Here is a 72,089-nt window from a genome sequence, read left to right as displayed (position 1 = left end):
AATCGAAGAGGCTTTTACTAGCTGATGCGTTACCATAAGTACTGATCTTGAGAGATGGCTTTTAATCTCACTGTACCTTCGCGGTTGTAATATAACGCAAGTTTTTCTGCAGTAGGTTCATTATTTCATGAGCATTGTAGCGTTGCCCTTATCTGCTGGAAGCTCTAGAATACATCAAAATTGAAATCTCGGATAGGTCTCTTTCCACAAGTTAGTGTTGTGTCATTGTTTATTGCCTCTGGTGGTGCCTCCACATTTAGGAGACGAAGTCTTAGGCACAGTAATATGCCATGGACAGTGGCCGAATACCCATTAAGCAAAATTCACCAGTAGGTTGTATTTAAATTAGTTACCAGTACGAGTACAGCTGTTAGTGTTTGCAGGAATTACAAAAGAAACGAGGAGTGTAGAAATGGGGTGGCCAAGACATTGGCTCACGGGCCATGCCCAGGAACAAGTGCATTTGGCTCATTATATACATCTCCCCAATTAAGATTTATTAAATTTTCTCTGAAGTGTCCAATAAACACGGGGTTGAGCAACCTTACAGTTTTATTTCATGGTTTCTGAACTGTACACCTTGCTGTGTTTTCTAATTTAATCAATTGTACATCATTGGCTGATAATCCACTTATCAATGGGAAAGCAGGTGTTAGTTTTACACCCTCTTGTTGTACAAATACATTATCTATTAGAGCGCTACTGCCTTGAGCTACACGTGTAGGGAAATTGATAGCTGATTCTATGTTATATGCAATTAATAACACTTACAATTTTCCCATCTGAACTGGTTAGAAAGTTTACTTAGAAATCATCACAGATTAACAACTTCCTGTTTTTGTCTGTCAGACAGCGTAATAGGTCATCTACATATGCTAACAGATCATCTACTTTATTTTTTATTCCCCTGATATTCTGATGAAGTAAGTTGATACTACCCTCAGCTCATCCCTATTTACTGTACATGGAGCTTCTGTTATTCTATTTTTCTTGAGTGTTGCCTGTTTGGACTTTGACCTTAACATAAAAAACCTGTCTACCTGGTCCCATTAACCACAGGGGTCACCCTCGTGTGACTGAGGCTCCCCCAGTATCTGCTAATAGAGAAGCTGACTTATCTTTCCCCTTCCTATTTAGGTGCAGGCCATGCGTAGTGTATCCTCACCTACCAGTAGTGTCAACAGGAACGTCGCGTATGTGAGGTTTTGGCGGTATCTGGAACATCCCGTTCCTCCACTACTTCAGATAGGAAGCCAGAGTGTTAACACGCCTTACAGCAGTGTTTACGCAGGACCGAACATGGCGCTGAAAGACCTCCACAGACACCACATTTGTGCGGCCAGTTCATGTTCCTATTTCATCCAAGTCTCTCGCAATAGTACACCTTGGATTCATACCGCAGGCTGTTTCCTGCTGCCCCAACTGTAATTACCTCATCTCCCTAGCATTTGTTTTCACAAAACTTGTGACCTGGTACGCTGCTCCTAATTCCTCCTGAAGCTGCTGGCCTTGACTGTTAACTAAAAGCAGTATTCTTCTTTTCCTAATCTGATTTGATCCCTATATGTCTTTTTTCTTGAAGCTAATATTCTGCTTCAAAATACATTCAACTACATCTGGATGAGGCCCTTCCTCCACTACTTCAGATAGCAAGCCAAACTGATGTACTAACTGAATTTCGAAGTTTTTTCAACAGTTTCTCTTTTTGCTTCTACCTTTCCCGTCCCTGTTTCTTCCCTTAGCCTACATAATCCCAAGTCCTCATTTTCTAATTCAGCCTCAAGGGCACAAATTTTTGCCTCCTTTTCAGCGACTTTTCTGTCCTTTCTACATAACGTACGTTGCCATGGAGAGCGTCTTATCTACCTAGTTTCCTCGCCGCTAAATTCGCCCCAATAAACCATAACCTACACAGTCTTCATATCCCCGCCTTCAGATTTCTACAGCAAACATCGCATTTGCTAGACATGTTTTGACAGAAAAATTTACACAAAGGAAGAGGATAACTTGGCACAAGAGCACTGATGTTACGTAACCTGTATTAACACGAAATGAAGCGCTAATGGAAACAAACTTTTAAAAATCTCGAAAACTTTATAAAACTACCCTTGTAATTCTTTCTAGGCCACAACGTATTCTTCAGACTCCGTATTTCCTTTAACACCAGTGATCTTAGGGAACTTTACTGTCTTTGTCAGAATGTGTCCGTTCCAGAAACGCGATTTTCTTTTTAAATCCATCCCCATCAAATGAGGAAAAAGTTACCTTGCAGTGCATTACTGTGGGTAGTGTGCAGTCAAGTCCAGTTAAAATGTGAAATCTGCGCTAGATTGCACATGTTTTAATTTTCGTTCCTGCATTCCTTTATTAAACGCTAGCAAGTTTTAAGTCGTTCCAGGTATGTCTCTCGACATGACCTACGTACTTTGCAGTACGATATGAAGTCTCCATAGGAATCGTTCAGTTTCACTGAAAACCGTTGCAGCTGAAAACGGAAGATGCGTGTGAGTTCAGCAGTTATACTATGCTTTCTTCCAATTTCGCCATGTGCCAAAGGCATGCAAATTTAGCACAAAATGCTTTTCGATGTACAAAACAAGGAATGTCGTCTGTCGACATTCGTGATTTAATCCTGTTTCATTGTCAATCAAATCTTTAAACTCTTTCTGCATATTCCAGAATCCGAATCAAGAACAGTTCTCCACATGAGTAACCTAGAGGCAGATATCCTCCGATTTGTGAGGCAACTTAAATCACTTAATAACAGCAAGTCTTCCGGTCCGTACTGCATACCAATTACGTTTCCTTCAGAGTATGCTGATGCAACAGCTCCATGCATAACAAACTCATACAACCGTCTGCTGGACGAAAGATCCGTATGAAAAGATTGGAAAGCTGCACAGGTTACACCAATATTCAAGAACGGTGGAAGGAGTAATCCAGTAAATTACAGGTCCATATTATTAACGTAGATATCCAGTAGGATTTTGGAACATGTATTGCGTGTGAGGACTATGAATTACCTCGAAGAAAACGGTCTATTGACACACAGTAAAGACGGATTCAGAAAACATCATTCTTGTGAAGTGCGAAGTGTTGAGTGCTATCGACAAGGATTTCGAAGAGGCCTTTGACACTGTACCACACAAGCGGCTTGTACTGAAATTGGGTGCTTATGGAATATCACCTAAGTTAGCTAACTGGGTTCGTGGTATCCTGTCAGAGAGGTCACAGTTCCTTATAACTGACAGTCATCGAGTGAAACAGAAGTGATTTCTGGCGTCGCTCAACGTAGTGTTATAAACCCACAGCTGTTCCTTATCTATATAAATGATTTCGTAACAATCTGAGATCAAAAAATGCAAAACGACTTAGAAAATATATCTGTATATTTTGGAAAGTGGCAATTGATCCTAGATAATGAAGTCCTCCATATGAGTGCTAGAAGGAATCTGTTAAACTTCGGTTACACGATAAATCACTAAATCTAAAGCCCGCAGATTCAACTAAAACCCTAGGAATTATAATTACGAGCCACTTAAATTGGGAAGAACACGTAATGTTGAGGGGGAGGCTACCCAAAGACTGCGAATCATTAGCAGAATATTTTGAAAATGTAACAGATCTACTAAAGAGACTGCCTACGCTACGCTTGTGTGCCCTCTTTTGGAGTACCGCTGCACAGTGTGGGATCCTCACCAGATAGGGTTAACGGAGTACATTGAGAAAGTTCAAAGAAGAGCTGCACGTTCTGTATTACCCCGAAATAGGGGAAACAGTGTTACTGACCTGTTACAGAATTTGGGGTGGACATCAAAAAGCGTTTTTCATTGCGGCAGAATCATCTCACGAAATTTCAGTCACCAACTTTCTCCTTCGAATGCGAAAATATTTTGCTAACGCAGACATAGTTAGGGAGAAACGGTCGTCGTAATAAAATAAAGGAAACGGAAGCTATCAGGGAAAGGTATAGGCATTCGTTTTTTCCTCGCACTGTTCGATATTGGAATAATCGAGAATCGTTGTGAAGGTCATTCGATGAACCCTCCGCCAGGCACTTAAGTGTGATCTGCAGAGCATCCGTGTACATGTACATGTAATGTCGTTTCACAGTAGGTATGCACTACCTGTAACGTATATTAATTGAGAAACCTCTTTGCTCTCTTCTGTCACTGCCACTCATTTTAAAGAATCGCGACGGTAGATTGCTCGACTGCCTCCTTCGTGCAAACAGCCACTGGCCCAGTGAACCTCCACCGTACCGAGATCACACAGCGAAGGGGAAACAGCGCTGACAGCGCGAGTCCGCCGAACTCGAGAGACTTGTGCCGTCATTATGAGCCCCTACCCAGCTGCGGCGAAGTCATCAGTCAACTCCTAAGACGTTACCAGTGGCCACAGGTTGGATGTAAGATGTAATACTTCACATATGTTCGTTTCATATATTCCAGGAAAAAGATGTCCATTTTTAAAAGTGACAAACAGCAAGCGTGTAAAACACAATGCGTCAGAATAACACATATTAAAAGCATAATATTACCAAGGAATACAGCAGTATCAAGAGCCATCAACTAGAGATAATCACAGAGAACACTGCAATATTTTGGGAAATGTCATTAGACCAGCTGATAGTATCAGCTGTGTGAGTAGTATGTACAAATCTGAGAATAACATCAAATTACGCTGGTATACAACGAGTACAATGCAGGCGAGCAGCGGAAATCTTCGGTTATCTGTTTACTGAATGTCGTAGTGTGAAGACGTTACTAACGTTAACGGGATTTGCAAAAGTTTAAACAATACATCTACATCTACATCGATACTCCGCAAGCCACCCAACGGTGTGTGGCGGAGGGCACTTTACGTGCCACTGTCATTACCTCCCTTTCCTGTTCCAGTCGCGTATGGTTCGCGGGAAGAACGACTGTCTGAAAGCCTCCGTGCGCGCTCTAATCTCTCTAATTTTACATTCGTGATCTCCTCGGGAAGTATAAGTAGGGGGAAGCAATATATTCGATACCTCATCCAGAAACGCACCCTCTCGAAACCTGGCGAGCAAGCTACACCGCGATGCAGAGCGCCTCTCTTGCAGAGTCTGCCACTTGAGTTTATTAAACATCTCCGTAACGCTATCACGGTTACCAAATAACCCAGTGACGAAACGCGCCGCTCTTCTTTGGATCTTCTCTATCTCCTCCGTCAACCCGACCTGGTACGGATCCCACACTGATGAGCAATACTCAAGTATAGGTCGAACGAGTGTTTTGTAAGCCACCTCCTTTGTTGATGGACTACATTTTCTAAGCACTCTCCCAATGAATCTCAACCTGGTACCCGCCTTACCAACAATTAATTTTATATGATCATTCCACTTCAAATCGTTCCGTACGCATACTCCCAGATATTTTACAGAAGTAACTGCTACCAGTGTTTGTTCCGCTATCATATAATCATACAATAAAGGATCCTTCTTTCTATGTATTCGCAATACATTACAAGTCTTGTACGTCGAAGAAAGTTCAAACTCCTGCGCCTCACTCACTCAAATTGCTTGTAACGCCATTTTTAATGTGGGCAATTAAAGGTAAAGCTGAAGGATGCAAACTGTAAGGAAATGGAAGCAGTAATTACAGAATAAATAAGAGTGCATGTGCTTGAGATCATATATTATTTGGGACAGTATATTTTTCTATATCATGCGCTACCGCTTTTGCATCAGTCACCTAGCTCATGAAATTAATTTTTTCCTGTACGAAAGTAAATATTCAGTCATAAGGCTGTAAAAATAACATGTTGGTAATATCTAAATCAACTTCCACTTCCATACTGTACAAACCCCTGCGAAGTGCGTGGTACAGGGTTTTTCCTGCAGTAGCACATACTGGACCGTCTCCCCGGCCACTTCGCTCCTGTGGGCCCTGTAATTAGCGTGACCTCGTCTTTGCCGGCCCTACGAGAGTGACAGCCAGGCGTCCGTCTTGTATCCTCAGGTTCTTCGCTTCATACAGCTTCTTGGAATGTTGTGAGTAGGTATTCATCTTGAGGTGATTTCTCGACATGAAATCTCACTTTTTTTTATCTCGTCTTTGATTTAAGAACAAAAATTTGAAAAGATTCAACCTTGAACAAACACGGTTTCTTCTCTTTTTACCGATATGTATTTCGGCCATATTTCATTATCACCAGCGGGTTTCCTTTATTCTTTTGCAGGGTAAAGAGTAATCTATCGCAATGGGATACGCATATTTTTGGGAATGTGTTATTTTTGCTCAGAACGTTATAACAGACATGTAAACCATAGTAGCACATGCCGTTGTTCATGTCGCTGCATGTCATCTGCAATACCGGGATACCAGCCAAACTGGAAATAGCAGACACGGACATCAGCAACAGCATGTGCCATTAACGCATACATCTTTCTGAGAGCGTTTTGAATGCAAATGTACAATACTAAAATTGTACGTTTCCCAGTGTAACAATATATTCTTTCTAGTATGAAATTTTCTCTCTACAGCGGAGTGTGCGCTGATATGAAACTTCCTGGCAGATTAAAACTGTGTGCCGCACCGAGACTCGAACTCAAGACTTTTTCCTTTTGCGGGCAAGTGCTCTATCAATTTTTTTTCTTTTTTTTTATGAAGAGGAAAAGAAAATTTTTCGCATCCACCCACGCACGAACCCATGACCTTCCGTATCCTATTCCCGCGCGCTAACTACTTTTCTTTTCTTCTGAAGGTCACAGGGCGTGGTACACGCCGCACTAGCAGTGGGGTCTCTTCACGGCACTGCCGGCGCGTCGAGGCCCAAACCCCTCCCACCCCTTTTTTCATGTCCCCAGTTGGGTCATAGCACTAGGTGTGCAGAAATCTTAACACAAAATTCCCATTCTCTGATGTCAGAAAAACAAGGAATCCTCTTCTCTGAGTAGAAACTGAACACTTATAAAAACTTAACAATTCTTCTTGAATCACACAAATACTTTGGAAGTCGAACACGAGTAATTCTGAACAAAATGTTTTGAGAAAACTCTTCGTGTAACATAGAAGATTCAGAAGCAAGGTAATAGTAAATAATAATAACACAACTGACTTTTAATTTTCTTCTGTTCGTTCTCGTCCAAGGTGTTGTAGTGGTTCCACATATTTAACCGACACCCATTCTTTCAAAAATGATCTCCAGCATGTTGCCGTAGTGCTTCTTGTGGTTGCGATACGTGCTGATTCCTGCGTATTCACATTTCATGTAAACGGGGAATTCTATCTCGTTGTCCGACCCAAGTTTGCTGATGACATAACTAACATATTTTCCCGGTAAGCAGCTAATGGCGTTGGTTTTTAATTTCGGAAAGTATGTCATGTCTGGTCTCAGGAGGAGCGATTGCGTTATATATTCGGCCGAGGATCTGGCGACAAAGGCGATTTGTTGCCTGATCCAAATCCAGTTATTCACACTGCCGCCACAGGTGAATCTGTGGATGTGTGTATCCACCAGACTGCATTTTCCACAAAGGTGTGTCTGGTTTAAACCGATCCCATACAGTGTCTCTTTGGTGCTGATGACATTGTTAACTGTTTTGTACCATGCGGAAATAGCGTCTGCAGATAGCCCGGCATAGTTGATGTTCCGCCATACAGCTTTCCAGTCACAATTAGGGAATTTCTTTTCAGTTTTGTTTCTGCCCTCATTTAACTTCCTTTCAAGTATGATGTCGCGCGTTGTGATACATGTGTTGCTTCTGATTTCGTCACTAAGGTAACTTGCTTCGAGGAAAAAGTTCCTCACATACTGCAGACGGGCATTAATCCTTCGCACATCAATCGGTGCTTGCAGGCTATGGGGTGTCACAGCCTGAAAGAGCTTTGCGGTTATACATTGTGGAAGTTCTCTGAGTATATGGAAAGCCCATTTGAGGAACAGAGCAGACGCTTTATTTCGAATGTCCACCAAACTGAGGCCCCCGTTTCTGACATCCAGTATAACGGTAATCGCACCAACCCTGAATATGTCTCCTCGCCATAAATAATTGGTAACAGTGGACATGATCCTGTTCGCTACTAGTTTTGGGATTGGAAATACCTGTGCAGTGAAATACGCTTTAGACAAAATGCAGGAGTTCATGAATCTGACTTTTCGCACCTGGTCCACAGTTCGATGGATGTTCTCCATTACAGAACCATGAACTTTCCTCCTAGCTTCCGTCCAGTTAAAAGCAGCCATCCTCATCGGACATGCCATTAAGGTTATTCCCAAAGTTTTATGTTTGTTGTCTTGTTTTGCCCATGCCAGTCGGAGGTGATCTAGGCCCCGCAGATTCAATATTTTACTTTTGTTTTCATTGGTTGTCGCTACCGACGCTAGACAATACTTTTGGATTTCTCTTTCCAGTGTAACTGTCTCCTCCTTATTCCTTATTACAACACCCACGTCATCAGCATAAACTCGTATGACGGTTTTCTCACCACTCAATGTTATGCCTGTTAGTCTTGCGTGGACACTGCGGAGAAAGGGCTCTAAACGTACGGAAAATAAAAACATAGATAAGGGACTGCCCTGTGGAACCCCTCGCCTTATCTGTATGGGTTTAGATGTTTGGCCATTGATTGCTATTTTCGCTTTTATACCTGTTGCAATATTTCTTAGCATGTTGACAATCTCAGGGTGGAAAGCCATTCTTGACAGCGTCGCAAAGAGGTATCTATGACTAACGCGGTCAAAAGATTTGTTGAAATCTATAAAGATTGAAGCACATTTTATACTTGCCACTGACGTAATTGCAGTGACGTCTCTGTATGCAGATAGACTTTCGAATATCGTTCTGGTTGGAGAACAAGATTAATGATGACTCAATATTTTGTTGAAAAAGGCACGGAGTCTTTTGTTGATAATACGCGAAATTATTTTGTAATCAGAATTTAGTAGCGAAAGAGGCCGATAATTTTTTAAGTTGTTTTTGGCTTTACTCTTAGGAATCAGTACTATTTTAAACTCTGCAGGGACCGCTTTACCGGTCAGGACCTCATTCGCCATAGAAGTGATCTTGTTCCCAATTATAGACCAGTAGTGGGCATAAAAATCCACAGGGAGGCCACCAAGCCCCGGAGATTTTTTGAGAGGTGAGTTACGCACTGCCTCATGCACTTCATCTTTAGTAATAGGTGACAGGATGTCAGCGTTTTCTGTTCCCGACAACTGTGGACCTAAAATAGTGAGAAAGTCCTCGAGTGCTGCATCGTCCACTGTGGTAGGGGCATATAAGTTGTCATAGTACCTGTGGACTTGGTCCAGTATTTCTTTCTGGCATGTGAGCCTTGTACCAGTACGCGTCTGGACTTCAGCAATAAAAGCTTAACGTCTGTTTTCAGCATGCCGCACCAAGTGATACAGAGAAGCAGTTACATCAGCTACTACTGATGTGGCTTTCGATTTAAATTTTAGTCCCTCCATCTGCTGCTGTTTAGTGCTTAATAACTTGGTTTTTATTTTTTGATATCATTCAGACGAATTACGTCATCATGTGCCTCTTGATATAAGTCTCTTAAAACTTTATAATAAAACTCCATCGTGTTCCTCAACTCCCTGCGCCTCGCTACACTATACTGCACGACAACTTTCAGCAGCCTTGGTTTAGCCCTCCTAGTCCACCAGTCAGTGACTCTTGGGTGCTTGTCTGCTGTGCGGAGGCACATAGTCCACGCCATTCTTATTTCCTGTTCCAGTTCTTCGGCAGTTAAAACAGAGATATTCAAATTCCATTGACCTCTGAGTCGACGGGTTGGCTGTACACTTAAATTAAAGCAAGTTAAAAGTGTACTGTGATCGCTAAAATCCACGGGAACAGTTTCAACGTTTAATAAAAATTTTTGCAAATTTGGTGACACGTAAATTCTATCTAGTCTGCTGCGGAAGTGGCTGGTTATATACGTGAACTCGACTGATGTCGGGTGCTGAAGTTCCTATACATCTTTGAGTTGTAGATCACTTACTAACTTTTTTAACTGTGCGAGTAGTTGAAATTGGGTTGTTGATCTTTCTGGTTTAAAACATAGTTAATATGTCCACCTAATATAAGAGAACACGGATTTTTCCTCAATAAATAAATTAGTTCATCTTAAAAAGCATCGCACCATCCAATTTATGGGAGTTTCCTGATGGGGCGTAAAGGTTAAGCACGGTCATATCGAAAATTGTTATGCCTACGGCTCTTTCTGATTCTAGTCGTTCGATTTCAGTCACCGGAATGCCTTCCCTTATAAGAATGGCTGTACCGATATGGCTTCCGTAGAAACACTAACAATTCAAAAAAAGCCTGGGATCCGAAATGCCGTCATCGCAACTTCTTGTAGCAACGCGATATCTGTCCCAGACTGGTACAAGAATTCTTCTGCTTCTGCCAATTTGAAGGGCGATTGTATTTTATTAATGTTAATAGTAGTAGTGCTATAAACTTGCATCACAGACATACCAGAAGAAGCTATTTGGTCGGTATGATTATAGCAGCAACGTGCTTCTCTACAAGTCACGATCTTTACAAGCTGTGTGCCCATTACATGCACTAACTTCATAGAAAAAATTTTACTGCTTTTAAACAAAGTGCTTGAAAAGAAAATTATCCTGAAATCCTGACAATGCATTGCTATAAGTCACTGTGGTCTTTCTCTTTCTCCTCGTCAGTGTTGGCCCTGATGACTTCATATTTAATATTCTTTTTCTTGACGTCTTTCTTCTCTGGTGTGGTTTTCGCTTGAGGACGCGTGACAGCAAGACCTGGTTTTGGTCGCAGCCTCCGACGGTGGCCGTCTTGCGCAACGGCTGTGGCTTGCGAGTCGTCAATATTTGGCTCCGGGTGTTGTCGGTTCCGATGTCTTGCTGGCGAAGCGGTGATGCTTGTTTATTTCCTCCTTCGGCGCGGTGTTGCGCTTCGGAGCCAGCAGGTTGTTTACTTGGTACTTCCTCGTACTGTTCGCACTGTATGGGCTGTGCACTCGATGCGGTTATTGCAGCTGTGACCTCAGGCTCAGGGTCACATTTCTGTGAAAGGTCACTACGAGCTGCGTCACTATCTGTTCGTGGCGGTATAATTCCTTGTGCGGGAGCCACATCGACTTGCATTTTATCTCCTTTTACCACTTCCAACAGAACTTGGCTTCGGCTTCCTGGCAACGGGTATTTCACAGGAAGAGTCCTCATCAACATTTTTTTCAGTGTCCTCTAGAGGACGCTTTTTAGTGGGAGTCTCGCTGTCACGGGACGGAATTTCACCAGTTAATGCAGGTTTTAAATACGGAAAGTCATTAATATTAAGTGCAACATTTTCAGAGGTAGTAACAGGATCCACGACAGCCGCCGCCTCTGTTGTATTACTGGCTGGCAACAAATCGTTGAGTGTTAATTTCCGGCGTTGCGTAAGGTTATTTGTTAGCACAAAAACACGGCAAGGGCAGTCCTGACGGAGGTGACCCGACTCGTTACATACATGACATGTAGGGGTTTGCCCTGAGTAAATAACATGCGCCTTGTGCCCGTCAACAAAGATGTGGGAGGGAATGTTTGCCTTCACTTCCATCTCCACGGAGCGAATGCCGTTAAAGCACTGCAGCTTGAAATGCGAAGCCCACCTTTCGTTGACTACTTGCCTGACAACCCCACACTTTGAAAGGACATCTTTAATTTTCGAGTTGTCTACTTCTATGGGAATATTCAAAACACTAACATTTCTAAATACAGACTCGGAATTCCTGAGTTTTACAGTACTTTTAGTATATCACGGTGTATAAATTCCGTTTCATAACCAAATTTTTCCAGAAAGCGGTCTACACTCACGGAATCGTTAAACTTTACAAAAATGCAGTATTCATCAGAGTCTAGCTGCATGGTATGAGCATATTCAGGATGAAGCCCAAATACCTCGGTAATCTAGTCGCGTATTTCAAGTGCAGAGGGCTGTACTCGACGGGTGTACTTGTCGAAGGTGAAAATCACGGTGTTTTTTCTCACGGAGTTTGCCATGGTGTTCTGCAGCGAAGAAATTTCGGACAACGCCGAAATCCCAACAGCACTACGTAGAAAGACGACATGAACGAAGACCAACAGCTCAATTTATAACACTTAATTTACGTGCAAAACGCCGATAAACAGTCACAAAACACGAAAACACTGGCGTAAACACTGAACGTTCACGGAGCAAACTTGAGGAGCGTGCGACCGCGGCGACAGCTAAAGCCAGACTGCTGGCCACGCGAACTGAGCTACCCAAGCACGACTCACGCCCCCTCCTCACAGCTTTAATTCCGCCAATACCTCGTCTCCTACCTTCCAGACTTCACAGAAGCTCTCCTGCGAACCTTGCAGAAACTAGCACTCCTGGAAAAAAGGATATTGCGGAGACATGGATTACCCACAGCCAGGGGGATATTTCTAGAGCGAAATTTTCACTTTACAACGGAGCGTGCTCTAATACGAAAGTTCCTGGCAGATTAAAACTGTGTGCCGGACCGAGACTCGAACTCGGGACCTTCGCCTTTCGCGAGCAAGCGCTCTACCAACTGAGCTACCCAAACACGACTCAACGAGGTACGGGCGGAATTAAAGCTGTGAGGACGGGGCGTGAGTTAGCTTGGGTAGCTGAGTTGATAGAGCGCTTGTCCGCGAAAGGCGAAGGTCCCGAGTTCGAGTCTCGGTTCGGCACACATTTTTAATCTGCCAGGAAGTTTGAATATATTCTTTGTTCGACAGAAAAATGAAGGGAACCTGTCATGACGGTAAAGCTTCGCCGAAACATGTATGCGTGAAAAAGAAGAAACTGTGTTTTGTTGAAGGCAGGACGTTTTCAGATAACTTTACAGGTAGGCTTTAAGGGAATAATTGCGAATGCCAGTACAGGTTTCTGTGTTTCGTACATCTACGTGTTTCTGTAAACCGACTGATTCCAAATATGACTCACTGGTATGGCAGGTGTAGGATAACTATTATCTGCTTATTTTTTAAGTGCACAGTTTTACGTTTACAAACAAGTAAAGGAAGTTTTCAGTCTTCACTGCAGTTTAACTCTCGATTGAGCGCGACTATGCATAAAATGCGCCAACCGCAAATGGCATTGTCTTGTCCAATTCTCTGCATAATAAATAAAAAAATTGCATTGTTGTTATAAAATTGCCAGCCGTACCTATACCTGCATTATAGCTTCAGCCAGCTCAGTGGTAAGTTGCGTTGTCACACGTCCAAGTGAGCAGCAGAAACTTATAATAAACAACGCGTTTGCCGGCTTAGAATACAAGGTACACAACGCGCCCAGTCGTGTAAGTGGCGTTCCTTTCTCTCTCACCTTGTTACCTTTCGTCCACAAGCGGGCCCTGCCACCCTGTACAGGCCACAACAAAGCTGGCCGACAACGAGGAGGCTGCGTGGCCACTCGACAGAGGATCCAGGGTTCGACACCGAATCAGGCAAGGAAATTGGCGAGGACGCTGAGGAAGAACAGGAACAGTTGGCCACACGACGTGACCGAGGTTCGGATCCCGAACGGGAACACAGTTCAGACGATGACCGGAAACAGTCGCTCTCCACTGTTTATATTTTTATTAGGAAAGAGAAAAATGAAAATGGAATCAATTATGCGCTAATGTAGTCATAAAAACAAAAAGAAAGAATATTGTAAAAATATTTCCTGGGTCAGAAAGTGTATCCAGAAAGGTCATAAGTGAAATGGACAGTACTTAGCCTGGAAACGATTGACAAAATATTAAGTACACACTCTTCTGTACTCAGTCTAAGAAAGAAAGTGTACAGTATTCAAGAGAAAGGGATGCTAAAAACACTACAGAAGATGAAATAATGGCATTACTGGGATTGCTTTACCTCTCTGGGATTACGCAAGCCAGCCACACTAATGTTGTCGAACTGTGGAAAGCAGATGGCAGAAATATGGAGATTACGGGAGCTGTGATGAGCTATAGAAGACTGCTGTTTCTTTCACGTTGCATCCGTTTTGACGACAAAAGCTCAAGACAAGAAGGGAGAGCAACTGATAAACTTGTTGCAATAAGGCAGTTATTACAATGTGACAAATGGAGGGGTCTACATAGTCGATCAACTGGGAAGAGCGTATTCCATAGCATGGGTCACAAGAAGATGGCCACTGGTCGTATCCTATTCTGTAATCGATATAACTGGAATAAGAGCTCAAATCATTTTCGACGCAAATGAGGTAAATCCAGAAAAGGAGCATTTTCGTTGAAAGACTTAGCATTTTCCCTCGCGAGGCTTCAGCTAGTCAAAACAGATAAGGTTGCTTCACTTCCTGTCAACGTAGCAACTTTCCTAGAGAAATTCAAAGATCCGTGGGTTGAAACAATTGGGTAGCCTGCCACCAAGAAAAGAGGACGGTGTGTGACATGTGGACGAGAGAAAAAGAAAAAGCACCTCCACTACCTTAAGTTGCAGCTCAGACCGCAGCTTTCTTTAGCAAAAGGCATGGGAGAACAGCGCTTACATGTGGAAAGTTTCAAGTAGTTCTAGAAAATGCGTAAGACAGTTAACAATGCATATAGAAAGAAATTTGTGATAAATGACACTGTCCAGCTCGAAGGTTAAGATCTTATCCAGATGTGATTAGGTACATGCGGTGCTTTTGCTTTGAGGTAGTACGTTTGGACGTGCTGATAGCCAGTAAAGGAATATTTCAGTGAGATGGTTTAAAGAATTTACTTCAAAGGCCCAATGAAATCTTCACAAGTTTTCTCCCAGAGCAACTTACCGCTGTGCCTACGTGACAGAAGTTGCCTGCCTGTGGCAGTTCTGTCCAGTTGAAGCCGCCGACAAGAGACGCCTTGAGCCCTGTGCTGAGACTGCTGGTGGATTCACGCCATCGGTTTTACCCAGTAGCGTGTGTGGGATACAGGTCACGTGTGTGGACACTGGAGCACTCTGCAATGCAGAACACGGTTGCTTCTCTCTCTCGTGATGCAGACCTCGAGCAGACGTTCCACGAACGGCCACCAACATCAGTTAATGTGAACCGCCTCCCCTTCCGTTGCCATCTTCAATTAGTAGTTTGGCCTCCTAGAATGGCCTAAACCTGGTGCCTTCCGTCTCTGGGCGCGCTCCTTGCACAGTGTGCACTGAAATCCAACATGTCCCCTCCTTTCCTGACCATGTTCACTTTGTTAGGGACAGCTACACCGTCTGTGCAGTGACTGTTAACTACGTCTGCCAGATCATTAATGTCCGACACGTGCAGCAGGAGCCCCGCAGCTCCCCCGCGACACGCCTGCCCGTGACCCTCGCCGTGCTGCCCACACATGGCCGAGCCGTCGCTCCTCGGGCCTGTACCGCCACAGTCCTGGAAGGCGGCCCTCGCGAGCTCACGCGACGAGTGTGGAGAGGGTACTGACACCACCAGGCGGTCTGAGCACCCTCGTCCCGGTTCGTGTAGCAGGTGTAGTGCAATTTTATTCCTTCGAGGATCCATCTTTGATGAAAACTGGGCATCGGTTGCTTCCCAGGTTGACAACTGAAAACATGTATATAGAGGCATGTGGACACCCGTAAGTCTAGTTTAACGAGGATGAGCAGACAGTTGGCCGTGAGGTCATGGAAGGAATCATCTGGGCATTTGCCTGAAGTAATTTAGGAAGATCACGAAGTAACATAATCAGAACATCTGGTGGGAATTACACAGCCAGTATCATCCTGTATACAAGGTCAGAGTGTTAGAAGCAGCGATTTGAAAAGCTCGTAAACCGTTTGTCAAACAAGGATACCTGATCCGTCTATTGTGACTTACGCTTGCCCAAATCATTCCAAAGAAATAAAAGGAACATCATTGTCATCCTCATAATCGTCATATCAGCCTTTTCCCGCATCATGTGGGGTCGGCGTTGTTTTGCCGAATCCTTCTCTTCCATAAATTCCTATCCAGTGCTTCTTCTCTGAGCCATCTTTTGTCCCGTAGGTCTCCTGCTACCTTGTCTTTCCACCTCAGTTTCGGTCTTCCTCTTCTCCTTGATTTTTCGATTTCTAGGTCTTCAACTCTTCTCCCCGCATAGTGCTCCCCTCTTCTCTGCACGTGTAAATACTATCTCAGCCAACTTTCTAGGATCTTCTTCCCTATGGGCTCCACTTTCACTGTTCCCCTGGTGTCCACTTTCCTTAGTCTATCCTTTCGTGTCACCCCACTCATCCACCTTATCATTCTCATTTCAGTCACTTTTTTTCTTGGACTTTTGTAATTGGGCAAGTTTTTGCACTATACAGCATCGCAGGCCTCACCACAGACTTGTAAAACTTTCCTTTCATTCTGCAGCTAACCTTCTTATCACACAGTACTCAGCTCAGTTTCCTCCAGTTCATCCATAACTATTTATTCTCTGCTGTATTTCGACCTCCAGTCCTCCATTACTTTTCATGTAAGAGCCTAGGTATTTAAATTTCTTGATCATCAGTTGTTCTCCTTACAGGTCAATATATAGATTTTTCGCATCCTTTGTTGGTTTTTCTTCTTCCCGGCATAAATCCAAACTGTTTTTACATACGTCAGTTTCTAGACGCACCCTGTTCTCAAATATCCTTTCCTTAATTGTGTGGGACATCACTTTTATCCCTCTATAATTGCCCTTATATAGAAGCATACTGCTTCTCCACACATGCGGCGTTCTTTCTCCTTTCCAGATGTTCTGCATTAGATCCCAGAGAATATCAGTACCGTGTTCTTCGAGACTTCTCCATGCTTCTATTGGGATTTGGTTAGCTCCTAGGGCCTCCCATTTTTCGTTTTCTTCATCGCATGTTGTACTTCTTTCCTACTTATACTTTGGGTCACTCTTTCATTTATATCTCCATACTCATACTTCTCTCATACATTTTCCTCATTCAATAGCCTTTGAAAGTACTCCCACCACCTATTCAGGATTTTCTCCAGGTCTACACCTGATTTATCCTTTATCGGCCTCACTGATGTTGTGTCCTTGGTCGCCTTATCTCTCGCTTTAGCTATCCGTAGGAGTTGCCTGTCGTCCTGTCTTGTTTCCAGCTCTTCATACGCCTCTTCCAAGACAGGAACATGCATACCAAAATACAGTGGCTGACATCTTATCATTCCGAACGAAGTGCCGGAGAAAAGAAAATGTCAAAACTGAAGCTGTGAGTACATGTCGTGAGTCATGTCTCCATAGAATTTGGAATTCTTCCAGATGGTGTTTGCATACAAAAAAAGGGAACTGTGAGTCCTTCTGGATGCAAAACGATTTTGTTGTTTAGTTATTTATTCCCCAATCTAGTTTCAGCGACAAATGTCGCCATCATTAATGGGTCATGGGGTCTTCATATCTAAAACATGCAGAGAATAGCATAGTTATAAAACACTGTAAAACATTATTATATGTGTACTGTTTGCTTTATAAATCCTGTTTTCCGTGAGTACTTTCATAATACCTTATTTATTATACTGTACGGCATGGTTTTAAGATTGTTGTTGGTGTTTGGGGCATATTTTCTGTGTGCCTCTGTTGCCGTTTTTCGCGGCGTAGGTTATGTCATCTGCAACTGTATGAGCGGCTGTTACTAAGCAAATACAAAAACATTAACTTATGTATGTCACCGTTACACAGTTGGGATTGCCGTAGCGTTGTGGATACTGTTTTGCTGGTGCTCGGTTGTTACATAGTTTCTCGTGTACTTACGTTCGCGGCACGGCCTTCAGCTACTTTTACACACAGAAAAACGTAAGTTTCGCACTTCGTTCATAATCCAAAACATTACGCCATCTTGCCATTAGCATGTGTTGCGAGAAATGTATCGCATGTTACAAGGACGCTATGAAAATTTTAGCGGAAGTTCTGACGACTTCTGCTCTTCGTTTATGTCTTTTTGCGTGTGTGTGCATTCTGTTATGTGTAGATCACTTTCGATATTAGTAGAGGTACAGTTTTTGTTCATTGGGTGTCTTGCGAAAGTGGAATGTGTGCTGTCACTTTTTAGGACTCTGTGTACTTCGTTCGGATATTTTTTATTGTTTCTCCTATGGGTTAGGCCTGATAGCAGTTACATGTGAGCTGGTATATTCCAGAATGCTGAATTTTTCTGAGATTCTTTTGTCTGGTCTCAGCCTTTTATGAACTATGTTGTTTGTTTAGAATGTTATTGGGATCCCTTGCTTTTTCAAGATGTTTCCAGTTCTATGTGATGTTTTATTACTGTATGTCAGTATGTACCATATGTTTCCGTTTCCTGGAGTGATGTGGTCTGCTGTGTTGTCTGTGTGTTTAGCCTGTGGGTTTTCAGATTCTTTGCTTGTGCTTTTGAGTGGGTGGCCACTATTTTTATGTTTCATATTTACCTTGCTGTTGAGCTTGTTTATGATATCTGTTTTGTAGTCATTTTCAACAGCAATTTGTTTGATTGTAAATGGTTCAAATGGCTATGAGCACTATGGGACTTAACTGCTGTGGTCATCAGTCCCCTAGAACTTAGAACTACTTAAACCTAACCTAACCTAAGGACATCACACACATCCATGCCCGATTCAGGATTCGAACCTGCGACCGTAGCTGTCGCGTGGTTCCAGACTGTAGCGCTTAGAACCGTTCGGCCACTCCGGCCGGCTGTGTTTGATTATATTTAGTTCCTGTGTGTACTCTTCAGTTTAAGACGTGTTCTGTTTATCCTGTGGAGCATGGGTGCAAAGCTGGCATATTTACTGAATGTATGGTGGTTGGATGAGATATGAGTAGCAGTGGTTGTGGATGTGGGTTTTCTGAAGATGGAAAAATAATGTTGGTGCATGTTTCTTGTAACTGTAAGATTCAAGAAATTTTGATTCTTGTTTTTTTTTTTCTCTTTTCTTTGTGAAGTGGGGCTGAGGTAGTACTGTGTTGATGTTACTGTGTAGCTCTTCAACTGTTTTGTGTTTCATCTATAAGACAAATGTCAGCTTCGTATAGGTACCAGTCAATTATTTTGTACTCATCTTGTTTTAAAAAGTTGTTGAATATTGTGTTCTCTATACGATCCAAGAATATGCCTACTAATTTCCCACTGAGGGGATATCCCATGGCTAGCCCCTCTTTTTGTTGCTGAAAGTGAAGTAGTTTTTGTTATATCCTAGCCAGTAATGCCACCCACCCGAGCCCGCTGCCAAAAGGTTGGCAGCATCAAAGTCCGGACGCCGTCCGCATAAGCAGCGCCAGCGAGACAGGAAATCGCCGCAAGTCTGCGCGCGCCACCGCTGGCTTCTGGGTTCTTAAGCGCTGGAGTCGCGAGCGCTAGTACAGTTCTGTATTCGCCCCTCAGTTGTATACTCGCCACCGAATTGTGTACTTGCTAGTCAGTTGTGTGTTCATCGCAGCAGAGTTGTTTGTCGTCAGCCGACGCGGACCTAGCCGCTCCGACTCGAACTAGACAGATTTCTGTAGACACGGAGTTCACTACTGTGTTTCTGTATCTTCGTTAATAAAGATAAGTACCGACTTTTATTTAATCAGAGTGTTTGGGTTTTCATCTTTCTGTTCATTGTTCCAGCGGACCGGTCGGCCCGCTATTAAAAGTGTGGCGGTGACTTCGTAAGCCGTTTCTACAGCGAATAGTTTGTCGCTACGAACGCCGCCACAAAACTGGCGACGAGGACTTCAGAACTCCTGTGCAGGGCTGGTTCAATTTGTTTCTGGTTATACTAATTATAGCGATAAAATTTTGGGGGCTGGTTTAATTTGTGTTCACTATGTCTGCCCAATTACAACAGTTGATCTTGTTACAGAGTCAGCAAATACAAAGTCTGGTGGAAGCAATCGCCAAACAAGCGGCTAATCCTCCAACACAAAAGGAACAAGCACAGGCAGCACCACCTTTCCGTGGTTTTGATGCATCAAGAGAAGAATGGCGAGAATATTTCGCGCAGTTGCAGGCGCACATGACAGTCTACAAAATCACGGGTACTGAGCGGCAGCTTTATTTAATTTCCACTGCAGGCGTGGAAGTCTATCGACTACTTTGTAAGTTGTTCCCGGAATCCCAGCCAGAAGCTTTAGACTATGACGTTGTTGGTAACAAGCTTGCTGAGTATTTCGAGTCGCGAGTTCATGTGGCAGCAGCCAGATTCAAGTTCTTCAGATTAAAGAAACTGTCACATCAATCTAATAAACAGTGGTTAACAGATTTACGGGGCCTCACCCATCAGTGCCGATTTAATTGTGTGTGTGGAGCTTCCTACAGTGATGTCATGTTACGAGACGCTATTACTCAAAACATTGCAGATTCTCGTATTCGTGCTGCTATCTTAAAGTTGCCTGACCCGTCCTTAGAGACTGTGATGAACATCATTGAAGCCCAAGATACTTTTGACTATGCTGAGTGTGAGTTAGATCAGCCATGTATTTCTCAAATTTCCTGTGCTCAGCAGGTTATGTCACGCCCGCGGCCCCACCGGCAGAGTCAGACTGTAAACACTAGCCGGCCGCGTCATGTTAAACACATTCGTCAGCCGCGTGTGCAAAATGCTAGAGTTAAGTCTTGCCCTAAGTGTGTTCTTGCTCATCCTCGTGAACGTTGCCCGTTAAGAAACGCGGTTTGTCACTTTTGTCAAAGGAAAGGACACATCCAGACTGTTTGTTTGCGTAAACGCAAGAACAATTCTAGTGCTGCCCAGCCCATGGATATTCATGTTCTTCAAAGCCAGCCCGCCCAGAAGGTCGCGTTTAAAGCCTCTTCCACGGTTCGTGTGGGTAATCAACTTGTTCGCAATAAGCCACCCGCCCAGCCCTCTGCTATGCGACCCAAGCGTAATTCAAACGCTGTAAAAAGTAATGTACAGACTGCAAGTGAAGCGGGAGTTGTTGTTCCACCCGCCCAACCCACGAGTTGTCGTAAGCAGCGAACACGCGCTAAACGCGCTGATTTTGTGTCTTCCGCCTCCACTGCACCGATGCAGAGACAGTGTAATAAACTATTTGTGAAGCTACGCATCCAGGATAAGACCTTCAATTTTCAATTAGACGCTGGTGCGTCTGTGATTCTCATAAATAGTGCTACGTATGCGGCTATCGGCCGCCCTAAACTTTCAGCGGCAAAAAAATTCTTTGGCTACTTATAGTGGAGAACAAATTCCTGTGTTAGGTGTATGTAGCGTGCCAGCCACATTCCGTGGCAATACAAAAACAGTTTCATTCACAGTGCTCCGCGCTACAGACAGTGTAAACATTTTCGGATTAGACTGTTTTGACTTGTTTGGCCTGTCTATCCAAGACAATGTGTTGCAAATTAATTCTGTTGTTGTTCCTCAAGACCGCATAACCGATTTGTGTAAACAATACAGTGACATATTTATAGACGAACTAGGTTGTGCTGCGAACTTTGCCGCTCATATTACGTTAAAAGATACTGCTCAGCCTCGATGTTTTCGTGCTCGTCCAGTGCCTCACGCCCTCCGGGCACCTGTAGCAGATGAACTTCGTCGTTGGCAAAACAACGGTGTTATTCAACCCGTTTCAGCGAGCCAGTGGGCTTCTCCCTTAGTTATTATAAAGAAACCGTCTGGCAAGTTACGTTTGTGTGCTGATTTTAAGTCGACAGTTAATCCTCAGACTGTCATTGATTCTTTTCCTTTGCCTAGACCGGACGAGCTGATGGATAAGTTAGGGGAAGCTCGTTTCTTTTCCAAAATTGATCTCCGTGAAGCATATTTGCAATTGCCCCTCGACGAGCAATCACAACAGTATTTTGTCATAAACACGTCGTTGGGGTTGTTCCGTTTTCTGCGTTTGCCTTTTGGTTGTGCGTCAGCTCCAGCTGTTTTTCAGCGTTTTTTGTCACAACTTCTGGCTAATGTGCCATCGTGTTGCAACTATTTAGACGATATTGTTGTGTCCGGTCGGACGCCTGCTGAACATTTCCGTAATTTGGAGTGTTTGTTTACAGTGTTGTTTCAGGCAGGCCTACGTTGCAACATCGATAAATGTTCATTTTTCCTTACGGAGATGGAGTATCTGGGACATGTTATTAATGCTCAAGGCATTCATCCCTCCCAATCACATTTAGCAGCTATTCGTGATTTGCCCGCCCCTCGCAATCTGCATGAATTGCAAGCAGTTCTTGGCAAATTGACGTATTATATTAAGTTTATACCTAATGCATCACAGATTGCTGCACCGTTGCATCGTCTCCGCCGTAAGAATGTTCCGTTTGTGTGGTCAGCTGATTGCCAATCAGCCTTTCAGCAGCTTAAAGAGGCTTTATTGAATGATCGTTGTCTGGTCCATTACGACCCTAACAATCCTCTGGTGTTAGCTTGTGATGCCTCTGCTTTCGGCGTCGGTGCTGTGTTGTCTCACCGAGTCGGTAACACCGAACGTCCTATTGCGTTCGCATCTAAATTGCTAAACAAAGCTCAGTGCAATTATAGCCAATTGGACAAGGAAGCGTTGGCTATTGTGTTCGGTGTCACAAAATTCCATCACTACCCCTATGGTAGACCATTCTATTTAGTCACAGATCACAAGCCCCTGACGTCACTGTTTCATCCGTCTAAACCAGTTCCTCAGCGGACAGCTCCGAGACTACAACGTTGGGCTCTTTTGTTATCACAATACCAGTATGAGATACTGTATCGCCCTACAGCTCAGCATGCAAACGCTGACGCGCTTTCTAGATTGCCGATTGCTGCGGATGATGTCTTCGATTCCTCTGACGACTCTTGCCATCAGATTGACGCCGATGAGCATCAATCCCTTCAGGATTTTCCGATTGATTATCGTCAGGTGGCACGTGAGACAGCTACGGATCCTCATCTGAGTTTACTATTACGTTTTGTTCAACGTGGTTGGCCGTCCAAGGCAAAGGACATATCGGATCCTGTGGTTCGTCGCTATTATCCGCAACGTCGTCTGTTGTCTGTTTCGCACGGAGTTTTGCTGTTACGCACCGAGAATGACCAGCTTCGTGTAGTGGTTCCCCAAGTGCTCCAATCCAAGGTCCTCGACTTGTTGCATCAAGGTCATTGGGGAGTGGTCCGCACCAAGCAGCTTGCCCGCCATCATTGTACATGGATCGGCATTGATAAGCAGATTACGCAGATGTCTACAGACTGTTCGACGTGTGCCGAACACCAAGCTGCTCCGCCTCAACGCTATTTTGAGTGGGTACGCCCTGCCGGTCCTTGGCAGCGAGTACATATTGATTTCGCTGGTCCATATTGGCATTCTCGTTGGCTCATCGTGGTAGATGCATTTAGTAATTTTCCGTTTGTTGTGCCCATGCAGTCTACAACGTCTGCACAAACTATACAGGCGTTGACTTCAATTTTTTGTATTGAGGGTCTTCCAGAAGTTTTAGTGTCTGACAATGGTCCACAATTTACCTCTGCTGAATTTGAAAGTTTTTGTTCTGCCAATGGCATTCGCCATGTTCTTACTCCGCCGTTCCACCCTCAATCGAATGGTGCAGCGGAACGTTTTGTACGCACATTCAAGGATCATATGGACCGCCTTCGTGCTACGCACTCTCGTCAGCAGGCCCTCATCACGTTCCTGTCGTCGTACCGGACCACGCCACGCGACGGCCCTTCGCCTGCGGAGCTTCTCCACGGCCGTCGTCATCGCACCCTACTACGGTTGTTGCACCCCCCGGATCGACCCGCCGCTTCTGAGCATCGCACGCGTTTTCAGCGCGACGACGCCGTTTTTTTCGGAGTTTATCACGGTCGCCGTCGTTGGGAACGTGGTACCGTGATAAGTGTCCAGGGTCGCGGTTTTTATACTGTTCAAGGTGCTACTGGGGTGCACAGGAGGCATCAGAACCAGTTGCGCCGCGCTGGCCGCCCGGATTCTGCCGCTCGTTCTTTGTCCACAGATTTGGTCCGCGGCGGGTTCCAGCCGCGCCTTCCGACTTCGCTGCCGCCCCCAGGGCAGCAGCAGCAGCCGTCGCCGCTACCACGCCGACAGCCCGTCCCGTTGATGCCTCCCGCGCAGCTTCATCCGGGAGCGCCCCAGGTGGTCGCTCCGGCGCCTGCGGTCCCTCTTCAGTCGCCACCGCCTTCGGAGCTGATGGACGTCGACCCCTCAGCCGGGCCGCCTTCCCAAGCGGTGGCTGTGCAGCCTGTCCTGCAGCCGCTTTCCTTGGGCACCCCCAAGGAGTCTGACACCGCAGCGCCTTGTCCGGCGCCCACTCAGCAGCCGTCGACGCAGCGTCAGGAGACGCTGCCTCTCTTCGTGGGTCCCGACGCCCGTCGCGTCCAGTACCAGAAGCTGCGCCCGTGGTCACAGGCGTGCGCCCTGACCTCGGTTTTCAGTCGGTGTTTCCCGAGGCCCCGCGCAGCCAATGCTGGGGTGCGGACCGGGGACTGCCACCGACAACAGTCTCCGCCCCGGTCTCTTCTGCTACGCCTGCGGCCAGACCCCTCCCCCGCCGTCGACGCTCGCCACGTCATTATTCAACGACGGTGCGGCGATTTGGGGGGGAGGAGTGTTATATCCTAGCCAGTAATGCCACCCGAGCCCGCTGCCAAAAGGTTGGCAGCATCAAAGTCCGGACGCCGTCCGCATAAGCAGCGCCAGCGAGACAGCAAATCGCCGCAAGTCTGCGGGCGCCACCGCTGGCTTCTGGCTTCTTAAGCGCTGGAGTCGCGAGCGCTAGGACAGTTCTGTATTCGCCGCTCAGTTGTATACTCGCCACCGAATTGTGTACTTGCTAGTCAGTTGTGTGGTCATCGCAGCAGAGTTGTTGTTTGTCGTCAGCCGACGCTGACCTAGCCGCTCCGACTCGAACTAGACAGATTTCTGTAGACACGGAGTTCACTACTGTGTTCTGTATCTTCGTTAATAAAGATAAGTACCGACTTTTATTTAATCAGAGTGTTTGGGTTTTCATCTTTCTGTTCACTGTTCCAGCGGACCGGTCGGCTCGCTATTAAAAGTGTGGCGGTGACTTCGTAAGCCGTTTCTACAGCGAATTGTTTGTCGCTACGAACGCCGCCACAAAAGTTTTGTTCAGTGATTAGACTAAGAATGGATGAGATTTCATTTATTTGTCTTTCTGGGAATTTCTTGTTCAAATGGCTCTGAGCACTATGGGACTTAACATCTATGGTCATCAGTCCCCTAGAACTTAGAACTACTTAAACCTAACTAACCTAAGGACAGCACACAACACCCAGCCATCACGAGGCAGAGAAAATCCCTGACCCCGCCGGGAATCGAACCCGGGAACCCGTGCTTGGGAAGCGAGAACGCTACCGCACGACCACGAGATGCGGGCGGGAATTTCTTGTACTTTAGCTGTTGTTCTATAGTGTTTATAGTTTCTTCTGTGAGTATGTGTGTGTACATGGATGTAATGTCAGAAGATACAAGTTTTGCTGTTGGGGGGATGTTCTTAATTTTCTCTATTATGTCTTCTGGTGTTTTGAAGCTTCTGTTGTTTGTGTATGTGTATGTTTTCTCTAGGAATGTGCACATATGTCTCTCTGAAGTCCACCGCTGGCCTGACTAGAATGAGAAGTTTATGGACCTTTGGCAGGCCTGTTAAGAGTGGAGCTCTAGGACTCCTTTGTATCATTCTTTTTGTCTGGTTCTGTGTGAGGATGCGTGTGATGCTTTCTATTAATGTCTTTGGGTTCCTTTGATATCTTTATGGTGGATAATCACTTAGGTTGGTCATTTCATTCTATCCCAGAAGTTTTTCTGTTTATACCAACAACAACAGAAGAAAATTATTACATACAAGAAGCAATAGTGGAAGGGAAAAACGTAATAAACGAAGAAGCAACACTTTTCAACGACACAATCTTCACTGCTCTGAGAGAACTGACGCACGACACACAACAGAAAGCACACACTTGCAAAAGCACCACTCGCCCATCAGACAGAGACACATAAATGAGGAACGGAAGTCGTCAGAACTCGCGCTTAAATTTTCATAACCTTCTTGCAACGTCTGATACATTTCTCACGAGACGAGTTATGCATTATCGAAGAAGTGCGACGGTTATGATTTAAAAAACAAACAGTAGACATGTAATTACGTTTTGGCCTGTTTTATAACTGTGCTATTTTCTGCATGTTTTAGATTGATGGCGATATTTGTCTCTGAAACTAACTTCGGCAAAGAATAAATAAATAAATGAACAACAAAAATATTTTGCATCAAGGCGGACCGACAATGCCCACATTGTTGTTCATATCTCGGTACTACAGTTGGTGTGAGAAGTGTCCGCAGAAGGAGGAGGACTGGGTTTGAGTGCCGGCCTGACACACAGTTTCCACCTGTCAGCAAGATTCATATTTCAGATTAGTGAGAAATAACGTCATTTCTGTTATCATTACAATTGTCGTAGTTATTTGTCGCTGTCATTGTTAGTTCGGAGACCGGTTTGATGCCGCTCTCCATGCTACAGTATCCTGTGCGAGCCCCTCCACTACTGCAGCCTGCATTCATCTGAACCTGTTTGCTGTACTCATCACTCGGTGTCCCTCTACAAGTTTTTCTCCCCACACTACTTCTCCATTACCAAACGGACGATTCGCTGACGTCCCAGGAGGTGTTCTCTCAACTGATCCCTTCTTTCACTCAAGTTGTGGCATATTTTTTACTGTCTCTAATTCGATTCAGTATCTTCTCATTAATTAAACCATCTAAACACCTATTCTTCAGCAGTTTGCTCTAGCACTACATCTCAGTACCTCATATTCTCTTCTTGTGTCAGCTGCTTACCATCCATGTTTCACTTCCATACAAGAATACACTCGTGACAAGTACCTTAAGAAATGACAGGCTAAAGGTCAAATTTATGTTAAACAGCGAAACAATTACTCTCTTCCAGAGATGTTTTCCAAGCCCTAGCCAGTCTGTTTTTTATGTCCTGTCTACTTCGGCTGCAAACAATTATGTGGCTGCCTGAACAGGACAACTCATCTACTGCTTTAGAGTCTTCCTTCCTAATCTAATTACCCTTTTGAATGTGACAGGTCAACGTTTCAGGAGTCTTATTAGCTCGCTTAGTAAGAAATGGATATGTTGAGATGAATATCACTACTTAATACACACATCAAAAAATAGTTTGCATCACCTCGGTTCCGAGAGTTCCGGAGCCTGTACAGAAATTGGAATAGATATCAATATAAACATCATTTCCGCCCTTTTTATTGGTCAAGAAAACCACACGTTGCACGTTGTTCCACCATACAGCGAGACCTTCAGAGGTGATGGTCCAGATGCTGTACACACTGGTACCTCTAATACCCAGCGGCACGTCCTCTGGCATCGATACATGCCTGTATTCGTCGTGGCGTGCTATCCACAAGTTCTTCAAGGCACTGTTGGTCCAGATTGTCTCACTCCTCAACGGCGAATCGGCGTAGATCCCTCAGATTGGTTGGTGGGTCACGTACCGCGCTGCACGGTGTCGTGGTTCCAAAGATGGACTTCGCCACGGACGTCGGGGGTGAAGTTGCGCATTATGCAGCCGATTGCGCACAGTTTCAGTTGTAACAGGACGTCCTGTGGCTGCACGAAAAGCGTTATTCAACATAGTGGCGTTGCTGTCAGGGTTCCTCCGAGCCATAATCCGTAGGTAGCGGTTATCCACTGCAGTAGTAGCCCTTGGGCGGCCTGAGCGAGGCATGTGATTTGCAGTTCCTGTCTCTCTGTATCTCCTCCATGTCCGAACAACATCGCTTTGGTTCACTCCAAGAAGCCTGGACACTTCTCCTGTTCAGAGCCCTTCCTGGCACAAAGTAACAATGCGGACGCGACCGAACCGCGGTATTGACCGTATAGGCACGGTTGAACTACAGACAACACCAGCCGTGTACCTCCTTCCTGGTGGAACGACTGGAACTGTCGGATCCCTTCCGTCTAATAAGCGCTGCTCATGCACGGTTGTTTACGTCTTTGGGCGGGTTTAGTGACATCTCTGAACAGTCGAAGGGACTGTAACTGTGATACAATACCCACAGTCAACGTCTATCTTCAGCAGTTCTGGGCACTGGGGTGATGCAAAACTTTTTTCATGTGTGTATGACGGAGACATAACCATATTTGACAGAAAATGAAACTAAGTAAATGAATTATCGTTCGATGATCGACAGAGCATGAAACTAATATCACAACGGATTTTCCCAATGTTAAGCAGATGCTACGAATTTAATCACAACCCATCATATCTCAGCATAAGAACATGAATCCTAGTCCGTGATTATGTAAATAGTAGTTGCAGAACATCAGGAACGTTTTCCTTTATGACATTAAAATGTCATTATGTGGAAATGAGGAACTAAGATTTGAAATTGGTGTATGTCCAGTGAACAGTACACATATGCCTCTAACAGCAATAACAACACTTGGGTGGCGATCGTAAAACGATATGTCTTTTGTAGAAAGAAAGTAATCGACCGATTATGGTACACCATTTATGAGTGAAATTAAAAACGAACAAAGTGTGCTTGAAGTCGCCAACTACAAAGTTATTTGCCACCTGATGCTTATCATAGACGAATTAAGTGTTGGCTAAAAGTGTACAAAACGCAGAGCTTCTGGAAAGCATGAACTAATGTCATCAGACGAAATGCTATGCCTCCACTTAATTGAGCACAGAGGTCGCTTTGGAGGGCTGGATGTCGTGCTGTAGGGGAGGAACCAGGCGGTCACGTGACGCTCCACCGTTGACGTCAGTGGTGACGGTGAGGTGACAATCCGGTGTGTACGTGCCAGTCGCTCGCGTGGGATCAGGGCGGTCACCTGCGACGACGTGGAGATGTCGAAAAGTGGCAGAAAGGAATTTTTGCCTTTCGACATGTCCACGACCACACCACTAGTGAAGTTACACGATCTGTTGGTCTATCAATGTGGACTGTCCAAGTATCTGCAACGAATGGTGAACCACTCGTAGTGATGTGAGGCAGTGGCGTAAAAAGATCCCAGCCGACAGGGCTGTTGACGAGTGTCACTCCAAGTGACTGGCGATCGGTTTCAAACGAGACGCAAATTGCCAATGCCTGGTAAAGCAGCTCCATCTGAACCAGCTGCCTAGCAGTCGTTCGGAAGGCGGCTGCACAGACTCGACATTTGGAGTCAGCGGCCGTCGCTCACACAGACATACACAGCTGCGCGTCTTGCGTGGGCCAAACCACACAGAGACGGACAGTCGCTGGGTGGAGGTACGTCACGCGAGTCGCGCGATTTCGCCTCTTCTGAAATTATGGAGGTGGCGATGGGACCGACGGCCTATAGAGGATGCAGTTCAAGCCACTGGTGGTTCCATGGTGTCATACGGGTGTTTCTGTCGCCGTGACTTGGATTCAGTCGCCAAGGTTAATGTGTACCTGAACCAGCACGTTTATTACAACATTGTCGGTGACGAAGTGTTGCCCTATTCTCTGGACGCTTGCGTTGAAGAAGATGACACACACAGTCGTGTTCCCAGGGCTGCGTGCATACACTCCCGGTTTCACGAACACTCAGGCGCCCTACGGCACATCGAGGCGACCACTAGAGAACCCGGTCTCAGAGCCGCAGACGTTGTACGGTACTGTCTGGAACAGCAGCTGAGACGTGGCAGCCGACATCCCCACACACTGGTAGCTCTGAGGGGATCTGATGCAGCAGTGGGAGGCCTCGGGCAGATGCTGCGTATCTGAAGAAACTTCCGGAACTCTCTTCCCCGCCGAGTTGACGAAGTCTTCGAGGCTAGAGGCGGTAATACCGTGATGCCATTTCATGATCCTTGAAGCAAAAGTTGGCTTGAATGTGACTGTCTTACTATAAGTTAATGATGTATGGAAAGAATGGGAGTCATGCACCAGCTAGTTGTACTTCACAAGTTTATTCGAATCCTTACCTAGGTTTAAACAGATATAAGCATTTCTTCCTTGGAAGAAGTAGTAACGTGTGTAAACTTATTGTGTGAAAAGAGAAAACAGGTCATAAAGCTCAGTCAACACTAAGATGACCCATATAAATGCTAAGGTATAGCCACGTGGCTCAATGAACAGTGAAGCAAGGTAAAAGTGTGAATAAACATCTGACGTGCCACTGGTTGACTGTTCGATTCCTATGGCTTCCATAATTTTACTGTTGCTGACTGCTGCCATGTTAGAGATTTTAATTACGTATGTACAGCAAATGTTGTGGAGTATTACTGTAATCTGGTGGTGCAGGGTGTCGGCTCTATAATTGCTTCTTTCGAAAAGTAATTAATTTAGCCACTTGCAGTGTTTATTGTTCACTTTTGAACCAATTTACAACTAACAACGATATCGAGCTACAGCTGTTGTCATCTCAAACGACGCTATACTTTTATTGATTTTTGATAATACGGTTGGGAAATAGGAATATAAATTCAATTTTAGTAACGCAAGCAGTCTCGATGAAAAGCTTTTATTGTTAGTTACCGCTTTCAGTCTTTGACTGTCATCATCAGATTATTTACTGTCTGCTGTAGCGATATGCGGAGACAGCGAGCGGAGAGAGACGTATGCCACGAGGCACATTCCATTGACTGCTCGGTGGAAAGTGTCAACAGAAGAGGCGGCGGCAGAAGGTATTAGCGCGCTTCCTCTTTGGGTCTCACAAATGTGCCCTTATTGACAGATAGTATCGCAAAATAGGAAAAGTAGGTGACAGCATTGAGAATAAATTTAAGGAAAGAATTAGTTGTACGGTTAGTAGTAATGGCGTCGAGTGGTCTACATACCTCGGTACACAGCGGGAGTCAATACAGTCGTCAGCGACCCGGCAGTCGAGCTCCTCGATGAGTTCCCAGGGTTCGTCCCACGTGTCGGGGCGGAGCTGCGCCAGGGCGCCGGCGCACCCCCCTCCCTCCAGCGCTCCGCCTGCTGGCGGCGGCGGCAGTCCGGAGTCCCTGAGGCGGTCTGCCAGGCGCTGCGCAGCTGACCACGTTGGGGGCGGCTGCCCCAGTCTCCCGCAATTTCCGAGCGCCGGTGACCAAACTGCAAAACGTTCTTCAGTCACCTCGAGGTCTGCACTCTGACTCACGAGCTTCCATGGGCTACTCATATGCACATCAGTACTAGCAGCGACTGAAAGTGAAACACTAAGAGAGCTGCAGCCAACGATAATCGACACGGCGTGAGGTGTGCTGCACACTTTTACAAGCAAAAGGTCAACAAGTCAGCCGACTGTCAGCACGGCGGCCACTGCTGCGGCTCCCCTTGACGAGGAAGCGGGAAGAGCTGCGCCGACAGTACAACACTGGACACTGTGCCGTCATTCCGTATGAGCCGAAGTTCTGACTGCAGCATCGGTGTGGACGGTCCGTGCATCGAGGCCCTGAGCAGAGTGGGGAATGCCACGTTGCATTCTCGCCCATCTCACGTTGAGCCACTTGGTAATTGCTTACACTGATCGCAGCTGTTACATTTCTGAGTCCTTGAGGCAGCTCGCTTGCGATATTTTCGACATCCTTTCAACAAAATAATTTAATGTCGCATGTCAGCCATGCTGTTCTGCCCCAGCTTGACAGAGTTAGCACCGCTACCACAGGAACGTGCGATGCACCTGGCTAGGCGCAGACAGTAATATTTAAGTGAAAATCACACTTATCGTTAACTGGTTTGATTGGCGAGTTTGGGAATAAGACATATGGACCCGTGCCCATAGATCTTTGCAGAACGCCAGAGCAGATACAGTCTGACGTTGGTGTCAGAGCTGGCAGTGCGGGGCTGGAGAGGAGACTCCGGGCTGGCCGAGAGGCAGCTGGGCTGCAGGCGGCAGGGCGCTCCAGACTGGAGCGGCAGCCGGTGGGAGCCTTTCCTGGTTACTTCAGATCTCCAGTCCAGGCTGGGCCGTGAATGACGACCCCAGGCATTCTGTACTCTCATCTCCTGGAGCGCTGCACACTTAGTCTGTCTCATCACAGTCTACCCGCCAAGTACTGCGTCACAGTCAAGTAACTGCAGCCTGAAAATCTGGAATTCCCAATGATGCAATCGGCATACCACTCTCCTCTCGCTTTAATCTCTGGGATCCGCCTCTGAGCTGTATTTTCCTCTTAGCTGTAGCAGTGTCTATCCCTGGTATCTCATTAGGTAAGTAGCAGAGGCGCTGCCATTCGCTGTTCTGTACACTTCCGAGGCAGTAGTTGCACTTCTGTCCCCTTGTACTTGTGTGGGAACGTTCAGCGCTTACGGAGCAGGGAGAAAACAAATGTAATAGCTAAGTACTCATCAAAGTTTGAGATCATTTTAGAAATAATCGTACTTAAATTGTCGACCGATATGCGAGTGCGGTTGACATACGGTTCCTCGCCGCAAAAAAAGCAGCAATGAAGGCACTGAGTGGCAGAGAGTGGGTTTGCACTAAAAAGCGCTGATCTGTTCTCACCTGCCAGAAAGTTTACGGCAGAATCTCTGGACACACAAAAGATATTCTGCCTGCTCATTCCCTCACGAGGGACTCACGTCTTTTTGAGCAAATGCGTGACAAAACCCGCAATGAGTTAGACTGCAAAATGAAGCAAAAGGAAAGAAGAAAGCGTAATGTCTCTGTGAAGGAACAGACGGTTAGCCCGCGCTGCTACACTCGTCAGATCCGCTTCGCTAAGGCAGCCCAGCTGAGGCTACCTCGGCGGTGAGCTGACCTCGCCGGTAAACATTCTGAAAGATCCGTACCTGCCCAGTGAGACTGCTAATTCTGATGACATCTCTCGCTGTCGGTGTGGCTACCGGGCTGTAAACATACAAACAGTCGCTTCTGATGGGACTGCGGGCAGCTGCTACTGTTAACCGAAAAATCGGGATGCCATTGCGGTGTGCCACTTGTAATTAACCACTGCGAACGTGCGAGTAATGCACACCTGATATCAATGAACGTAACTGACTCGTACAGAGGGAAGTCCACGCTCCTGACCCAACACGGAGACCTCCGCCTCGTCGTGTCTGAGGGCCGACTGACTCACTTGGCGGTCTCCGTAACCTGCGACGTACAATTGTATGACTCGGTGTTTCTCGTATATCCTCGCGAGAGCTTGTCCCCGTCAACTGTGCAGCGATACTTGAAGCTTCCATCACTGGAATAATGCCACAGTTACGGCCAATGCCTCAGGGACTTTCCCTGACAATCACTGTAACGAAAGGAAACTACTCCTATTGTGATTAAGCGAAAGTGTGTTTACGGCCGACTGGCGCGCCTCCTCCACGTACTCCCCGACCTGCGTGTCTGGCTGCAGGCAGGCCGGCCTCCCACGCAGCGGGCCACGGCCCCCACCCCCGCACTGGGCGACTCGCGCCGCGGGCCCCTCGCGTTCTCCGGCCGTGGGAACACACTCCAGCCACAGCCTGGAACCTCTAAAGTCTGGAAACCCTACAAGCCGCAGAAAACAGCTGGTTGTGCAAATTACAAATGTGTGCAACTAAACTATCGCCCTTCAATTCTGCCTCGTATGAGGTCGTTATATCTGCATTTTCAGTTTTTATCGTATGATAAATGTTAAGTTGTTCAGATAGCATGCGTACGTCTGAAAGCATTACGCTGGGACTACTAAGGTTCATTTTGTCCTCTGAACCTCCTTGAGTAAGTTTATGGGCCTTCCTTCAGCAGAGAGGGCCCCTGGGAAAGCTCGCCAGCAATACACCGGCGGAAAAAAATTGCAGCACAAAAAATATAATTACTGTAGAGTAATGAAATTGCGAGAGTACATCTCCCTAGGTCACACAGCTTAAAGCTTAGAAGAGAACTGTGAAGTACAAAAGCCGCTGCCTCAGCTCGAAGTAAAGCAAAGGTGAAAAAGCTGAAGTAAGGCATCCTGCAGCTCTTTTAATGTAAATGTTTGTAAAAGTAATATTTGGATTTCCTGGTCAACTCCTGCGAATAACCCATTTTATTTTCCGTGTATGCTGTAAGCTACGGGTAAAGACACAAGCTGGACATGCACTTGCGTGTCAGATGTGACAGCGTTCGGCGGCCCACATATTGCCCACGATGCTAACACAACACTGGCTGATGATGCCAACAGGGGGCGGGACTGGAGCTATCAAATTCTGTCGACAGCACGAGGCTACGGAGCGTGGCTGAACTGCTTAGTTGACGAGTAACTCACGACAGTGCTACAGTGCTAGTGCTGTTGATACAAAGCAGAGCAATGGCGCCGATAAACAAAGCAAACATTGCGTTATATCTTCAGAAACAGTAGCCAAAGTCGAGATTTCATCAGAAAGGAACTCAAGAAATTTCGCTGAGTGTGAAAGAAGTGGCGCATGAGTCAGTGGAATGCGTGGTGTCGTGCGAACAATGTACAAGAGGAGTGCAGTGATGGCGATACGTGCGCGGCACTGGAAAGTTGTACTGAAACAGGTGTGCTGTACTTCATCGTCGTTGTCGGACAGAGGGCCGCAGCTCCCGTTTCCAGTCAAACGTAGTGAAGGACAGTCGTTGTCCAAGGAGCGGATGCTAAACATAATCACGTACTTGGAAAATCGCAGACAGCATAGCAAAAGAACAATTACGAACATATTTTGAACAAGTCAGCAGAAATATGACCGTTAGTGTGTAAGGAAAACTACAGACATTCAACGGAGGACAAGGCACACTTGTCAAAAAAACTTGTGTTTGCGCGTTTCAAGGATGCTCGACATACATTATAGAGATTTCAAGAGAAGCGGTGGATGCTTGCATGACGTCAAACAGTGCTACAGAAGTGTGAGACGTGAGATAATGAAATTTCGAAGAAAGCGTCAACTTGACGATGCACAGCAAACTACAGGATCGACCGAAATATTTGTAGATGAGATAAGCAAATTTGTCCCGTCGTTGAGCAAGGAATTTGTTTTCAACTGCAGCCAATCGGCATTTGAAGAGGAAACGTACATGAAAGGGACCCTGGAAATTAGAGGTACCAAAACAGATCAATCAAGATCATCTAATATCATTTCGCATTCGTATACAGTTATGCCGACTGATTAACCAGATGGTAAATTGGCTGGAACGCTATTTATTGCTCTGCGTCCTTTGATTCTTTCTCGTGTGTGTAATTTTGGCAAGGGTCGTAGGGGATATTTACGTCACAGCAAACAAGAGTGGGAGAACAGACGTAAGAGAACTACAGCTATTGTATGATCACTGCTTTTGGCCAATAGCTCGTCAAAATAGGTGTTTTTTCTTGATTCCTAGGCTGCGCATAGAAATCATACTCCTAAAGAACAAGCTACCGCTCCTGGAAAGTGTGTGACATAGCAGTTCGTACCATCTGGAACCACCAGATGAATAGTACCTCCTGACGTCTGTCTTTTCTGTGCGTATGAAACATATTATAACACTACCTGCAGCAACGCCTTAAAGGACAGCCAGTTTTACGATAAGCTCCACGACAGGCTGTTTCGCATTCGGTTGCACGCCATCACTTTCCTTCAGTTCTCGTCACCCTGTTACACCAATGTCATTTGTATACGTATTCCTTAAGAGTGGATACCTAGCTGAGCGTCCTCATAATAAACGTAGTCCTTCACTGTCAGGCAGAAAACGTATAAATTTTAATAACAGCATATGTAAGCCAAGCCGCCTGTGAGTGTTTGATAAGTGGACTGTGCATAACGTCTTATGAATCCGTACAGCACGAAAGAGCACTTACCGGAACGGTCACAGAACTGCGACCATAGCAGAAGTTCACCGTCAGTGAACGCCGGGTGTTTGTCCATGTGCCAACAGAAGCAATCCAGCACCGAGTAGGTCCCGTTTCCTGCAAGCAGAGCTGCCACTGTGGCAATTACGGCCGCCGGCTGCATTGTCCGCTGTCGACACTGGGGAGCAAACAGAAGCAGTGCGCGCCGCAGGGAGCGCGCGCTCAATATGACGGCGGGCGCAGCGGAAGTCTGCCGCAGGACGGCCAAACCACGGCAAGCGTGGCGCCTCTCATCCGGATGACCGCCGTATTCCTGTCTGCCTGGTGAGAGTTCGCGAAAGTCGTCGAGTAAAACAAACGTGATATCTGCCCTTCCCCAAGGAAGTGTTGTAGTCATTGTGCTGTTCCTAATCTATAAAAACGATTTAGGAGGCAATCTGAGCAGCCATTGTTTGCAGATGATGCTTTCTTTTACCATCTAGTAAAGTCATCAGAAGATCAAAGCAATAGCAAAATGATTTAGAGAGTGTACCGGCGCGGTGCGTAAAGTGGCACTTGATTCTAAATAATGAAAAGTGTTATGTCATCCACAGTAGAACTAGAAGGAACCCGTTAAATTTCTTTTACTCGATGAGTCACACAAATCGAAAGGGTGCCGTTTCAGCTAAATGCCAAGGTATTACAATTAGGGCCAACTTAAATAGGAACAATCAAATAGAAAATCTTGTAGGGAAGACTGTGTTTTGTTTGCAGAACACCTAGACAAAGCGACAAGCCCACTAAAGAGACTTTCACTTAGTGATGCTAGAAGAACCCTCCGCCACACACCGCCGGGTGTCATGCGGAGTACTGGTGTAGATGCAGATGTACATCTACAACTCCACACATACTCCGTAAGTCGCAATATGGTGCATGGTGGAAGTTGCCTTGCACCATCACTAGTCATTTTCTTTCCTGTTACGCTCGTAAATACAGAGAGGGAAAAGCGACTCTCTTTATGCCTCCATCATCATCATCAGTTTTTTGCTATATTAGCAGGTCTTTGCCTCTCCATTTTCTGCGATCCATTGCCTCCTTCTTACAGCTGCGGTATGTTGTACCGTCCATTACGTCATCCAGTATCTGAAATCTCCTCCTTCCTCGCTTCCTTTTCCCTTCTACATAACCTTCTACACATGTTTTTATCAGTCCGTCATTCTTTATTAATATATGCCCAATCCAATTTCTGTTTCTTCTCTTTATTACATCTAGCAACTGCCTTTTCTCTCCCACTCATCTCAATACCTCTTCATTTATTACTCTGTCCATCCAACTTATTCTTTCCATACTCCGCCATGTCCACATCTCAGAAGCCTCCAGCCTTTCTCGGTCTTTATTCCTCAAAACTCATGTTTCAGGCCATACAGAAGAACACTCAATACAAAACATTTGATCTTTTCCTCAGTTCTCTGTCCACACTGCTGCAGAAAACTCTCCTTTTCTTATAAAATGCCTCTTTTACCATTGCTATCCTTGTTTTCATTTCTGTGGTGCACTTCCAGTCGGTGTCTATCCTTCTTCCAAGATACTTAAAATTTAGCACCTGTTCTAATATTTCTCCATTCAGCATAGTTTTTATTTCTTTATTTTCTCCTAGTGCCAATACTTTTGTTTTCTTTGTGTTAATTTTCATTCCATAATGGCGTCAATGGTGTCCACTAAATCCTGTAATTGTTTTTCCCCTGTGGCTAGAAGAACCATGTCATCAGCAAACCTCAAACACCCTACTCTTCTTCAATTTCTACTCCTTTGTCATCTAATGTGCATTGGGCAATCATATTTTCCAAGTAGAGATTGAAAACGTTAGGTCATAGACAGCATCCTTGTCTTACTCCTTTTCCTAGTCCGATCCAGTTTGTACTTTCTCCTCTCATTTTAAGTGAGGCTTTTTGATTAAGATATAATGAGTCTTCTGGTTTTACAGTCCACTCTCTTTTCTCTCATTACAGTCGCCAGCTTGTCCCAAGCCACATTGTCAAATGCCTTTTCTAGATCGGTGAAGCACATTTAGAGGTCTCTTCCTTTTTCAATATACCTTTCTCACAAGAGTCGTAGGAGCCCCACTCCATCTCTGGTGTCCGTATTCCGTCTAAAGCCATACTGCTCCTCGCCAAGATTCTCCTCCATTAATTTTTAAAGTCTCTTATTAACTATTCTTAACATCATTTTGGCAGCATGTGAATTGAGGCTGATTGTCCCGTGCTCACTGCATTTCTTGATTCCTTGTTTTTTTCGGTAATGGAATCATTAATTTTGTGAGAAAGTCCTCAGGCCATTCACCACTGTCACATATTTTATTCATAACCTCAATGTTTCCCTTATTTTATCTTGTTTCTAGCATTTTAATATTTCTCCCGGTATCTGTACCTACTGTTTTACCATTTTTCATTGCAGTTATGCCAGACATTACTTCTTCGATTATGATGGTTGGGCCTTCCTTTCTGGTCATCATTTACACTGTTGAGTAATTCAAGTTCCACAGTTTCTGGTTTGCGATCTGTGTCATATAGCTCTTTTAGATATTCTTCCCATCGCTGGAGGACATCGTCACGATCTTTGTACACTACCTCTTCGTCTTTACTCAAAATTTCCATAGTAGCACTTCCTGCTCTGTTTTAATCCCATGTCATAGTCTTTACTCTGTTGTACAATAAGTCGTATCTTCCCTTCCTGTCCAGTTCTTCGATTGCATTACATTCCTCTTAGCCATTTTTTCCTAGTCTGCTCTGTTTCTCTTTGCAGTTCATTATTTAACCTTCGGTACATCTTTCTTGCATCTTCAGTGTTCTTGTTTTTAAATTTTCTTCTCTCCTCCACATTCGAAATAATTTCTTGTGTGACCTATCGTTTCTTTTCCCTTTTCCCTTTTACATATCGTGTATTTTGCTGTTCTGCTTTAATGATTTCTTCTTTCAGCATATTCCAGTACTCGATGACATTATCAGGTGGTTCTTTGTCTCTTAATGTGTTTAGAAACTCAAGTGACAGCATTTCTGTAATTTGTTCTTTGTTGGATCTTACCTTCTCTAGATCCAACTTCTTCACCATTACTCCACAGACACCCAAATTTCTCTGTTAGTGCTCCTTAAGCGAAATGGACGTTGACGTCAGTGAAATCGTTCTGCAGTCAGCTTCTAATATCGGTTCTCTAAATTTCCTCTATAATTTTCCTAGAAATAATATCGTGTTCGCTACAGGGGTTCCTATTTTCGTTCACAAACCACCTCCATAACACTAGCATGTTGTTCGATTCTGGAGGTAACAACTCTGGCTGCACATTAAATTGCTTCCACGTCTTTCCTTAATAAGACCTTGCGCGGATCCAAAACACTCAAACAGTGCTCAAGAACGGATTGTACTAGTGTCCTATATTCTGTCTTCTACAAATGAACCGTTCTTTCCTAAAATTCTCCTACTCGAAGTCGAGCATTCACCTTCTCCGCTGCACCCTTACATGCTCATTTCATTTCACATTCCTTTGCAACGTCACACCTAGATATTTCATCGACGTGAATGTCAAGTAGCGCGCTGCTAATTCTGTATTCGAATATTTCTACATTTAGATCTAACTATAATTCATCTTACCAACTAGAAATTTTGCTTAAGTCATCTTGTACCATCCTACAGTCACTCAACACTTAGACGTCCCTATACACTACAGCATCATCAGCTCATCCTGTCTGTCAGATTATGTTCTGCCGCACTCCTGGCGATACCTTTGTCTCTCATGAACACTCGCTGTCGAGTGCAAAGTAAGGGGTTCTGCTATTATGAAATTTGCGTTCCACTCCCATATCTAGAAACCTTTTCTGCGTTCATCCGTTAAGAGACTGCACGAGCGAAATCGCTGCCTCAGGATCTGTCAGTACTTTTCTTCTGGTGTCATATTACAGCAGACACATATCCGTATGTCGCCTTCCCATCCACTCACCCTTCCCTCCCCTCTCCAATCCCCCTACATTCCCCTCCCCGACACTGTTCTCGCCCAATAAAGATCATTTCAGGTCTTTATAAAGTAGTGAAAAGAACGTCACAAAGTGCAGTCAGCAGGGATGGGCCGAAAAATCAAACATACTCGACAATACCTATGTATTTTTACACCAGGCCAATGAACTCTAGCTGGAATGCAGCAACAAGCCACAGAGTATCTTCCAGATTTATCAGACCTGCGGTCTTTCAACTATTTCACACAGAGATCAGAAGTTCCTCAAGTCGGCAAGTCTCAGTTAAGTTGCAGAAGTGTACTGTTTTTCACCAACACATATACTGTGGCTGTTAGTCTATCTAAAAGCGTCAGTGCAGGTCCAGAAATGGAAAACTTTCGACGTGTTTTTGGCATCACAGGACTATCTGTGCAGCATGAGGGAGTATACAAAGAAGTAGATGACAACAGAGTGTGGTGCATTACAATCACCAACTGACTTTAAAATGTATGGGAGGAGGGTTTCAACAGTGCATATGTACAGGGAAGCTATGACTGAATCAACTTCAGGGGATATGCGCATTTAAATAAAACATTCGAGTGTGGGGAATTTGGATGATTTATACTGCATCTTAGCGACTGCTACAGACAGACTGAGGTGCTGGTATCTGAATGTAAGAGGAGCAGTGTATAAATGCGTGTATTCTCGCGGTACCAGTCGGACTTTACAATGGACATGAATGGATGCAGATGATGAAACAGAATGCTTATGTACGTGTCACCTATCAGAATTGTATATAGACATACCAGGAGTCCCATGTCACTGCAACTGAAAACGCTCCACACCATTCCTGAGCCTCCAGCCTCTCGAACGGTCGGTCCCCTGCTGACATGTATTCATGAGGTTATCTCCATACCCTTAAATAGTCTTGTTTGAGGCACACCTCAATGTCCTAACGGATTATCAGAAGAAATTACATAACTTTTGGCGCCAGAGGTAACTCCATGTTAATGTCTCGTTTGTAATCTGTGTCTAGAAATAGGCCATGGAAAATCGCGGAGGTAATTATAATTAAGTAAGTCCGATAGATCTAGCTGGTTGCTGGCTGTTCTGTTAAAAGCCTTTGAAAAGCTGGTTGGCGCCAAGCTGCCGACTCACCGGCTTCTGAGCGGTACAAACTACTGGCAGCTCGCTTTCCGTGGAGGAAAGGCCACTAAGAATGCCGCAAATGCAGTACAACAAATTGTCTGTGCAGCCGCGTGAAACAACGTAGTGGGTGCCTCGGAGGCTGACGGCAGCTGACGGTGGCGGCCGGCGCTGTCCTCTCAGGCAGTGGGGGCTGAGCGCTCACTGCCGAGGTAGCCGCCACGGCTGCGGCATCGTGCTAAGCGTCCTGGAAGACCGGCGCGAGTTAACCGAGCTATCAGTGACTCCAGCAAAGGCTGCACTTTCTTTCTTTTGCGAGCCTGCATTTGCACAGCCGGGGTCCGCCGTCTGATAACTTTCTGCGGACCTCAGTGCTCCACTCGGTGCACTCGGCCCCCGCCTTACCGCGGCGTCTGGCTGCGCTGCTGACGTCACGGGCAGCGTTACCCGTGCACTGCCGCGTGGAGGTCTTTTGTCATTTTTTGTATAAGATACAGTTGTAATCACTTCCCGAAATTATAATACATCAAATTTACAAATATAAAATTATAAAATTTTTAACTTTTGAGAAGAGAGAAAATGCAAAGTAGGAATGATTGGTAGTTGTGGCCTCAACAACACTGGTGAGGAACGCGGTCTCAGATCGTGTCCTCGAGCCCGACTTCCCTGGGCAGTGCCTCCCATTATTAGTTTATCACATGAGATATTTCACAAAATGTCACGAGACCAGTCATCTGTGGCATAGCTGTTCTAATGTCTAAATGTAGTCCTGGGAAGATAGAAAAGACGATAGAAAGAAGCACAGAATGTGGCGAGGTATCCAGAAGTACTTACCCTCCAAGGTCAGCTTGATGGTATTACTTGCAGTAATAAACATCCACCAGTTTACCCATTGCTCACAAACGACATTGGAGAACGTAGTTCATGTTTTCCATTCAATTGATCACACAGCACCAAGCAAACTTTCCACAGCCAACAACTCCCACTTGTTCCACAGGGTGTAAACAAACCAAAGAGTGTGGCTAAGGCTAATGTTCAAAGATTTACCGTTTAGACGGAGCTTATCTTTGGTCAACAGTAGCATTCTAGAAAATTGCTAAAAAGAAAGTGTGTGTCAAAAAGGACTTTGTAGCTTTGGAATGATACAGAAATATATTGAAATATCTTACAGAGTCGGTTGATGTGTTATTTAGTAGCAAAGAAGCTCAAGTTTCATATAAAAGTGTCATTTCGTTTCGATGTTACTACCATCTATGATGCGGGACACATCCCACTGGTAGTCAACCTCCCCTTCCCACATTGCGGCAAATCGGGCGAAACTTCAGCAACGGCAGCGTAGATTAAATTTTTCAGGTCGGCCGAATTGTTTGCTACGGGAGGAACATACGCGCGGTCTTTAATGAAACCACAGGACAGTTATTGCAGAGTTCGTTTCATGGTACCAGAACACACAGCGGGCACGCTCCACGCCAGTGAAAGCAGCCATCTTACCTGTGCACAACGCTGGCGTTCCTGGTGGTGGAATGGGGCACTGATGGACTGAAGTACATGCAGGTTGTTTGCTGCATAATCATACACCTACCGATTCTATAAGTTATCTCAATACATTTCTATATCATTCTAAAGTTGCAAATTCCTTTTTGATTCGCCCTGTACATCTCTATTTGGATTACATTCATTATAATTAAAGTCACCTATTGGATTACCTGGCACAGAGAGAGTCTTGTAGAAGACTCTCTATAGCTTTAAATGATGAAGTGTTCTGATTCGAAAACTTTATTTGCCGAAATCGCAATTGATCCTACAGTGATGACTAGTTTCGGCAAATTTGAACTGCAATTTTTTAAATATTCTTCCTTAATACTTATTAATTATAACCTAGACGTCTGAGCTTGTAACCCCACACCCTATATGAGTTGCAAATCATTGTCGCCACATCAGTAGTAGAGCTATAACAAGCCTACAGGGCTTCCACGGACATTTCTGTCTGAAGTTATTTATTATGACTACAAGTTACTGGTGATTTAATGTCTATGGCGAGCGTGGACTAGAGGTGGAAGATGGACGCTGATGATCTCATAGTATAGGATTATTGTCTGCAAATGTTGCCGCTCATTGTTGCTAATACACTGCCAGAAAAAAAATTGGAGCTTTTGGAGGTTAATAGGTCACTCAAGATTTATTGTTGCAACACTGCATATGGAGTACATGAAGTGGTAACACATACAGACGATTAGCACACACGGTTGGACGAACCAGGCATCGGCCCAACCTGAGACATCCATATTAGCAACTGGCGTAGCCACCACGGGCGGCAACACAGGCGCTGACTCTGTCATCGAGTCAGTAGTATGGGTGGCGAATACAGCCCTGGGATACGTGATGTCACTTAGTTGTGAAACAGTCCTCGCTTGACACGTCGCACCTGTCACTTGTCGTCCCATCATAGCCCACACCTGCTGCACTGGAGAGGAGTCCAGAGATCGTACCAGCCAGGGAAGTTGCCACACGTCTTGCAGGGCACATTGAGCTCGATGAGCAGTATGTGGGCGAGCATTATCCTCTTGGAACAACACACCATCTTCCTGTTACAAGAAAAGCAAAAGAGCAGGTTTAATAACATTCTGCATGTCCTCTCCAGGAACGGCACAGTAAGGCCATTATGTTTCGGAAGAGTACACTCTTTGAGGTAGCACTCACCAGCTCTTCGTCATATGCACAAACCACCGTCACTTGGATGCAGGCAGTATCTGCTGCCGTCGCTGAAGACCAGGGCGCGCCATTCCTTCTTCCTGCTGAAAGAAGCCCTGGCGGCACCAGTCGATGCTGTGGTGTGGGTGGGAGAGGAGTTAGAAGTGTGGGTGCCCATAGTGTCATTGCTAATAGGTGGCTCGCAACAGTTTGTGCTGAGGTGTCTGGTCTCACGAGCTCTGTTACCTGTGCTGTGGTAGCTGTACGCCCTGTCGCCGCTGTCCCTGGAATAAGACGATTCTGGCGGGCGTCAGGGCTGCGTGGGCGTGCAGGAGCTCGTCTGCGAGTGCGAGAGTGATCACGTGACCACTGACAGCATCACAGAGTGGCGCAGCACGTGCAGCTTATGCCGCAGTTCTGTAAAAGGACGGCAATTTGACCCCTTCCAGATGTACGAATATATGAAATGGTTATGAATATGATCAGGGATAAATTGAGTTTTGTGAAAAGAATATAAGATTTTTGGTTGCTTGATATTACGAAACATCCTGGTCTGGTAAAAAAGCAAGAGATTGTCAACAGACAGGCAGAAATTATCTAGCTGACTAGTTAGATTCATGGCTGACTCTAGAGGAAACATTTGGACTCCATAACGAAAATGTCTGACCCTGATTTGTCGTATGAACATTGTAATGAAAATATTGGTTTTGATTTCTGGAAGAGCACTAGTTTGACTTTTCCGTCTTTCATAGGTACTGAATTCGGTGTTCAGTAACTTTCATCAAGTGAACAGCGTCGATACAATATTGCAATGTTTAAAAGACGCGGCGGAGCGGCATTTAAGTATGACTGATACTATCTTCCAGAAGGAAAGAAATGATAGCTGTTCAGATATTTAGTCTCAATAGAGGGTTTATAGGTGAATGCAGTGTTACTTTACCTCATATCCCTACTGTATTAGTGAAGGAGCTGAGCTGTCCCACTGCCAGCTGCTGCGGTCTCGCAGTGGCAGAGCGGTCGGCGCCGGGGCGTCGCTCCGCCCCCGCACGGCGGCAGCAGAGGCCGGCGCTGCAGCTGGTGAGGCGCTGCGGCCGCCCCCGCCTACCTCAGTCAGCACAGCACTGCAGCCGGAGCAGTCCCTCTAGAGCTCTGTACACTGGCGTCAGTGTTGGGTTATTCGCGTGTGCAAACCTGAGTGACGTGAATAACACAGGCGGTGTACACCGAAATGCTACATCCGCGTTGACGATTTGTTCACCTGCTTGTTCCGTGAACTTGTGTCTCTGATCCTATTGGTGAACGTAATACAGTACTACGGTCGATAGAAGTGTTCTTTGATGAGAACTAATACCTACCATAGCGCGTTACACAGAATATGCTGGAGTATAGTGAACACGGCTGCTTGTTAAATCACTGACCCTGTATCAGTTGAAACAAAGAATAGCAAGTGCCCACTGTGATTTCTTGACAAGGCCAGTATTTGTAAGCTATTCAGTTACAGACACGTTTGCTGGATGTTCGAGTACGATGTGGATGACTGATTTGATCATTTCTGACACAATATAACTTTCACTGCTCCAAGTTATTCGTTCTTTTGAGAATAAAAGTTGTTCTACAATGTGTTGAGCATTTTTTGCTTATAACACAGCTTCATTATATTTACTGTTAAAGGGTAGACGTCTATTACTACGTTTTTGACCCTGCCGGTTGCAAGCCCCGTCAATGCGATCGCGCGACATGTGTGGGTGAGATGTTTACACTGGCGGGTTTTATGCCAGATGTGAAGACACACTTCCGTTGTGGAAACTATTAAAAGCATACCGCATTGAAGTCCGGCAAAATTTTGACTTTCACTAAAACATCGCCGATCTTGGTGATACTGCGCTTTTTTTAAAGTGATTTCTCTCGTTTCTTCTTCAACAGTGGCTGTTTTGTGTGCCAAGGGAGAATACAGCCGTGTCTCACTAACATGTTTGGTGTAAATCTCTCCATTAGTGGGAAGCTACTATCGCAGGATCGCGATTTCTCGCCTCCAAGTCGTATTTGCGTAAGTGGAGCTTTGCGGATGTGCGCCAGGAATACTCCACGCTTTTACGTGTGCGTGTGTGTCTGGGAAGTGCGTCATGTCCTCGCTGTGACAGCACGCAGTTAGCGGTCAGCGGGCAGCTAACATCCCGTTTGCGGTCTGAGCCGCTTCCAGTTTCCGCCAGCCCGGCTGTGGGCGTCACAGCAACACAGGGCGAGGGAGGCCAGCGAGCGACACGGGCCGAGTCCACACAGTAGGGGGTGCAGCGCACAGACAAACCCAAACTCACTGCAGTGGTGACACGTTACTGCAGGCGACTCTTGCCGGTAGGTCTATAAGCAGTACAGAAAACGAAAAATAAAATTCAGAATTTCCATCGTTGTGCAGGAACAGTGAGTTTGAAGGTGCTGCACACCTTTGAATCGGCACCTTCCAAAACGTTGAATCCGTCGTCGTTGCCATGCCGCCACTGCGCTCTCTGCCATCTAGACCTAAACTATGGCCGGCCGGTGTGGCCGACCGGTTCTAGGCGCTTCAGTCTGGAACCGCGCGACTGCTACGGTTGCAGGTTCGAATCCTCCCTCGGGCTTGGATGTGTGTGATGTCCTTAGGTTAGTTAGGTTAAGTAGTTCTAAGTTATAAGGGACTGATGACCTCATATGTTAAGTCCCATAGTGCTCAGAGCAATTTTGAACCTAAATGTATGGCCTGACACCCTTTGTCTCTTACATGATGCGAGCCTCACTATGGCTTCATGCCAAATACCTACAAAGAATTAAAAATAAATTTCGTCCGTTCCGAATAGCTACACCCATTGGTAACCGCTTCATTAAGTTTTAAAGATATAAATAACTAATTTATAAATTTTATATAAGAGTATAAGGAGAAGATTAAATCGATTAAGTAGACATATAGATATCAGAGTAGCAAATTTTACCTAGTGATTATCAGTGCAACAGAGAATACAGAGAATCTGTTGTACCCTCATGTCGTTTATGCACGAAGTAAAATATTCGACAATGTACACTAAATTACTCCAATCCCTCCTCCACCGACACTGTTTGTCGGAAAGACCGTCGCCGCCGTGGGGTGGCGTGCGTGCCTCAGTGATGCACACAGCCGTACTGCAGATCCAACAACGTGGAAGGGGCGTCTAAACAGGAGCCAGACCAACATATGGTTCCCATAGAGGGGCACCAGCCTATACAGAATAATGCTGAAGGTATGATGGGTAAATCCAGTTCTTAACGAAAAATTACATAATCGAATGGATGAAACATATAGAAGGAATCGACTGACAGCAAACGTCTTCAAGTATCAAGGAATCGTTAGTCAGGTAATGGAACAAAGTGTGTGGTAGTACAGAAAAAGCAAAGAACCTAAGCAGTGAATGGTTGGAGGTATCAGGAATTCTTTACGTCATTAGCTACAATTGTACACATTACTTGCAGATATTAGCATCCATAGGTTTAATACTGATTCGCAGGGCAATTTGAGACACATTGCTCATGATATCCACTCGTGTAGATTACGAACGACTGTGCAAAGAGTGTTACTAAAATAACGGTCAAAGTTTAGCTTCGGGATAGAGATTTTCTTACGTCAGTCCCATACTCTTCTACCTGTTTTCATCAGAAGTACAGTGCAATGTTCTTTCGGACATGCATACATATATGCACGCTTGCATGTCCGAAGAAACATTGCATCGTATTTCTGAACAACACAGGCACTTCAGCATCGCATTTATCCGCCGATTCCGGGCAAGTGACTGTCAGTTAAAATGTCTGCAAATCAAATGGCTCTCAGCACTATGGGACTTAACTTCTAAGGTCATTAGTCCTCTAGAACGTAGAACTACTTAAACCTAACTAACCTAAGGACATCACACACATCCAATCCCGAGGCAGGATTCGAACCTGCGATTGTAGCGCTCGCGCGGTTCCAGACTGTAGCGCCTAGAACCGCTCGGCCATCCCGGCCGGCAACATGTCTCCCCTGTAGGGGAATATACACAACGTATGTACGAGTGCAGGGGTAGCAGACACGTGGTTGACGACATATGGAAATCAGGGTCTAATCTTGAAGAAATGCTAGTGAATTTACTCTAACGCGTATAAATTTATGCACCATCTCGCCACATAAGTATTCTAATGTCAGTTAAGTAGGTGGTAGAACACTGGCATTTTTTCCTGGGTTTTTTGGTGAGTTAATGTTTTCATATTTTCCATTTCTTTCCCTGAGCGACCAGCTCGTACTTCCTGTTCCAATTTCTGCTGAACGTGAATGTGGCGTTCCACGTTCGTTCGAAAAACTAAAGGCAGATACACACTCTCAGATGAGAAGAGCAGACAGTAGAGCGCTGTATCATCTGCAGTTCGATAGAAACAAAACACAGTGACAAAGAAAGAAATAAACAATTATTTACCCATTGCGTGATAATGTAATGACTACTGGAGCGATGAAAATTTATACATTTCCCTGGGTGAGAGCAGTAACAGGCGGTAGTGTTCTGTCTATGCTAGTGGTACAGACACTAGTCCCTGCCCCTGTACATACACACACACATAGTCAGAAGGTTAAGAGCTGCAAAGATGACAAATTTTTTCTTATTGAGGTAGTGGATAAGTTGCAGAACATAGTCGATGAAGGAGAAGTTCCAAGTGAACCCCACTCTTATTGACAAGAAAATGTACTGGTTATGGAAACATAAATGCAGCCGGGTTCAGACGTCCATTCCCCCCCAATGTGTTGACCACCCCACCCCACCTCAATCATGTGCAACACCTTGACTCTAGTCATTCCTAGACCCACGCAATCGTATAAAACAAACAACCACTTTTCAAACTCGTAACTACAGCCTTAAGAAACCATCCTATCCAATTAACTAACTTATGGGGTGTAAAGCTAGTTCGCGTCCGTAGTGTAACACTACACGTGCACCCTGGGTAACGCTAAATGAACTAGCACATACTGGCAGTCAGATAATCTGAGGATCTCCTGACTATAAGAAACTTTCAGTAAGAGTTATGTCACCAGACAGACCAAACGGCCCTTGTCAGGTCCCTCTGACCAGGAAACTCGGACCTGTGGTTCGAATTTGTCACATAAACATAGAAGGCATAAGCTATGCTAAGTGCCAATTTCTATCAAAACTATTAAAAAATGACAACATTGACTTGGTTTCTATACAGGAAACTCATTGTGATACAGTGCAACAACTTAATAAAAGGGGCAAAATACCAGGCTATGAACTGTTGGAAGCGACCTATCATAGGTCTTATGGAGTAGCCACATATGTCAAACAAGATATTGAAAACGCTTTCCTAATTTCTATATCCACCAACGAAGACATTCATAACGTTGTCACAAAAATCGGAAGCATTACCGTCTCCAATATTTATAAGCCACCTACTACACCTTGGCCAGCCCACGTTCTTCAAACTCATCCACATCTTGCTGCATACGTTGGGGATTTCAATAGTCATCATGAACAGTGGAAGTATAAAGACAATGATGCAAATGGAGAAGCACTAGCAAAATGGGCAGAAGAGGAATACTTATACCATGTATTCGATGCTAAGGATCGATTTACGTTTAAATCAGCTGCCTGGAGACAGGAATGCAACCCTGACCTGTGTTTCGTCTCGTCCAACAACAGAGACCAACCTCTCACGGCCTCGCGTAGAGTTCTGTCCGACTTTCCGCACAGTCAGCACCGTCCAATCAAAATAGAGGTAGGAATTCAAATTCCCCTAATTACCTCTATACCTCGCCCACGATGGAATTTTAAAAAAGCCAATTGGACTGGGTTCTCCACAGATCTGGACAAATGTTTGGGATGGATACCACCTACTAGCAAAAATTACCAAAGATTTTTTGGTGCCATGATAAGCATGGCCAAGAAGCGTATGCCAAGAGGGCACCGCAAAGAATACATCCCTGGATGGTCCCAAACGAGCGATGAACTATACCAGAGCTTCCTTGAATACGGAGATCAGGAAATAGCGGATGAACTGCTTCACAGCTTGGATGCTGCCAGAAGACAAAAGTGGATGGAAACTGTAGAAAGCCTCAATTTCCAAACATCTAGCGGCAAGCATGGTCTATGCTAGGAAACTAGGTAGCAGCCCACTAGCACAACGACAAAAAGCAGCTGTAAGACCAAATGCCATAGCTGCACATCTAGTTAACACGTCTAGGACACCAAAGGAGAAAACTGCTGCCATACGATAAATAAATACTAACTGAAACGTCCCCTTTGAACAATTATACAAGACTGTGCTTAAACTGACATACAATATTATTTAGCGCAACGCAATCTGACTTTCAAAAATCCCTACAAAAGAATGGCCCTGACTAACATTAACCTATACCTTTCACAAATCACTTACCTCACAAAAATCTTCATTACTCGAACTACTGCAATACAGTGAGCGCCACTACTGCCAGCTAAATAAAAGATTCAAACTACTGAAGGCACTAACTACTGATAGGGATAGTTAGCAAATGAAAGATTTTAATAGAGAACAAACAATGTATTTACCTCAATAGTCATAATATATGATATCCAGTATTACAAACTTCGAAACTCCGCCATCTCTCTCCCCACATCCACCACTGCTGGCGGCTCACCTCCAATTGCCCAATGCTACACGCTGTTCACATCCAGCTGCCGCTGCCCAACACTACAATCGCAGACAACAATACAAACTAGCACACAGAGCGCTACGTAACGTTGCCAATAAGAAAACATAAACAGCCTACTTACATAGCCCCCATGCTCCCCACAAAAAATTTTACAAATTTTTTTGGGCACTGGCCAATACATATTTATTAAAATTTTTTATAATCGTAATTACAATAACAAAGAAATCAAATGCACACACTTATTGATACAATGTTGGTCAAAAGCTAAAATTTTCGCACAGTCCATAAAGACAGTCCTGATCATTCATCATAATAGTAATTACAGTTTTTTTACAAAGTCTCATTAGTAAAAGAAATTGCACACAGAAGTAGTGGATTTCCATGCAGTCTTGAAGAAGTAGTGTTGTCCTTCCAACGGAAAGACAGTGCTGACTCTTGACATGGTGACAGGTAATGGGCCACAACAGAGCAAACCCACAGCAGGTCAGTCAAAGTTTTGAAGAATATTGGTAGGTAGGTCATCACAGAGTAGACCCACTGTAGTCCTGGTAGAGATTACGGTATTGGTGGGCCACCAGAGGTGCAGACCCACTGCAGTCCTTGTAGAAATAATGATATTGGTGAGTCAGCAAAGATGCAGACCCACTGTAGTCCATGTCCATGTAGAGACGGCCAGCAGCCATCTGTTGCGACTGTGCAGGTGCACAATCATCATCGAAGAATCTTGTGGAGAATATAGCAAGTCCATAAACCACCACTTGTCCACTCACAAAAAAACTTGTTTGAAATGTCCTTAGAACCAGCAATGCTGTTATCCAGTCCCTTGCTGAATTATTAACACACGTGCAAACACTAACAGTCCCTACTTCTCACATATTGTCCATATACTATGACCAACAGAAAAGTGTGCAGTGAAATGTAAGTAACAAGTTTATAATATGATGAACTGGTATCAATTACAATTTTATGACATAAGAATACAATTATAAAGGTACAAAATACATAATTAAAGCACATAACAATACAGGTAACATTTGTAGTAATACAGTTTTTACAAAAGAATAGAAATACACATATACATCAGTGTTACAGGAATTATGACATGAGTACATACATAAAAGATCAGAATAAATTTTGAAGCATCAACTTCACACATTAGCAACAAAACAGAACAGATAAATAATGTCTAAGCATATTTACAAGGTAAATAACATATTATTAATGCCAATTATATTTGAGGATAACAGTATTCCTCATCATTGTGAATGTAACTTAGTATTAGAAGAAGAAAAAAATTCTGTGAAAATACACAGAGACAGGAAGAAAACAAATACACAAGGGTACACAAACACATAGTGGGATAACACAAAAGGAAAGGACAGGGTTCGTTTTCAGTGTAACATTTGGTACTGCAGTCCAACCCAAAACTTCATTCCATAGATCATTCGTCTTATTTCAACCTTTGCTTCCACCGAAAAAATCCTATCCAAGCATACTTTCTGTATTCTGTTCACATCCTCTTTCAAAAATAGTTTTTCTCCACTGTGCACTACTTTTTTTGGCCAAACTATTTTCTTATAACTTCTTAATGCATTTCTTCCAATTCATCATAGTTAGTTTCTTACATAGTCTACCCCATCTTAAGCTAACTTAAATCTACTGAGCTCAGATGCTAAACTAAGGGACGAGGCAATGCAGCAGTACAAAACAATTAACACAAACAGCAATGACAAAAAAAATGGAAAATTGCAAAGCAAGCTACAGTAAATCTAAATTACCAAGCAGTGCAACACTACAACTAATATGAGCCAATGTGCAGCAACAAGAAAAACAAATCAGTAGTAAAACTAGCTTAGAAGAGTAACACAAAGTCAAATTCAGTAACACTGTGCCTGGCAAACAGCAGTGACTTATACCTAAACATGACATAGCTCAAGCAGAAAAAATATTACAGTAAAAACAACAATGCAGAAAAGGGAAATGTATATTCACATCTTAATGTCTATGTAATTAAAGTGGTGCACCACAAAAACTAATTCTACAAAAAATTACCAAGTACTTGAAAAGAAAATTATATATGCAGTTACTGTTATTAGTCCCTTCTTATTGTTCTTTCCATTCCAAGAGCTCCTTTTCCGAAGAATGTGGATCATAAAATAATTATTTAATAGATCTGTTGACAGAAAGTGTTCACATTAGCAAATGCATTTAATTTTATTTTATAAAACTAATGCTGCAACACAGCTGGAAACTTGATATTAAACAAAATAAGCAATCTCTCAACTACAAAGACAATAGATGTAAAATGTTTCTCATCATTTCATTAGGCATTTTAGTAAATATCATAAATTACGAGCTCCACAGTATGCTATCAACAAGGAAATGTCAATAGTGAGGATAATGGCCTCCCCCTTTTTTTTCTGCCTGTGCCACTGAAAGGCACACTAATGGCTTTTATTTTTCGGGCGTCTGCCGCACAGCTGGGTGCCCACGACGCATTATGTGAAGGTGGTCACTTAACTTTCTTATGGAAATATTTACGACAGCAGTTTCCGCTACAGTCACAGTCTCATATACAAAATATTTCACAGGTCAAGAATTTGCGTTACAAATGTGTAGAAGCAAAATCCTATTGATGTAACAGTGTCCAAAAAATTTTCGTTGGTATTGTGATACATTCACGCATATACACACACATTTCATAACTCTTAAAGTGCGATTCTTGGTTTCCAACAACCTTTTTCACAAATCAGAGTCCCTAACCACTACTCATTATTCCTTACCTTATTACACATATACATATTCGTCGACACTTCTTCAATATTTCATCATTATAAATATGTAGCATAATCAAATAACTCATATAGCCTCAGCCTATTAATCATAAACATACCTCAGCAGCATAATACACATCGTCGTCGTAATAATAACATCATAACACCTCAGTCAAATCTCAAAATCGTCGTAGCTTCCTCCAATAGTTTCAAAACCTAAAAAAACTCTCTGCTCATGTCAAAAGTGTCATCTGCCTCAAACGTACTTTAAAACTCGTGATCCCATACCAAATATATCATTCAAAGTTCTCATAATATCACAATGGGTCTGAAAAAATATGAACAGTTCACAAAGTAAAGACAAAATACAATTTCGTAAGAGTGAAGTTATACAACGGTGTAATTACGTAAACATCTGTCACTGATGTAGTAAAAAAAGTGTTTGTCTCTCAGTTAAATGATCAGATAGCTGTGTAATTTATGTATTAGAGGAATATGGTACCGATGTGTAAAGTTGTATAAGCAAATACCATATTAGCTAGGGCTCCTTGTGCTTGCCAAACACATGGTACACAAAGTAAGCGTGTACCCTTCTGAGGATTAATGTAATTATACCCTCAGGTGTTACAGATTACAGCAATGGAATGAAATGTATCACGGAAAACTTTCTTTGTAATTCAAAAATCTTTAAAAATAAATGTTTTAAGTACAAAATTAATCACTCAAATGCGTGTCCTGTAGCGCTAAATGTGCGTCTTGCTGTAAGATAATCTCTGTGGAAGTGTCGTAGTTATTGTCCTCCGAAAGCTAAGTTCTTCAGAAGTCAATGTACTTACCTCATGATACACAAAAGTGAAATGCTTTGTGTATAGATATCTTAGTTATTACGCTTATTGTTGTGATGAAGAAACTACTGTGCTGTAACGTATTGTTGTGCTACAGAAAAGGCTGTCTCATTGTAGCTGTACCACAAAAGTTACTACTAAAACATGTTTTTCTTTCCAGAAGAATTCAGAAAACTGTGCAGATATAAAACAGAAACACCGCAAAAGCAACAATGTAAATTGTGTCACACGTTAGTAACGTCGTGATATAATCGTGTAGCTGTCACATTAACTAACCACTGTGTCATCTGGTATCTCCCAGAAAGTACTTTAATTCAGAATGTATTTTCAAGTACACCAAAATGTTGCATTAAAATCTCATTAGCAATACTGGTAAATGATCTAAGTATGTAAGCCTGATAGTTGTTACGTAATTGTGCAACTAAGAAGCAAGAATGTAGACACACAATAACACTGTGTCGTCTGTTCGCAATAACAATGCATTAGTAATTTCTGTTTAAATAAGTTCTCTTGGTTCTTGACTGGATATTTAACTTTAAACATTGTTGCATGGTAACAGTTTCTAAAGCATACTAGTAATGTGAAGTGAAACGTTTTATGGCAAAGACAAAGTTAAAAAGCAGATTATCTTTCAATAAACGGTTTTACATGTGAAATGTGGTGTAAACCTTTACTCTTCCTAGTATGCAGAGTTTCAACTTCAACGCAATTATCATGTGGTATACGTCGGATTCTGTAAGGTCCATTGTAAACTAGAAAGAATTTTGACTCAAGTGTTTCTTCTTATGTGACAATGAATGAGCTTTAATGAGAACTTTCTGACCAATATATAATTTCTTTGCATTTGCTTTACCGTGTAGTTTTCTCCTTTTGTTTGCTGCAGATTTCATATTTTTAAGAGCCAAATCAATTATGTCTTTGTGTCGAAGTTTACGTGTATTCGGGAAAGGTACAAGTTCTCTGATTCTGTTTGGTGGTTCTTCATTCTTCAGTACAAGAGTAGGTGGTAAAGCAGTGGAATCATGAGGCATTTCATTCAGCACATTTTGAAATAAGTGTAAATATCTGTCCCAATGCTGATGCTTTCTGTGACAATGAAGTCTGCAAAGCCTATTGATTTCTTTCATAATCCGTTCAGACGGGTTACAATGTGGTGAGTACAATGAAATAAAAACAGGTTTGATTTAATGGTTCCGAAGCATGCGTGACCAAACAGCAGATCTGAATTGCGGTCCGTTATCTGAAATGACTTTACTGACGTGTCCAACTTCACGTAAGAAATTTTTAACAAAGGCGTTGGATACAGATCGTCCAGTGCATTACGTAACAGTGTGAAAGAAACAAATTTTGAAGTAAGTTCAACAGCGACTAGAACGTACGAAAATCCATTAGATGTTCTGACAAGCGGTCCCAAGAGATAAACAGCAGCAAATTCTTTTAATTTAGAAGAAATGATAGGAAACAGCGGAGCATGATGGGAGATAGTAGATGGTTTCGCCTTTTGACAAAGTTTACAAATGGACAAGACTCTTCGAATTCTCTTTTCCATATTGTTAAAATAACAAGTCGTTCGAAGAATATGATAACATTTTCGTGGACCAAAATGTGCGTAGCTGAAATGAATGTACCAAATGAGCTTATTAACAAAATCGTCTGGAATGCAAAGTACCCATAGCTTGTCATCAACAGTGCAGCGTTTGAACAGTATGTTGTTTCTCACCAGATAATAATGCCGAATCTGTGTGTGTGTCTTTTCATGCCATTTGCTCTTGATGTCTTTCCAAATCGGGTCTTTATCTTGTTCATGAGCAATGTCCTTTAAAGATGTGGTGATGAAGTATTCAAAGGCGACTTTCTGAATGTAAAGAATACTGAAATTTTTCTCGAGGTTGCCTTCTGTGTTACTTTTCTCAAGCCCAGCCGGTGCGCGTGACAGTGCGTCCGCAACAATGTTCTCCTTGCCGGGAATGTAGACTATTGTGAAGCGGAATTCTTGCAGAAACAATGCCCAACGTTTTAACCTGTCATGATTTAATTTTGAAGACATAAGAAATTGTAATGCACGATGATCACTGTATACTTTTACGTGCTTACCAGAAAGAAAGAAACGGAATTTGTTAAATGCCCAAACGATAGCTAAAGCTTCTAATTCAGTAACGGAATAATTTTTTTCAGATTTTGTTAGCACTCGGCTAGCAAAATCAATGGTTTTCTGAACAGTAATGTCATCTTCTATGGCTTCTTGAAATAAATGGGCACCAAGACCGACTTTAGAAGAATCCGTGCTAAGGCAGAAATCTTGTGACAGATCTGGATGAGCTAGTATTGGCGCGTTAAGTAACGCTTCTTTCAAAGAATTGAATTCCAACTGTGCTTGTTCGTCCCAGTTCCAAATAGTATTTTTTCCAGTGAGAGAACAAAGTTTTGGTGTAACTAGAATTTGCATATTCAGAAAACGACGGTAAAAATTTACGAGACCTAGAAAACTGCGGACTTGTCTTTTTGTGGATGGAACTGGAATGGCTCTGATTGCTTCTAACTTTTCAGGATCCGGCTGAATGCCTTCAGAAGAAATAATATGTCCCAAAAACTTCACATTTGACCTACCGAATTCAGACTTTTCCAAGTTAACTGTAATTCCAGATTCTGCAAAAATACGTAACAAACTGTTGAGGATGCGGTTATGTTGTTCCCATGAAGCTTCTGCTATTAGAATATCGTCCACATATAAGGTGATGTGACGTTTTAAGAACTCAGGTAATATGGAATTTAACCCGCGAATGAATGCTGCCGAAGAAATGTTCAAACCAAAAGGAAGTTTCCGAAACTGATAACAAACGCCGAAACAAAGGATAGCTGCGTATTTTCTACATTCTGGATGAAGTTCGATCTGATAAAAGCTGGATCTGAGATCAATGGAAGACAACACTTTTACACCATTAAAATTTTGAAGAAGTTCTTCCATCGTCTGCGGCCTGTCTGTTTCAGGAATAATGATAGTATTGATTTGTCTCGAATCTAAGACAAGCCTGATCGATCCATTTTTCTTCTCAACAACATGTAACGGATTGTTGTATGAGCTTACTGCAGGCTCAATAATGCCCTCGTCAAGCATAGATTGTATTTCTGTTCTAACACGGTCCCTATAATGTGCTGGAATTATTTATGGTCTAACACAAAATTTAGTATGCTCACGAACACGAAATTGGTATTGAAATCCCTTGATTGTTCCTGTTTTGTGAGTAAAAACTGTGGAATGCGCTTGTAAAATCTCAAAAAGGTCCTGCCTATCAGTGTCATTACAATTCTCAATTGTTTGAATTTTATTCTGAATTAACTCATTAATTTCAAATATGCCGTCGATATCATCCCTGTCAGTACTTGCAGAGTGATTGTTAGTGTCTAGTTCCGCAGAAAATTCCGAACTGTTGTCTAACAGAAGGTAAAGCCGATTAATTTCCTCATCATGGTTTGAGAGCCAGTCTTCAAATTTCAAAGCTATTGACTTACCTTCTTTCTCTAAACTTATTTCAGCATCGTGAGAGCTTAAGATTGCTTTGTATTCATTCAAAAAGTCTACTCCCAGTATAATTTCCGTCGACAATAATGGAACAATAAGAAAGTTCATAGAGAAGCTGTGGCATGGCAAAAGAATTCTAAATTGGTTTGTTGGCGTACATCTACACTTTTTCCAAAGATTGCACCTTGTAATTTAATCTTACGTAACGGAAGTGTGGGGCAATCGTTCGATTTGTTGCATTTGCTAAAAGCTATTTCACTAATTACTGAAATGGGACTGCCAGAGTCAAGTACTGCCGTAAATTTTACGTCATTTACAGTAATGTGAATCACAGGATATGCAATGTTGTTATGTTTTACGTCGTGTTCCTGGAGTAAGATGTCCCTAATGTCTTCAATTACTAGCTACGGCAGCTGCGTCGTCAGTTTCATAATTACGTTTTGTGGCTGCCAGCGGTATGAGTCATTGCCTATTGTCTCTCTGTTGGCGCGCGTCGTTATTGGGATTTGGAGACCTAACTTCTACAAATTCACTGTGGCGAGAGGGCCCTGCTCTGTTTAAATCCCGCCAGTTCTGATGCAGTTCAGGTCTATCGTTACGATCATATCGTCTGTCGTCATGTCGGTAGATTCTATAGTTTCTTTCTTGTCGGTCACGTGGTGGAGAATTTCTCCCTGAGTCGTAACTGCGCGCTGGACCGTTGCGTCTAAAGTTATTCTGTCTCCCTTGATAATAATTATTTTGGTTCCCATATTGTCTGTTTCTCTGATTGTCTCTGTGATAGTCATTACCGCAGAGAGGTGATCTTTCCCTGTAATTACTACTACTCTGCCAACGGTTGTCATACGGGTGGTGTCTGTTTTGTTCACGATTTGTGTTGTGAGAATAGCCTTGTCGTGTCCAGTTATTATTTCTTTCATCGCGGAATTGCGACGGATGTGACCTGTAGTTGTTGTGTTCCCGTTTTCGCGTTACGCGATTGTCAGTGTCAATTTCTAGTTCTTGTAACAGTCCCTGAAAAGCTTCAATGTCGTCTTTGCAACGTCCTGCTAAAATAATATGTCGTAAATGTTCAGGCAGTTTGATTAAGCAAATGCGGATGAGTTCTGAGGGGCTGTATGGGTTTGACAGGTACTGATTCTTGTGCAACATGTCTTCAAAATATTTCACAAGACTGGAAAATTCAGATTGTTCGAAATGTTTCATCATTATGATGCCATGTTTTACTCGGTCTTGTGTGGCTTGAGACCAATATGCTGAGAGGAAGGCATGGTAAAATTCTCCTTCACTGTGGCAATCGTGAATGACCGATCACATTCTTACAGCTGGTTCATTCTCTAAGTAGCCACACATAAATTCTAACCTGTGCTCCAATGACCAGTTAGGAGGGAAACAATGAGAGAATTGATGGAGCCACGTTTCTGGATGAATGTTGCTGGCAGAATTCTTAAACGTTTTGAATTTACGTGTAGTAATGAACAGCTTATAGTCAAAATCATCGTGTCGGCGAGTAGCATATCGGTCATTGTTACGTCGTGTCCGCGGTTCCATCTCAAAATTCAGTGTACCTTGCCAATTTGTTTCATAATTACCGAAATGCCCTGTGTTATTATTTTGTGGCTTTTCCGTATTTCTAAGTTCCTCTTCCCGTATTGGAGTGTGAGTGGCCTCTGAAACACGTAATTCTTGTATTACCTGTGTCAGCTGATCTTGTACTTCCCGGATTTCTCTTTTGTACTGTGTATTGATTTGATTTTGAGTTTGTTTGAATTTTCTTATTTGTTCATACTCTTCTGTGTCAGTGAAGGCTACGGGTCTTGTGTCATTCAGATCATCATCTACCTTTGTAGATAAGTTAGTGACCTGATCCGAAAGTTCGGCTACTTTCTCCGATAGTGTACTTATTTCCTCCATGTGTCTTTCTGAACCAATTTTCAGGGTATCTGCTGTGTCCTTTAAGTTTTCCTGAGTTTTTGCAAGTTGCGTAACCGAATTGGTAGATGCAACTGAGTCAATTTTAGCTTGCAAGGTCTCATGATTTTCATGAACAATAGTTTGCAGTTCTTTTATGGCTGCTTCGTGATTCTGTAATGCATTTTCATGATGTGAAAAAATAGGTTGGAAATGCTCACAAATTTGTGTTTTTACGTCATTACAGACCTTTTGACATTTCGATTCGATGTTATGTAACTCAGTGGTTAAATTTTCACGTGTTTGTTCAAGTGTGGTGTCTAACTTTTGAAGATTTTGTTCCATTGTGTCTAACTTTTGAAGATTTTGTTCCATTGTGTCTAACTTTTGAAGATTTTGTTCCATTGTGTCTAACTTTTGCTGTGTTTGTATCTGATTTTGTTCCATTGTGTCTAACTTTTGAAGCTTTTGCTGTGTTTGTCCCTGATTTTGTTCCATTGTGTCTAACTTTTGAAGATTTTGTCCCATTTGTTGCATTAATTGTAATAACAATGCATTAGTGTCTGGAATCTGTTCCTCTACGCTTTTCGGCAGTGCATTTGCACCAGCAACATTCACATTTTGACAAGCAGAAAATGTGCCTTGACTTATTTGAGGAAAGGGTGAGGGAGCAAAACCTGAAACTACAGTATTTGTAAAATTGTGTCCTGTCATTTCGGATTCCTGAGGCGAGCTGTTGCCGAGCGATCGATCGATAATGCTTCCCTGTTCACTAATTGTTTCACTGCCTACGCCATTGTTTGCCGCCCGCTCCATTTCCCTATGCACAGTTACCAAATTACTACTTTGAATATTAGTTAATTCATTACATGGTGGGGCCAACACACTGCTTTCGTCTTCACTGTCATTTCTCAGTTTACTTTGGAGCCTAGTATTACGTTTTTCACACGACATTATTGTCACAATATTTCACACGACAACACAGAAAAACACAATTTGAAGAGCAACAATAAGAGAACACATTAACATAGCACTGAAAATAATATCTAGTTAATTGCAGCGCAGCTGCGGAATACTTGGTGCAAATCTACATGCATGCCACAACTGTTTTACTGTACAACAATGAAAGGCTGCAACTACAAAAATGATTCACTCTACAATTACGCAATACCAATAAACAAAATCTACACTAATTACACAAACTACAAGAAAAAATCAGAAGATTCCAGTGAGGTATCCTAGGCTAAGGGTCGACATATGTAACGTCCCCTTTGTACAATTATACAAGACTGTCCTTAAACTGACATACAATATTATTTAGCGCAACGCAATCTGACTTTCAAAAATCCCTACAAAAGAATGGCCCTGACTAACATTAACCTATACCTTTTACAAATCACTTACCTCACAAAAATCTTCATTACTCGAACTACTGCAATACAGAGAGCGCCACTACTGCCAGCTAAATAAAAGATTCAAACTACTGAAGGCACTAACTACTGATAGGGATAGTTAGCAAATGAAAGATTTTAATAGAGAACAAACAATGTATTTACCTCAATAGTCATAATATATGATATCCAGTATTACAAACTTCGAAACTCCGCCATCTCTCTCCCCACATCCACCACTGCTGGCGGCTCACCTCCAACTGCCCAATGCTACGCGCTGTTCACATCCAGCTGCCGCTGCCCAACACTACAATGGCAGACAACAATGCAAACTAGCACACAGAGCGCTACGTAACGTTGCCAATAAGAAAACATAAACAGCCTACTTACATAACTTATTAAAATACACAAGATTAACCCTAGACTGTACACTAACGTGAAAGCTGCACATACAGACCATGCAATGAAAGTATACAACAGAAGAATACTTCTGTAGCTACTTACTGATCAAACATGAGAATTGCATCCGTCTACTGTACTCCACAACTTCAAACCTGCGAATTGACTTGTCTCATTTTCCACAGCCTGGAGTGTCGCTGGTATGTTCTATGACGCCCCCTGTGGACATCAAATGAATGACTACTGTCGATTGCCTAGCGCCGTAAGATGAGGCTCCAACCCTCTGCAACTACATTTTCGTGATATTGACAGAGAACAGGCGAGTAGCGAATTACTATAGAATGCATAAGACGTAAATTAACGGTTAAGACGGAGGTGAACGTTGTTGGATACGAATGCATTTTAATGAAAATGAGATTGTCGTTAACATCAGCTAACATGTCTGCATATGCCCATACATAACCTAGGGTTTCGTGATTTTAGTCTCTGCACGAGCCTTAACTGATATACAGATCACTGTCTGTTGCTTTTTCAGCAAAACCGTACTGAACACGCAAGTTTTCGAAGGAGGCGGTGAGTTCTGCTCTCGAAGAAAAGGAGGGATGTTTAAAGTTTCAACTCCTGTTAACGTCGAGACCATTCGAGTCAGGACATGGCCTCTCATTACAGAAGAATGAGGGCAGAAATCAACAGTACCCGTATTTAAAAGAAGGCCGCACTGTTTCCTGCAGTAGTTTGGCGAAACCACAAAAAACCTAAATCTGGGAAGATGGACCGTGATTTGATCGTTACCTCTGTACCACAGCTTTTACTGTACATTTTTGGTTTCTGCTGGTGTTCTGTGTATGGTCATAGCGTGGGGATGTCAGGCACTCCAGCTGTACACATCACGTGGAACACGCACACAAATGCGCACAAAATGAGTATCTGTCGAATAATGTTCAGAGAAATTTGTTGCCAAAGCATTTGTCTGCCGCATTCTATCGACAAGTTGCGTAATTAGTCACACAGGAATTCGTGTTCCAATGTACCATAGTGTCCAGCGGGATCTGAGTTGGAAATGTGATGTCATAAGATATAGATTCTTCTACGATATTTCTGCATCCATGGTCCAGGGGTAGTTCCGCATCGAGCGCCGGGTGGAAGGGTCGCCAGTTTACTGCCTCACCACAGTACGCCCATACCGGGACAGCTTTCCCTCGGTGTTTTCGTGGCTTCGTGTGTAACACATCGTTTGGCCAGAAGCTAACAAGAGTTTACTTTGGTCTCTTGGAGTGATGTGATGGGTATACTATGTAAACGCTAGTCCACTCAATACCCTCCACAGAGTTACAGTAGGATCCGTTCAGTGGAGATAGTAGTAAAATACAACACTCCTCCCCATCTACAGTTTTGTGTGAACCGCATTCATACAACATATAATGAGGAAGTAGCGACGTGCTTTCTCATCTGCTAAAGTGGCTACCTCTGATCTAATATGCTAGTGGGGGATATTGGAACAGCGTCGAAATTGGCGTTAGCTGATCTCGTTTCTACTGCCCACGAGATTGTTGCCACGTCTTGGCCAGGTACAATGGAGCAACAGATGAATGCACATCTACCTGCTGCTGAGTTTTCAGTGTGATCTTCGTTGCAGGGTCGTGAAACTGTTGTTAGCAGACTGGCTGTGTCCGCAGTGCGACACAAGAGATGTCGTATACAGGACAGAGTGGAGTTGGGTACATCTACTCCTCACACAGCGCTCCCTGAAGAGAGTCTGTTGGTTGTTACATACTGTAGTGCTGACTCCTGCTCTACTGGTGGGATCGATGGTGCGATAAAGGAAGTTGAGATAGCTGGTGTGTGTCCTAGCATCTTCCATAAACATACAGGTGTTGGGAAGTCATTGGGATTTCTGGTGTTGCAATGATTAAACAACAGAAAAACTGAGACGCCTCTAAATTTGTCTGTTCCGTTAGAGTCACCCTTTCCTACGACCTCTTACCGCCTTTCTCCCGTTACTCCCATTAAGCCGATTGGTGGCCAGGATTTCCTCCCTCTTTATCCAGATGTGATGCCTGACTCCTCTCGTGTGTGCCGATCAGAACTGCAAGACAGAGCCTCTGGTTCAAATTGTTTTTCAGATAATCTGGCTAATGTTCAAGAACAACCGACGTACCTGACAGCAGTCGCTCAATTGCCTTGTAATCGCTATAAGTCACGCATCTTCCTTGAGCAGGTGGCAACTTGTAAAAGGAAGAAAATGGGTCCTGGTCCGAAACTAGCTATCTAGTGAATAAAAAAGTGAAATATCCCACAGTGGCTGGTTTTTCGTTGTACAGATATTTTCTTTCAGCCAGTATGTTGCTAAAAACTTCTATGATTTCGAGACAACGTTGAATTAACAGTGCTCGCACCTAATGACTTATCTAGTGTCATAAACTTAATATTATCAACCAAAGAAAATGAAAAGTAAGAGTTGTATCGAGTGGATGGACGGACACAACCTCATGAATCCATGGACTCTGCATATCAGCAGGGGACTGTTCAAGATGATGGATGCTCTGTAATGGTGTGCGGCCTGTGCAGTTGGAGTGATATGGGACCTCTGATACGTCGAGATACGACTCTGAGAGGTGACATGTATGTAAGCATCCTGCCTGGTCACCTGCATCCACTCATGTCCATTGTGCATTCTGAAGAACTTGGGAAATTCCAGCAGGACAATGCGACACCCCACACGTCTATAATTGCTACAGAGTGGCTCTAGGAACACTCTTCTGAGTTTAAACACTTCCACTCGCCCCAAACTCCCAGACATGAACATTATTGAGCATATCTGGTATGCCTTTCAATGTGTTGTTCAGAACAGATTGCCAGCCCCTCGTACTATTACGGATTTATGGACAGCACTGGACGATTCATTATGTTATTTCCCCCAGAACTCTTTCAGACATTAGTCGTTTTGCAGCGCTTCTGCGTGCTCACGGAGACACTACACGATATTAGGCCTGTGTACCAGTTTCTTTGGTTCTTCAGTGTATAACGTAACAATTCAGATATTTAATACGGATGATACAGAAATACACGACGTTTCAATGTATAGCTATGCTGATATTGAACGACAGGAAGAACCTGATCCTGAATGTGCATGTCCAAGGAGTGTACTCCGACCTACATATGAAGAAACGATCACCGTAATAAAATAAGGGAAATCAGAAGTCGCACGGAAATACATAAGCGCTGTTTTTTCCACGCGCTGTACTTGATTGAAATAACAGAGAATTGTGAAGGTGGTTCCATGAACCCTCTGACAGGCACTTAAATGGGATTTTCAGAGTATCCATGTAGATGTAGATGTAGATGTAGATGTAGACTTCTGCTGCAGCTCCTGGAGACCTGGTCAAGTCGGCATGACAGCGGGTATGGAGCAAAATCAGAAGGAGTGCTAGGACTGAGCATACGCAGAAGTAACAGAGGTGGTTGTGGAATTCAAACCGCAGTGTTTGGCAGAAGGACAAAGTTGTTTTCGTGAAATTCTCAAAAAAATGGTTCAAGTGGCTCTCAGCACTATGGGACAATATCTAAGGTCATCATTCCCCTAGACTGATAACTATTTAAACCTAACTAACATAAGGACATCACACACATCCATGCCCGAGACAGGATTCGAACCAGCGACCGTAGCAGCACCGCGGTTCCGGGCTGAAGCGGCTAGAACAGCTCGGCCACAGCGGCTGGCGCGAAATTCTATTAGGTAAATTGACAGAAAAGGAATTCGAGGAAAAATGTGCTACATTTACGTTGAAGCTATTTCTCGTCTCAAGTAGGAACCTCGAGAACGAAGTAAGAGAAATTAATGTACGTACAATGGTATCTATACAGTCATACACACTCTCTAAATATGGCAAAGACACAGTAGACAATTCGTTAAGGTTGTTACCAAGTACCATTGACCATGCTGTATTATTCATTGATCAATCATCAGTGATTGCTTGCTTAGTGTTTCCTCTAAAACATGATACTCAAAAGTGAGGTAGCATGTCACTGCCAGGGGAGCTGATGGACATCAGAACAACTTGTGCCACTTATCGCAGATAGCGACAGAAAGGGCGGTGTTCTCGTGGAACATCGTCTCCTACTCACCCAGCAGAGGCAGGACAACACTCTGGAAACCTGCAGAGTTCAGTAATTCCTCAGACACAGGAGGATCGTGTCATGTTTAAGTTCCCCAAGCCACGAGACTGACAGTGTATCTGATTTGTTACTTCCGAGGGAACTGTGGTACGTATTGGAGAGTAGTGAAAGTGTATAAATGTCTTGTCCTGTTGAAGGATCACTCCCAAAAGTAGCACAGTAATACAGCTTGGAGAATCCAGCACAGTTTAGTGTTCCCTCACAGAACAACATGGATTACTTTAAGTTACAGTTGGCCACAAAGGATATTTAAAAACTGATCCTTTAACCAGTAATACAGGATATGAGGAACATCTGCGCTAGAGCAGCTGTGTGATTCAGAAAGTTAGTCAATAAGAGCTGTCCTGCTGAAACAACACATCCCAGTAAAGTTGTCCAAAAGGCAGCAGACCAGGCTTGTTGTATCTAGCAAATTCTGTGTTTTCCGACCAAACACCACTGGTTATTTTGGCTTATGATTCTGTCCAGCACGAAACGCCAATAAATCAGCATGTCTGCGCCAGGTGAACTGAGGAACACCCTGCAGTGGTGATCCCGATAACACAATAACTGAGTAGATGGGTGTCGTTCTGAGCAACGGTTAAATCAGCTGGTTTTGTAGGAACAGGTCTGGTGTATACTGCTCTCATCAGGGTGCCGTGACCAGGCCTCAGGGGCTACTTTTGGCCACAACACAACACGATAAACAACCTGGATTAGCTCTTAGATGTCACAACCAGGTTGGTTGAGCTACTTCGGCAGGACTGGAGATATGAGTGAGGCGCATTGTCGTGCTGGTAGATACCAGTGTTGCAGGGTCCGTGCAGGCTAACGCTACTTATGTTCTCCACAGTTCAGCGTCTCCTTAACAAACACCAGGCTTCGTTTCACCCTACGTTTCCGCACAGCATGATATATTAAAGTGGTCTTGCATGTCTTCATGGTGGGACACAATGAGTATCACATCAACTGTATCACTGTAACACAGCATGGAAGGTGAGGTAATGCTGATAATGTACGAACGGCAGCAGAGCAGGCTGGATGCTCCTGCCAACTTCCGTTTTACCTCCACAACCACCACATGTGATCTGCTGTAAACTTATAATATTCACTCTCACCTTTAAAGTTATCTTTCACATCAGACTCTATAACGTTTCCACGTAAAACATGCTTTATAACTATGCAATTACAATTTTATTTATGTATATACAGGCACTGATTACGTCTGTGAGCTCTGAATAATAATAGAATAGAGCCAATTATGGTATATTTAGTATTTGTAAAGGATTAAGTAGTGGATTTTTGAAATAATATCTGTGTCAGCGAGTTCTGAAACCGCCACAGAAAAGAATTAATGAAGAAAAACTCAAAGATTTCATGACAATCAGCCACTTTATAAATAGTGGTGTAAGAATAATATTGTCGTTGTCGTCTTCTTGGAGTCACATAGAGAGGAGGAACCTGTGACGCTATGTTTAACACGTAGGTAGCTTTCATTTGTCGAGATTGTAAGCAGGTCGCTATTAGGCGCTGAGTATAAAGAATGGTGCGTGAACTTGTTATTCGAGTTTTAAATGTTGTTTAATGAGAATTCGTATGGTACTATTAGAAAGCTTGCCTGGTGTTTTACACATCTATTTGCGACACTTTCAGCTTTTTAAGTCATGTCCGTGGTGCAGAGCTGCGACACGGCGGAGCGAGCCGCCGCCGCGGCAGATTCAAATCTGATAATAAGGGCAATCATACGGCAATAAGCGGTCAGGTGAAAAGTGCATTTAAAATTGTTTCTCACAGCAGTTCGAGATCGGGGTACAAAGCAGCAGATTTTACGTTCTGTTTCACAGGCGCACGCGGGCTGCTATTACTGTAAACCTTAACAGTGTCAAAGTTAAAATACTTTCATGTTTCAAAAGGAAACCTTGCTAAGCAAAAATTATGCGCCAGTAAAAGTTATAGAGAAATCATTTTCTGGTTAATAGTGATAGTCTTATGCTCTAGTGTTAGCCATGGCACTGATTAATAATTAATGTTGACGAAAAATCCACTGCAAGGTTTGAGGTTCATTAAGCATTGCGTACGGTACCTTCATTATTTTTGATAACAGAAATAACTTCAGAACATTTTTACGATAATTGTAGCAGAGGTGGATACGTTGTGCATCCTACTGAGTTACAGTAACAAAACTATTCATTTAATAAGAAGCCAGTTCCAGTATAATAATAATTAATCTCATTTGTTCGCAACATACAATTAACCAAACTAAACCAGTGTACAGAAAAAATAATTGGAGCGCGAAAACTCATGCAATGAATTTTGGCAATAATATCCCACATACTAACAAAAGTACAGCAACTAACAAATCTGGGCCTGGGGTAGGGGGAGACACAGTAATACGGTGTGACCTCCAGAACTGGAACCTGGGGGAGGAAATCGACATAAAACTGCAGTCTCCGTATGTCCATCTCTCAGTCACTTCCAGCTGTTCCATCTCACTTCATCCTCAAGCCGCGAGTTAACGTCATTCCATTCCAGTCTGGGCAAAATACGTGAAATGCAAACAAACCCTGTAAGTATGCAGGCAGGGGTAAATAAAAATGGCGCGGACGAATGGATACCATTGGACGTGAATGTGACGCAGACACCACGTATGTGCCGGCCACGCGATCCAGACCAGTGCAGAGCGCAGTGCGAGCTGTGTCAGTGCGAGTGGAGCAGCGCAAAGGAGGCGACGGTGCTCACAGAGGAGCAGCGGGTGTCCGTTGTGGAAAGTAACGTCACAAAAAGGCATTGGAATGGTGTGGTTAGTTGTTTGTCGAGAAGTTTAATGGTGTCAAAGTGCCAGCTAGAAACGCCACGCCACGTTGTCCAAAAATGGCCTCAGACAGTATCTGTTTTGAACAAGTCACAAAACATTCCTAAACATGCCTGGACACCAGAAAATGTGAATGGAGCTCCCCAGAAAATGCTTTAATGTCCTATGTAACACTCCCTTATATTTTGTTATAGCCCGTTCGTTCGGGACCTGAATAGCAGCTTAAATAGATATTAATTAATGTGACCGTGTGCCTAATGGGGCTGGCAATCGGATTGGACTGCTACGGAGTTGTTACATTCCATTTTGTCCTTCGCAAATACTGTAATAATGTACTGTTTGGTGGCAAGAAGAACAACAAACACAGCTTCACTAAACAAAACCTATATTCTTATCAAAAACCACAAAGATAAGGAGACAGCCACTGCCTTCTTCAATACACTGTTAATAACAGCTAATCTCAGCACAGGCTTCCTCGCTATTCATAATCGTCACACGCAACATACAATCACTGTAATCCAACACTGTAATCCAAATAATGCCATCGCGGTAGACGCGGAATCTCAATAACGGCACATAAATATCACTGAATCACTCTGTTAATTATACTTTCTCACTTTCCTGTATAATACTAACACAAAGGGGTTGAACCGCGGCGATGGCCACTCTTTTTGTCGGTAATTTCTATCAATTGCTGGCTTCTGCTCAGCTCTGCCCGCCTCGCGGGAACCTACAACACGCACTGACTTGACTCAACTCTCGCTCTCGCGACCCGACACACTAATCGATAGTTGTCCTGTCGACCTGTGTGAGTGCAAACCTAGTAGTAAGGGCCTGCGGACCCCTTACATCCCCGCCCTCGAAAACTTCTTTAGAGCCGCAGGCGAAAAAGAATCGGCAAGGGAATGAAACATTGCTACATTTGAACAAACACACAGTGTAAATAATTAGTGAAATTACAATTCATCAAATAATCCCTCGACTCCGGTAGTGGGCTGCCTCCACAATAATTTTTACAAAAGGTTATACATCTCATAAACATGGCATTGTCCAAATTAAAATTTTTATATCAACCAGCAATAGTCCTCTCTAGTCCAATATTGAATGAAACACACAACATATACACTCAAAAATTATTATTTAAACACAGGACCTATGAATTACTATACTACAAATTAGTTATTACAGGGTTTATACTCATTCTTAGATAATCTTCGACATGAAATATGCAATTCTAATTGTAATACATCACAAAACACAATGTAAATAAACCTTTCCCTTTTTCAAATGTCCATTTTACAGCTAATGTCCTAAATATATCTTAGCAGGTTTATTCGGGTCCTGGTAGCCCTCACTCTTGACCAGACCTCACCTGGAGTGTCATTCAGTTTTTCGGTTCCTCCGCCTCTTCCTCTGTAATCAGACGAATGATTAAAATGAATCCTTGGGTCATTACTTCCCTCTCGGTTTCGATCATTAGCTTGATTGTGTCCCTGTGATCGAACAGATTCCAACTGTTCCAGTATCTCCATCAAGGCCTCCCTATTTTTAATTAGGCTCCCAGATACAGTTTCTTGCATCTTCTGATTCAGTCTTCTTTTTATCGCAGATATCATTACGTCATCACTCAGGGGTTGTTCCATGGTCTCGTTCAATTCCCACAAATGTTCGGCAAACTCTCTCAACGTTCCTCTCCATGTACTAAGTGACTTGTGATGGAGTAGGTCCTCAATTGCTGCACATTGATGGCTTTTGGACCAGTATTTCTTCAAGAATTCCTCTTCAAACTGATCATAACTAGTAGTCCCTTCCTTCTTCCTGACCCCCCAAGTGAAGGCCTCACCTTCCATTCTATCTATTGCAAATTGAATCTTGTCTGAGTCCTTAAGATGTGCTGGGAAAACTCCTTTTAGCCATATCATAAATATCATTGGGTGCAACCCTCCTTTCGGTCTAAATTTCTGCTCTGTATTATTTTGGACACACTGATTATCACTGCTCATCAATGTAACGACCTTACCTCTCCCAATGGCTAAGGTGGCGTTGCTAATTCGTTTATCAATTTCTTCTGTCTTGCTCCCCAATTGCTGCACTCCCTGTTGTAACTGCCTGACCTCCATTTCAACCCTCTTGTTATCCTCTTCTCGTTGCACAGCTATGGCATTTCTCAGATTGACAGCTAGTTGGTTTTGCCTATCTCCTATCCCCTTAACCGCATCATTGCATTGTTTCTGCATCTGCGCCACCTCGGCGATTCGATGATTGCAATTTGTTTCCACTTCATTGATTCTTTCTCCCAATTCGGCTTTCGTTTCTTCAATATCGTCTTCTATCTTTTTTGTTAACTTTCCTTCCACCTTCTCCACGTCTCCCTGGACTTGGTCTATACTCTTCTGCAGCTTATTCTCTCTCTCGTTGATATCCATTTTCAACTGTTCTTGTAGCTCCTGTATTTCCTTCTTCAGATTACATTCCATCTTCATCTGCGATGTTTTGATCTCTTGTGCTATAGTTTCTTGCAAATCTTCCTTTAATGATTTGCGAAATATTTCTTCCCTTTCTCTAGCTTCTTGTGCACTCTTCTCTAACGATGCGTTAGTTTCTTGTAAACGCTTATCTAACGATTCTCTTGTTTCTTGTGAATTCTTCTCTAATGATGCGTTAGTTTCTTGTAAACGCTTCTCTAACGATTCTCTTGTTTCTTGTGAATTCTTCTCTAACGCTTCTCGGGATATTCTTCCCTCTTCTCTAGTTTTTTGTAAATCTTCCTTTAACGATGCGCTAGTTTCTTGTAAACCCTTTAGTGATTCGTTAGTCTTGTTTATGAAGTCTACGAACATCGACCATCTATCGGCATCCTCTGAAACTGGCTTATTTCTCGTCGTTTGTCCCGGTGTCTCGGGATAACTAGTTGAATGTGCTAATGGGCTATCTAATGACAATCCACAATCACTGATTCCTGAATCATCTCTGTCCTCCTGTCCTATCCCTTTCCTTTCAACTGCCCGCATCTCATGGTCGTGCGGTAGCGTTCTCGCTTCCCACGCCCGGGTTCCCGGGTTCGATTCCCGGCGGGGTCAGGGATTTTCTCTGCCTCGTGATGTCTGGGTGTTGTGTGCTGTCCTTAGGTTAGTTAGGTTTCAGTAGTTCTAAGTTCTAGGGGACTGATGACCATAGCAGTTAAGTCCCATAGTGCTCAGAGCCATTTGAACCATTTTCCTTTCAACTACTGCCTCACAAACCTGCTTATCTTCAGTAGACATGTTTGATTTATTTTTAATGCACAGGCAAGTAATACAAAATAACCTCTAGTAACCCAAAACACTCCTAATTACCATGAAACTAATCAAACAGTACCTGCAGTCTTTTCAGTTAATCCCCAAAATGACACAACATGCATGAGTACTGAACATTACCACTCTCAAAAACCTATTTCCAATAACAACTTCCACATACACAGTTTATGTAAAAATGTTTTAAACAAGATAATCACAACACTCATAAAATCTATAATGTAAAATCCCCAAAAACAATGAGCATATCTGTATAATTACCATTTAGACAGTGCAGTGTGCATAAATGAGTATGCTATATTTCAGAGTATGCTTCGCAAATTTTTCGGAAATTACTACAATTGGGCACTTGTCCTAATGTAAATATCAGTTAAAAATTGTTTATTTATCACGAAGACTGCACACCGCAATTTAATGTTATGTCAACCAGTCGTCTTCACTCACCAACTGACGTTACCGCGAGTCGCAATGTTTTGACGTTTGAGGTGGACGTGGCGCTGTACTGCCGCTGGAGCTGCGTGAGGTTGCGCTGCTGTTGCAAGTCATCGTAGTTCTCCGTCGGCTGCTCTGTGGCGCTGCAGGCGGGGGTAGTTTGTAGTTTGGCCGCTAGGTGCCGGGACTGCACTCGGTGTCTCGAAGTCGCGTCGCTCAGCCGGCCGCTCCGTGGTGGGATGTCGTGTGAAATCACCTCGCGGATCGAAGCTCTTTGGTGCAACTGCTACACGGGTCTGCGTGACGTCACTCAATAATTCCGTCGCCACAATACATTGTCGTCTGCATAGCAGTTTATGGGTCCACACGAAGCTGTCCGATTTTCACTATTCGAAAAGCAATTTCAGTCAAAATACTACCGCTAAACACTTCTTTAAAATCTTTCGTGATGAATTCTTGGCTCGTTTTGCTATTTTACTGTTCACACGTGTCTTTCTTTGGCGTTCACTTTTCACAGTTTTTCGCGCGGATTTA

General features: G+C 43.6%; 1 protein-coding gene across 1 annotated transcript; it reads left to right on the top strand.

Annotated features, from left to right (window-relative positions):
* The first annotated feature begins 15,296 nt into the window (after positions 1-15,296).
* LOC124553376 (proline-rich protein 2-like) lies at positions 15,297-30,870 on the top strand. Its single transcript, XM_047127247.1, has 3 exons — positions 15,297-15,381; positions 23,833-24,231; positions 30,683-30,870. The coding sequence occupies exons 1-3, from the start codon at positions 15,297-15,299 to the stop codon at positions 30,868-30,870; spliced, it is 672 nt and encodes a 223-aa protein (XP_046983203.1).
* Positions 30,871-72,089: the final 41,219 nt, after the last annotated feature.

Source organism: Schistocerca americana, chromosome 11 (assembly GCF_021461395.2).
Source record: "Schistocerca americana isolate TAMUIC-IGC-003095 chromosome 11, iqSchAmer2.1, whole genome shotgun sequence".
Classification (NCBI taxonomy): Eukaryota; Metazoa; Arthropoda; class Insecta; order Orthoptera; family Acrididae; genus Schistocerca; species Schistocerca americana.
This window is presented reverse-complemented; position numbering and strand designations above follow the sequence as displayed.

What these genes read in the sequence shown, in the direction of transcription:
- LOC124553376 (XM_047127247.1), top strand. Translation starts at nt 15,297, where the DNA reads ATGGCCGAGCCGTCGCTCCTCGGGCCTGTACCGCCACAGTCCTGGAAG. An exon ending in ACGCGACGAGTGTGGAGAGG is followed by an intron (nt 15,382 to 23,832) that starts GTACTGACACCA and finishes CTTTGTCCACAG; the next exon opens with ATTTGGTCCGCGGCGGGTTC. An exon ending in CGTCCAGTACCAGAAGCTGC is followed by an intron (nt 24,232 to 30,682) that starts GCCCGTGGTCAC and finishes CTCGGTACACAG; the next exon opens with CGGGAGTCAATACAGTCGTC.